This window comes from Hyperolius riggenbachi, chromosome 9, assembly GCF_040937935.1.
Source record: "Hyperolius riggenbachi isolate aHypRig1 chromosome 9, aHypRig1.pri, whole genome shotgun sequence".
NCBI lineage: Eukaryota > Metazoa > Chordata > Amphibia > Anura > Hyperoliidae > Hyperolius > Hyperolius riggenbachi.
In genome coordinates, this window is record NC_090654.1 from 183,547,316 (window position 1) to 183,619,404 (window position 72,089).

Below are 72,089 nucleotides of genomic sequence, written 5' to 3' on the forward strand. Positions count from 1 at the left end.
AAAAGGAACCTGAGCAGTGTTTTTTTTTAAGAAACAAAGTGTTAAAGGCTCACCTGTCCACTGGCGCGACTCCTGGCCTCCTCCAGTGACCTCACTGTGAGCTTCTGTTCCACGCGACACTGTTGGATCTATTTGAAATCTGTCTGCAGTGAGTGGGCAGGCAACAGAATCCTCTCAGAACAGATTCGATCTGAAAACAAGCAGAAGAGAAATCAGGCTGATGGTCCATTTGGTGGCAGATGGACCATTTGGTCCATCTGCCACCAAATGGGAGCAGTCCATGGCGGTTGGGAGAGTGGCATTTTCAAAACATTCGGTTGCGGCTCGAGTGAGTTGATCGGCCAGGTGGATTGTTTGCAGGTAGGGGGTCTGGGGTCACTGTGCACACGCCTGATTATCTTTATTATATTGTGATCAGCGTTCATCAGCAAATTGTAAAAACAGAGAAGCGTACAGCATCAGGCTAATCAATATACAAAGCAACCGATATCATATAATAAAGCAACATAATGTACAGCTATATACAATGGTCTCATACAATGGTGTATACAAAAATAGATCGGCTCATGATCTTTTGTATACACCACTGTATGAGACCATTGCATATAGCTGTACATTATGTTGCTTTATTATATGATATTGATTGCGTTGTCTATTGATTAGCCTGTATATTGATTTGTACTCCTACTAGATAACCTAAACGCGCTGCTACTAGGTATGAATGGTGTATACTACCCCACCTCTTGTCCCCCCTCCCCCCATTTCCTTATATTATAAGCTCACAAGGGCTGGGCTCTCTCACCCTTTTCTGTCTTGAAATTTGGTACACATTTATTCATATTAATTTTGACACTGTCATTACCAATTCTGTGTTTTGTACCAACTCTGTATTTCATATATGGCTGTATACCGTTGTCTGTATTATTTTATACCCCGTGATTGTTTCTTACTTTGTGCAACGCTATGGAATATGTTGGCGCTAAATGATTCAATAATAATAGTAATAATGATAATAATAATCTATCTAAAATAATAATTCTGATGACTACAGCCTCCAAAGGTGCACCACAGCACAAAGACCGCTCCGGAGTAATCCTGGTGAAATCACAACATGGCATTGACTCTTCTAAGAGCGGTGCTCAAACTGCAGTGGTGCACCTGTGGGACCCCTGGAAGAGGTGATGTCCTCCACCCAGCTCCTCAATCACAGAGGGGTCTACAGAGGAGGTGGGCAGTCGAGGTAGCCTAACAGACGGTCACCTCTCCTCGCTGTAGGCCATCAGAGCAAAGTGGATGACTCCACATTTTTACTGCAGCAGGAAGCTCATACAGCTTTATTTGATTTCATTCAAACTAAATATATACAAAACAATGACCAGTGCACCATGTATAGATGCAATCAAACATATTGTGATCAGCTTTCGTCAGCAAGTTGTGAGAACAGAGAAGTGTACAGCATCAGGCTAATCAATAAGCAAAGCAATCGTTATCATATAATAACCATTTCAGCCCGCTGGGATTTTTCACCTTATGCATCAGAGCAATTTTCACCTCCCATTCATTCGCAAATAACTTTATCACTACTTATCACAATTTATTGATCTATATCTTGTTTTTTTCCGCCACTAATTAGGCTTTCTTTGGGTGGTACATTTTGCTAAGAATTATTTATTTATAAATGCATTTTAGCAGGATTAATAAGAAAAAAATGGAAAAAAATCATTATTTCTCAGTTTTCAGCCATCATAGCTTTAAAATAATCCACGCTACCATAATTAAAACCTATGTATTTTATTTGCCCGTATGTCTCGGTTATTATACCATTAAAATTTTGTCCCTATCACAATGTTGTAACATAAAAGGAACACTTCTAATTTAAAAAATCCCTCCCGCGGACGCAGCCACCGCCTCTGCATACCGTCAGGGAGGTTAAAAAAGGAACCTGAGCAGTGTTTTTTTTTTAAGAAACAAAGTGTTAAAGGCTCACCTGTCCACTGGCGCGACTCCTGGCCTCCTCCAGTGACCTCACTGTGAGCTTCTGTTCCACGCGACACTGTTGGATCTATTTGAAATCTGTCTGCAGTGAATGGGCAGGCAACAGAATCCTCTCAGAACAGATTCGATCTGAAATCAAGCAGAAGAGAAATCAGGCTGATGGTCGATTTGGTGGCAGATGGACCATTTGGTCCATCTGCCATCAAATGGGAGCAGTGCATGGCGGTTGGGAGAGTGGCATTTTCAAAACATTCTGTTGCGGCTCGAGTGAGTTGATCGGCCAGGTGGATTGTTTGCAGGTAGGGGGTCTGGGGTCACTGTGCACACGCCTGATTATCTTTATTATATTGTGATCAGCGTTCATCAGCAAATTGTAAAAACAGAGAAGCGTACAGCATCAGGCTAATCAATAAAAAAAAGAATCGATATCATATAATAACCATTTCAGCCCGCTGGGATTTTTCACCTTATGCATCAGAGCAATTTTCACCTCCCATTCATTCGCGAATAACTTTATCACTACTTATTGATCTATATCTTGATTTTTTCCGCCACTAATTAGGCTTTCTTTGGGTGGTACATTTTGCTAAGAATGATTTATTTATAAATGCATTTTAACAGGATTAATAAGAAATAAATGGAAAAAAAATCATTATTTAACAGTTTTCGGCCATCATAGCTTCAAAATAATCCACTCTACCATAATTAAAACCTATGTATTTTATTTGCCCGTATGTCTCGGTTATTATACCATTAAAATTTTGTCCCTATCACAATGTTGTAACATAAAAGGAACACTTCTAATTTAAAAAATCCCTCCCGCGCACGCAGCCACCGCCTCTGCATACCGTCAGGGAGGTTAAAAAAGGAACCTGAGCAGTGTTTTTTTTTTTAAGAAACAAAGTGTTAAAGGCTCACCTGTCCACTGGCGCGACTCCTGGCCTCCTCCAGTGACCTCACTGTGAGCTTCTGTTCCACGCGACACTGTTGGATCTATTTGAAATCTGTCTGCAGTGAGTGGGCAGGCAACAGAATCCTCCCAGAACAGATTCGATCTGAAATCAAGCAGAAGAGAAATCAGGCTGATGGTCCATTTGGTGGCAGATGGACCATTTGGTCCATCTGCCATCAAATGGGAGCAGTGCATGGCGGTTGGGAGAGTGGCATTTTCAAAACATTCTGTTGCGGCTCGAGTGAGTTGATCAGCCAGGTGGATTGTTTGCAGGTAGGGGGTCTGGGGTCACTGTGCACACGCCTGATTATCTTTATTATATTGTGATCAGCGTTCATCAGCAAATTGTAAAAACAGAGAAGCGTACAGCATCAGGCTAATCAATATACAAAGCAACCGATATCATATAATAAAGCAACATAATGTACAGCTATATACAATGGTCTCATACAATGGTGTATACAAAAATAGATCGGCTCATGATCTTTTGTATACACCACTGTATGAGACCATTGCATATAGCTGTACATTATGTTGCTTCATTATATGATATTGATTGCGTTGTCTATTGATTAGCCTGTATATTGATTTGTACTCCTACTAGATAACCTAAACGCGCTGCTACTAGGTATGAATGGTGTATACTACCCCACCTCTTGTCCCCCCTCCCCCCATTTCCTTATATTATAAGCTCACAAGGACTGGGCTTTCTCACCCTTTTCTGTCTTGAAATTTGGTACACATTTATTCATATTAATTTTGACACTGTCATTACTAATTCTGTGTTTTGTACCAACTCTGTATTTCATATATGGCTGTATACCGTTGTCTGTATTATTTTATACCCCGTGATTGTTTCTTACTTTGTGCAATGCTATGGAATATGTTGGCGCTAAATGATTCAATAATAATAATGATAATAATAATCTATCTGAAATAATAATTCTGATGACTACAGCCTCCAAAGGTGCACCACAGCACAAAGACCGCTCCGGAGTAATCCTGGTGAAATCACAACATGGCATTGACTCTTCTAAGAGCGGTGCTCAAACTGCAGTGGTGCACCTGTGGGACCCCTGGAAGAGGTGATGTCCTCCACCCAGCTCCTCAATCACAGAGGGGTCTACAGAGGAGGTGGGCAGTCGAGGTAGCCTTACAGACGGTCACCTCTCCTCGCTGTAGGCCATCAGAGCAAAGTGGATGACTCCACATTTTTACTGCAGCAGGAAGCTCACACAGCTTTATTTGATTTCATTCAAACGAAATATATAAAAAACAATGACCAGTGCACCATGTATAGATGCAATCAAACATATTGTGATCAGCATTCGTCAGCAAATTGTGAGAACAGAGAAGCATGCAGCATCAGGCTAATCAATATACAAAGCAATTAATATCATATAATAAAGCAACATAATGTACAGCTATATACAATGGTTTTATACAGTGGTGTATACAAAATTAGATCACTCATAGATGTTCCTCATGAACATATATCTTCAAAGCACAGCAGGATAATACGGTAGTCCTTATATTAGTACACAAGGAGCCAGTGTGTACAAAGCATAAATGTCCAATCATGAACCAGGCAGAGTGATCAGTCAATAATGCAATCCAAGTACCCTGACAGCACTGTTTCGGATTACAACCTTTTTCAAAGGGTGAAGGATTCTCCTCTTTGGCTGCTACTTGGATTGCATTATTGACTGATTATTATGCTTTGTTCATGATTGGACATTTATGCTTTGTGCTTTTTTCGCACTGGCTCCTTGTGTGCTAATATAAGGACTGTTATCCAGCTGCTCTTTGAAGATACATGTTCATGAGCCAAATCTATGAGTGATCTAATTTTGTATACACCACTGTATGAGGCCATTGCATATAGCTGTACATTATGTTGCTTTAATATATGATATTGATCGCTTTGTATATTGATTAGCCTGTATAGTGATTTGTATACCTACTAGATAAGCTAAACACACTGCTACTAGGTATGAATGTTGTATACTACCCCACCTCTTGTCCCCAACACCCCCCCCCCCCCCCCCCAATTTCCTTATATTGTAAGCGTGCAAGGGCCGGACTCTCTCACCCTTTTCTGTCTTGAAATTTGGTACATATTTATTCATATTAATTTTGACACTGTCATGACCAATTCTGTGTTTGTACTAACTGTATTTGGTATATCGCTTTATACCGTTGTCTGTATTATTTTATACCCCATCTTACTTTGTGCAACGCTATGGAATATGTTGGCATTTCTCTGGATTAACGCTCTAAGCTGCGGACTTCCATCCCGAGCCTGACTCGGGGGATCCTGCTAAGGAAGTTAATTATATTATATTTTTGCTCTTTCGGAGCATAAAAATGTAACATAGATAAGGTGAAAACAGGTGAAAAGCTTTTTGAATCATACCCGCAAAGGTCATCACATGTGTGCAGTTTTTCTTTATACTTTTACAGACCCCACTCAGTTGCTCGCCAGGACTCTTCTTCCCAGCCATGATCCCCTCCATGTACAAGCATGGTTGTACTTCATGGGTGCCAGTAGGGTGCACATCTGTGCAGTAGCAGGGAGTCGTGCACGTGCCTCCGTATAACTCTGCAGGCAAGAGCTGTACTTAGCGCTTGCACAGTGGGAGATGAGTGTTTCCTTGTCCGGAAACACAGTTCAGGAGAGCTAAACCAGGATGTTGCAGGGGCTAAATAGGATTTGAGAGCTAGTGTAGAACAAACATATTTTGATAGATAATGTCCATTTGTTTTTCTATTTACCTAGCTGTCATCTGCAGCCATTTGCAGTGGAAACTGCCAATTTTTGAGGCCAATAAAAATCTATTTCATGAATCAAAGGTTCATTTGGTTCTTCAGGAGAAAAACTGATCTTTACCAACCATGAAACACACTACAGTAGGTCATATCGTTAGTTTGAATAAATGTATCCTGATAATTAGTCGTGGTAAGGATGACATCTATAGCCATGTTATATCTCGTCATTATACTGATGATTTTCTGCTCATTCACTTTACGGTGATATGGTATGGAGTTCAGCAAATTCAAATGGTACAAAGTGAAATTCTTCCTCAAGCTAACTTTTATATTGCAGAATCTGACTGTTTCATTGAGACTCTCTTTTTGCCTGATGCTTGAGTGAAGTCTGATGGTTACTCAGGACACTGAGGCCCCATTCACACTAGAGCGTTTTGCCGGCGATTTCGGCAAAACGCTCAAGCTCTAGCGCTTTTTAAAGTACTAGTGCTTATAAACCCTATGGGCTCGTTTTTACTTGGGTGATTTGCGTTAATCGCCAGCGATTAATCCAAATGCAAACGCGTAGCCTGCACCACTTTCAGGCGATTTCCTGGCGATCACATTTCAGTGCTATAAAAGCGCTAAAAGCGATCGTGGAAAAATCGCGGCAGTGTCCAGTGATTTTTCCATGTGAAATCGTGGAAAAATCACTCCTGCAAAACGCTGGCAGTTAACGCCGGAGTTTTGCGCTTTCAAGTGTGAATGGGGCCTAAAAGGTTATCACTGCCTCTGCAGTTAGTTTACATTTTAGCTCAAGGGCAGATACTCAGGCAGCCTTGTAGATATCCTGGTAGAGCTCACGGAGAGAGTAAAATGGATTATAAATGCAGGGTATATTGCAGTCTGTCTTATGACAAGACAATATAATATACCCTGCATGTATTATACTGATGATGGAGTGATCGCAGCATATGATCTAACTCCCCAATATATGCGGCCAGAAGATCCCCAGAAAGTAGCAGATATTCCCCTTTGGTGCAGTAGTAGTAGGCAGTTAGAGAGCCCCCCACCCCTCCAGTACAGACAGACAGGGAGCCCCCCCTCCAGTGTAGGTAGCCAGAGGACCCCTCGCCTTGGATATAGGTAGCCAGAATTACATGCTCCCCAGCACTATATGTAGCTAGAGAGCCTCCCTTGGATTCAGATATCCAGAGAGACCCCTCAGTATCAGGTAGCCAGAGAGCCCCCAATATAGGTTTCCAGAATGCACCCCCCCCGACCCCAGTATAGATAGACAGAGTCCCCCTTAGCATCAGGTAGCCAGAGAGCCCCTAATATATGTAGCCAGAAGCCCCCTCCGCCCCCCAATTATAGGTGATCACAAAGAGTAATTGGTGGATGGCGACCCCCCCCCCATACAGATAGAGAGCCCCGTTCAGTGGGCAGCCTTTAATATATGTAAATAGAGAAATGTTTGCAGCGCCACCATTGAATATTCAACACAGATGAAAGTAAGCTTCTTATAAGGCAAATGATTATCCAATGACCTGTAAGTAAGAGTGAACAAAGGCGCCAGCAGGATAAAAGGTTCTAAAAGGCTTAAAATCTACAGAGAGCGACTTTTAATCCTGAGTGAGGACAGGTCTAATCTCCTTACCTGCCTATACAGTGGTTACTTAGGAGGTAACCCACGTTTGTGAGTATATACATTATATACTTTTCATTTCCAACCCCTTGTTTTGCATACTACACTATATTGGGCTCTCAGTATTTCTTTTGTCTTTAATGACCTGTAAGGTTCAGGTAGAGGAGATACAGCAGCCACCTAGGTTACTACTAGTGTTAGTATATTAGAAAGTCAGTTCATATGCTGCAATCAGTCAGGGACGGATCTAGGGGGGGGGGGGGCAGACGGGTCACTTGCCCCAGGCGCAGTTTGTTGAATTCTTGAAAAGGCGGCAAAATATGGATGGGGAATGGCAGTTTAGGCGCCAAAACCTGATCTTTAGGCACCAAAACCTGACCATTAGGCGCCAAAACTGGATGGGGAATGGCAGTTTAGGCACCAAAACCTGACCTTTAGGCACTAAAACTGGATGAGGAATGGCAGTTTAGGTGCCAAAACCTGACCTTTAGGCGCAAAAAACTGACCTTGCCCCAGGCGCAACTTGGTCTAGATCCGTCCCTGCAATCAGTCCATCATCAGTATAATAAATACAGGGTCGATGTCGCTCGTGTGTCCGCGGAGGATGTGTTTCCGGCCGGGTAGCTGCCATGCTGTGGGTGCCTCGAGCTGTATGGACACGTGCAACCCGCTGTGGCTCTCACTATTCATGTGATTTCTTCTATAATAACTATTATGCTGCTGACAGTCTAGGATTCTTATATTGCTGTATGTAAACATGTTTCTATAGAAGAAATGAAATGTTTTCAGCGCTCCCCTGCAGTATTCAACTAACATGAAAGTTCTCACGAGCCAAATGATCATCCAATGAGCAATAAGGTTCAGGGAGAGGAGATACAGCGGCCACCTAGGTTACTGCCAGTGTAGTTACTGCCAGTGTATCAGGGCCCGTTTCCACTATAGCGTTGCGGAATCGCCAGCGAATCACCGCAGGAAAATCGCATGCGGGTGCGATTCAGCATGCGTTTTTTGCCGCGATTTCGCATGCGATTTCGCATAGGTTAGGGTGATGCGATTTTAACCATGTCACTGCCTGTGTGAATTAGCATGGGTACCTATGCGAAATCGCAGCAAAAAACGCATGGGGAAACCGCATGCGATTTCCCTATTAAATACATTGCGTGCGATTCGCCTGCATTCCACACGCAGGCGAATTCTGAGGGCCCTACCCTACAGATTTTTTTCTGCACAGAAAAACGTGCAGGAAAACGCACAAGTGGAAACAGTCCCATCCACTTGTACTGGCTGTGCGAATCCGCATGCGGGCAACGCATGCGGATTCGCGATAGTGGAAACGGGCCCTTAGGCCTCGTTCACATTACAAACGCGGACGGGCACGCACACGAAACGCAACGCGTACGAACGCACGCCATCCGCGTTTGTATGCGTTGCGTGGCTGATCCCATCACTGAAAAGTGAATGGGACAGCCATGCGTTTTTGCAAAAAATGCGTGCAGCATGCGTTCCCGGACCGCACAGGTCCGGAACGCATGCAGTGTGAACATCAGACATTGCACTCTATGCAATGTCTGATGTCGTGCGTGTCGGCCACCTGCAAAACGCGGCTGGAAACGCGTGCAGTGTGAACGGGGCCTTAGAAAGCCAGTTCATATGCTGCGAACCATCGTCAGTATAATACATGCAGGGTATATTGCAATCTGTCTTATGACAAGACCCTGCATGTATTATACTGATGATGGATTGATTGCACCATATACTGACTCCCCAATATATGTAGCCAGAAGATCCCCAGTATAGGTAATCAGAGGTAACAGATATTCCCCCGTGCTGCAGAGTATTGGCAGCGGGGACAGGTGACGTCACTCACCCCTCCCCATCAGAGTCTCATACACATGAACACCTGCAGGAAAAGGGCCGCCCGGAGAGTTCAGGGGAATTATCGTCTTTACACCCCGCTGCCGATTCTCTGCACCACACGGGGTATCTATGTATTTACACATTCAACCAAAATCCATAAAACATTTTTTACAAGGTTACTTTACCACGGCCACCAGGGGGCGCTGCGGACACAAGTAATGACGTCCTCTCGGCTGACAAACGTGCTGCTGGCTCCTCGATGCTTCGTGTGATGCCTCTAATCGTCCCTGTCTGCTGTGCTGCCTACAAGTGTCACTGTCGCCTGAGTAGAGACCAGAGACACGTCCACCACCTTCGCCCGCCTGTCGCTCGTGTGTCCGCGGAGGATGTGTTTCCGGCCGGGTAGCTGCCATGCTGTGGATGCCTCGAGCTGGTGATGTATGGACACGTGCAGCCTCCTGTGCTGCTCACTGTGGCTCTCACTATTCATGTCAGTTCTCCTGTAACTATGCTGCTGACAGTCTAGGATTGTTATACTGTATTGCTGTATGTAAACACGTGTAACCAGCTCGGATTCTCTTGATGCACAGTTTTACAGTGACCAACCATGGCACTCAAAATAAAGTTATGTATAATAGACTGGTGCGGTGGGGTAACCTCTTTTTGGCCAGTGCAGTGTTTTCTGAGAACAACTGTTGTGCATTATATATTAGGGAATTATTTTTATGATTTATATGCCAGGCATCAGTATATATTATACTCCTCTGGCAATGCACATCCATGTGGTCAGATCCAGAGATCTTGTGGCCACACCTTGATTTTAATTGTTTTTATTGTAATGCAGGTCTTTGAAATAAAGTTTTGCTCAAGATACGCCATAGTATATAATGATTTAATTTCTTGTTCATTAAATAGGGATATTCTAGTTCTTTTCTTGTTATTGAATATTTGCATTAGGTTGTTGACCTACCGTTATATCCATTTTCTCATATCCCCATATACTGATTATATATTATAGAACATGTTTTGGATATGATTTCTTTGCTCCTTTTTCTCCTTTAATTTCTTAGCTAAATTGCATGAAAACACACTTTTTACATCAATAAAATTGCAATTGAGTCGTAGTGATAGTGATTTCTATTGGATATTTGGGGGGGGGGGGCGCTTTTACTGTCATTGGCATCTTAAGGTGGCCACTAACAATACAATTTGCAGGACAATCGTTTACCAATGATTCTTTGTATAGCCCAATCTACACGATACGATTCTTTGTACGATTAGATTACGATTCTATTTACGATCCGATTAAATCCGACATGTCCGATCGGGATTTGATTCGATTCATTTCGATTTGCCATTGCAAATCAATGGCAAATCAAATTGAATCTAATCAAATTCTGATCAGACATGTCTGATTTAATTGGATCGTAAATAGAACCGTAATCGAATCGTACAAAGAATCGTATCGTGTAGATGGGGCTTAAGAGTAATCGGGAATGATTGTTTGGGACCACTAATGGACAAACCCCATACAAACAATCTGATCAGATTGATGGGATCAATCTAATCTGATCGGATTGATTAGGAGATTTTTTCCTTTAGTAGTCACAAACGATCATTTCTAATCGTTCATAAAAGATCGTTCAGCAAATTGTATTGTTAGTGGCCACCTTTGCACTCTAATCACTGTCTCATGTCATCCTTAGTGACAGGAGACAATGATTAAAGCGGACCTGAACTCAAAACTTTCTCTCTGGTCTAAAAGAAGAAACGCAACAGCATAATAACCTTTACAGAAAAACATTTCTTTGTTACAGCTGATAGAAATCCTAAAATAAAACTGCACTATTTCTACTTCCTGCTTTCATGGAAGCAGACATTGTTAACATCTGCCTTTGGTAGTCAGCTGACACGGGGAGAGGTCAAATTGCAACTTGTGATTAGACACAGATAAGGGGGAAGTAGGCTAAACTCTCTACATAATGTACAGGGTGCATTTCTATGTTTTCCTTGTGTCCTGTGCAAGAGTTCAGGTGCACTTTAAGGTGTAAACTCCTGAGGTCAGTGAGGCCTGGGAGTCACTCCTTGTGCTTTGTAGCAATCACACATTTGCTGAATTGTGGAAGTGCATCGATTTCCGCAGTTCCCGGAGTGATGGTGATTTGGCTATAGCCACTGATGCAATCACTCCGGGATCACATTCCAATATGCTGAAAGCAGCATTCTGCGATCGTTCTGTGATCGCGACACTGCTAGTGGGACCACCCCATAGAGATCCACAGTTTTACTGCTTTGCCAATCGCTGCTAATCACAAGCGCTGGAAAGCTCTTGTAGTGAGTCCCAGGCCTTATGAAGCAGGGATTGGACTGTAAGCTTCTGAGGTAAATGTTTGTCAATTGCATTCTTTTTGAATTGTTCAAGGTTTTAATGCGGTAATTAAAGCAGACCTGAACTCAGAACTTCTTCTCTGCTCTAAGAGTTAGGGAACAGCATACTAACCTTTAAAGAAAAACATTTTTGTCACAGCTCATACAAATCCTGCAGTAAATCTGCAGTGTATCTACTTCCTGCTTTCATGGAAGTAGACGTATTGTGAACATCCTGTGATTCCAGAGGAGCTTATCAACCGTGGCAGTCAGCTGATACAGGGGAGAGATCAAATTACAACTTGTGATTTAGACACAGATGAGGGTGGAATTAGACAGGCTAAACAATCAAAATACATACAGGGTGCATTTTTCCTTCTGTCCTGTGCAAGAGTTCAGGTCCACTTTAAAGGTTGCCTAAACTGAAACAAATCTGACCAGTTATACTTACTGTGGGTGTCTCTCAGTCCACTGTAGTCCTTCAGGTTCCTCATTGTCGATCTGCTCTTATCCATTCAGCAGCTGTGCCTCTCTGAAAGTTGGTCCACTGAATAAGGACAGAACGCTTTCAGCCACAGGAGCACGATCGATGGGGCGCACTGCCCAGGGCGGCGCATGCAGGTTTCGGATGCTGCTAAGTGGAACAGCGAGGGACCAGCAGGACAACGGGGCTGGAAGAAATTCTAGGTAAGCTAAATTGGCCAGATTTGTTTCATTTTAGGTTTCCTTTAGGGTACTTTTACACTTGTGCGCTGCGGTAGTGGTGGGATTTGGAACAATCGCACTGCACCCAAACAATTGCACTGTGCGTTATAGCCGTGGTGCAACCGATAAGAAAAAAGAACACATGACTTCTCTTCAATGAGTCATGGTGCTCTTCAATGAGTTGCAGGGTAACACACTGCAGGTTGTGCATTACTTATGCGGTGCCCGGAACACTTCCATCGCATTGTGTCACACCGCAGGCAGTGTCATGCCTTATTGACTTAAATGGCCACTGGGAAGAGCTGCACACGTGACTTCTCTTCAATGAGTCGCAGGCGGATCAGTTCATCTCGGCGCGCGGCTCTGAGAGCCAAGCGCCGAAGCTGGGTGACGTCATAGCAGCAATGCGTAGCAGTAATTCAGGGCTGCGGTGGCTGCTAGACCCCGAATTACATCTCCCTCCAAGTTGCGACAACTCAGAGGGGGAATAGTATTTAACGCTGCCTATGAATTTGGCTGCAGCAGGGAGAGCCGTCATCCGAACTGAGCGGCGCCGAAGTAATATGTACTCAGTCACAAGGTAACACACTACAGCTTGTGCATTACTTATGTGGTGCCCGGCACACTTCCATTGCATTGTGTCACACCGCAGGCAGTGTGTCATGCCTTATTGACTTAAATGGCCACTGGGACAAGCTGTGGCGAGGGAGAGTACCGGGACGTGATGCAGTAAGTGACATTGTGCAAATGTTTATAACAGAGGCGCCAATCAGAATAAAATAAATTAAAAATATCATAAAATGGGGGGTCCTGGATGATTCACCACCCCAGAAATCAGACACTAAATTTGGTATAAATAATCATACACAATTTATTAATTGATTTGACTCCCACAATTTTGCAACGCGTTTCACGGGTCTATCGCCCGCTTCCTCAGGCAGTATAAAACAGGAGCACTAAAAAACATAAAAAAACATACACACATATCACATATCTATAATGTTGCACATTTCCAAAATAAAATACAATTTCTCCATAAAGTGCATAATTGAACAAGTACTGCAGGACGTGCAACGCTAGATCTACGCTGCATCACTTATCCATCCACTAAATGCAATCAGTAACTCTCTATGCATATAACCATAATGCTCTATGCATATAATCAAACAAATCCATCCAGAAACATTAAAAAATAATAACAAATAAAATATCCATATGAAATTCATTATATAGTTAATTCCTGTCATGTCCATAGCCATATAAAAATCTACTGAGTACCCATAACAAATCCACTGAGTACCCGTATATGTTCCACTGTGATTATAAATATAGAGCAGCCGAAATCCCATATACAACAGCCTACAACCCTTTTATATCCACTTAACATATCCTCATACCCGAATCCCCCGCGCCAATTGCAGCCTGTAGGGGTGGAAAGTTTCAGTGGGCTTACCTGAAGTGTCACTCGGTCTGGGTGTAGCACCTCTGCGACCTGCTGCTGCAGTGTCCTGTCTTTTGAACGATCGTAACCTGTGGGGCCTGATGGGACTTCCTCCGGAAACATCATCAAACGGAAGTCGTGGATGCGCTCCACGACCTGCCGCTTGCGTTCCAAAAGGGGGTGGTGTCCAGCCTCCCTAGTTTCCGGAAGAACTATTGAGCCGCGAGCATGTACGGACATGCGCGCAGCTAATACAACGTGATGCGCTCCACAACAGAACGCACCACATCCCCTCCCCTCATGTGTCACCTAGTTACTCTTAGGTTTGTATATGCTGTTGCTAGGGGCATTGAAGTAATACAATAAAGGCAATTGCACATAAATAACCATAGATGCACGTATAAACATAAATATATACGCACACGTGCACACCTGTCACAGGGGAAACATTAACAAAGGGTAAAACAAAAACAAAAACAAAACGCATATTTTGCCCATACACACGTATGAGATTGGGCTATGGCAAAGGATTATTCAGGGGGTATACGTATATAAACATACCCACACACACCCAAGGATTGGGGTTTGAATATATAAGGGGTATATACACATATATACCCCCATATATATAAAAAAAAGGAAAGGAGGAGATATCAAAGATTAGGGTTTGAAATACATATTAGTAAAATATTGTTTTAAAAAAACGGGGGGATACTCAAAAAACATATAAGGAAAGGGGGAGAATATAACCCCATCTATATAAAAAAAGGGGGGGGAGATATATACCAAAAATTAGGGTTTAAATATAAATGTTAATAAATTATTATTTTAAAAGACAGGGGGATACACAAAAACATATAGGGAAAAGGGGGAAAATGTGACCGGCAGAGGGAAGGGAAAAACCCTCCGCCCGACATGAATAAAGGGGGGGGGGGGTTTTGACTACGCGGCATTTTGTCATCTGATTGTAAAAATTGTGATACAGCTTGCATTCCAAATGTGTGTGTAATATTTGTATACAATGCTGAAACATCACAGGATAACCATGTAAAATCTGGATCCCAATTCCTGTTTTCAAGAATGCTGATCAAATGTTGTGAGTCTCTTGTGTAAGATTTGAGTTCATGTACATGTTTCTGGAGATGTTGATCAACAAATTTAGATAATTGGCTAGTGACTGAATTGATCCCCGAGATAATTGGTCTCCCGGGTGGATTTTCCAAACTTTTATGAATTTTTGGAAGATGATACATGAATGGAATATTAGGGTTTTCAATGAGGATGAAATTCTTTTCATGTTTAGTGATGAGGCCGTCTAAAAAGGCCTTATTTATAAGTTCCTTGAGGGCCTTGTTATATTCCGTTGTTGGATCACTGGGTATGATCTTATAGTGTATGGTGTCATTAAGTAGACGTAAAGCCTCACTAATATAATCCTTTCTATTCTGTAGTACAATTCCCCCCCCCCTTGTCAGCAGATTTTATTATTAATTCACGGTTATTTTTCAGGGTATTCAAGGCTCTTTTTTCCGGTCGAGTTAAATTAGATGGGTACACAACATCATCTTGACATAATTTTTGTAGATCATCAAGTACAAGCGCATAAAACGTTTCGATAAAATTGCCCTTTGAGGCCGTGGGATAAAATCTAGACCGTCCTCTTAGAGATGTGGTTATACATCTCTCCAATGCAATTTCCCCATCGTCAACCGTGACGACGGGTATTTCATCATTCTGCGTGATAATAGCCATACTCATTTTGTCTGTTTTTTTGAGTGCAAAGTGCCTTTTCAGTGTTAATTTTCGCACAAATGCATTTAAATCTGCATAAAGGTCACATAATTGTGAAGTATTGGTTGGGCAGTATGAGAGGCCTTTATTTAAGAGACTAATTTCCTCCTGATTTAGGTTGTGACTGGACAAGTTGTATATTGATTTGATTTGATTTACAGGGGTTTTCCCTACGTTCTGTTTCTTTTTTCCACCTTTTCACAATTTTTACAATCAGATGACAAAATGCCGCGTAGTCAAAAACAGTTTATTTTAAATAGTGTAGAATTTATACTTACTCATAATTATTTCTCATTTTTAGATGTGTTCTATCAACAAGTGGGGGGTACGGCCATGGGGAGTAGCTTCGCCCCCAGTTATGCAAATTTAGCCATGGGCCACCTTGAATCCATACATATATATCATAATAACCCCTTCAAGAAACATATAGCTTTATACCAACGGTACATAGATGATTTAATATTTATATGGAAAGGCGACCCAAATTTGATCCCACTTTTTCTTGAACATTTGAACAGGAATGAGGCAGGTTTATCTTTTACTTCCAAATATGATAAGGACTCCATTGAATTCCTGGATTTGGTGTTATTTCATGGTGAGGGCCGAATTAAAACCAAGACTCATTTTAAACAAGTAGATGCTAATGGATACATACATTTTAACAGTTTTCACCACAAACCTTGGACCACCAACACACCATATAATCAATTTAAGCGGATATTTAGAAATTGTTCAAATACAATTGATTATGATGAACAATCTAAAATATTGGTGAAGAAGTTCCAGGAACGTAAATATCCCAAAACCCTAATTGAGGATGCACGTAAAAAGGCAAACATTTCCGGAAATAAACACGAAAATATAACGGAATCACAAACGGACACAAGTTCCGTATTGAGATTCATCACAAAATATAGTACACAACAAAAGAACATCAAAAATATCTTACAAAACAGATGGGAAATATTAAGACAGGATCCATACCTAAGGAATAATATCCCCAACAAACCCCTGGTCACGTTTCGGAGGGCACCCAATCTTAAAAATCTATTAGCCCCAAGCAAATTAAGAAACCCTAGTTTAGGAGTACACAAACTACCTATTGGCTCTTTTGGTTGCCTTAAGAAACGTTGTCTGGCCTGCACATTCCTAATCCAGACGGATCACATAAAAGCCCACACAAATGGAGTAATTTATCCAATACAAAAACACATAGATTGTGAATCTAGGTTTGTAATTTATGTGGCCTCCTGCCAATGTCAATTACAATATGTGGGTCGAACAACCCAGTTACTACGGGAAAGGATAGGCCAACATAAACGAAATATTTCCAAAGGCCTCCCTACACATGGTTTATCCAAACATTTTTTACAGTTTCATAATAGTGATCCGGCAGGGGTCTCGTTTATAGCCTTTGAAGCCATCAATCCCCTGGCACATGATGCGTTCAATATCCTAAAAAAAAGGGAAACATTTTGGATACAGACCCTAAAAACGTTGGTACCTGAGGGTCTAAATGAACAACTTGAAAAAACATACTAGTTGAAATGAGTCCTCTGCATCATCTCCTGATGACAAGGTGGTATGAAAGAGGATACTTGCAAGTCGCTCTCTTTTAATATTAAAATTCCTTTTTGTTCCCTCCCACCCAAACAAAAATTTCCCCCCCCGCTATCCCCCTCGTCTCTTTTCCCCTCCCCCCAATATGGGCGGGTTGGCACGGGTTGGTGTGTGGGCATGCGCTCGTAGGTGAGCGCAGGTGATGCATGCACAATTGTATGGCATGGGTGCATGCATACATGCGTGTATGCATGCCTATATACGTTCCTTTCCCCCCCCCCCCCCCCTTTTCCATCCCCCCTTCCCCTTTCCCCCCCCCCCCCCCCCTTTATTCATGTCGGGCGGAGGGTTTTTCCCTTCCCTCTGCCGGTCACATTTTCCCCCTTTTCCCTATATGTTTTTGTGTATCCCCCTGTCTTTTAAAATAATAATTTATTAACATTTATATTTAAACCCTAATTTTTGGTATATATCTCCCCCCCCTTTTTTTATATAGATGGGGTTATATTCTCCCCCTTTCCTTATATGTTTTTTGAGTATCCCCCCGTTTTTTTAAAACAATATTTTACTAATATGTATTTCAAACCCTAATCTTTGATATCTCCTCCTTTCCTTTTTTTTATATATATGGGGGTATATATGTGTATATACCCCTTATATATTCAAACCCCAATCCTTGGGTGTGTGTGGGTATGTTTATATACGTATACCCCCTGAATAATCCTTTGCCATAGCCCAATCTCATACGTGTGTATGGGCAAAATATGCGTTTTGTTTTTGTTTTTGTTTTACCCTTTGTTAATGTTTCCCCTGTGACAGGTGTGCACGTGTGCGTATATATTTATGTTTATACGTGCATCTATGGTTATTTATGTGCAATTGCCTTTATTGTATTACTTCAATGCCCCTAGCAACAGCATATACAAACCTAAGAGTAACTAGGTGACACATGAGGGGAGGGGATGTGGTGCGTTCTGTTGTGGAGCGCATCACGTTGTATTAGCTGCGCGCATGTCCGTACATGCTCGCGGCTCAATAGTTCTTCCGGAAACTAGGGAGGCTGGACACCACCCCCTTTTGGAACGCAAGCGGCAGGTCGTGGAGCGCATCCACGACTTCCGTTTGATGATGTTTCCGGAGGAAGTCCCATCAGGCCCCACAGGTTACGATCGTTCAAAAGACAGGACACTGCAGCAGCAGGTCGCAGAGGTGCTACACCCAGACCGAGTGACACTTCAGGTAAGCCCACTGAAACTTTCCACCCCTACAGGCTGCAATTGGCGCGGGGGATTCGGGTATGAGGATATGTTAAGTGGATATAAAAGGGTTGTAGGCTGTTGTATATGGGATTTCGGCTGCTCTATATTTATAATCACAGTGGAACATATACGGGTACTCAGTGGATTTGTTATGGGTACTCAGTAGATTTTTATATGGCTATGGACATGACAGGAATTAACTATATAATGAATTTCATATGGATATTTTATTTGTTATTATTTTTTAATGTTTCTGGATGGATTTGTTTGATTATATGCATAGAGCATTATGGTTATATGCATAGAGAGTTACTGATTGCATTTAGTGGATGGATAAGTGATGCAGCGTAGATCTAGCGTTGCACGTCCTGCAGTACTTGTTCAATTATGCACTTTATGGAGAAATTGTATTTTATTTTGGAAATGTGCAACATTATAGATATGTGATATGTGTGTATGTTTTTTTATGTTTTTTAGTGCTCCTGTTTTATACTGCCTGAGGAAGCGGGCGATAGACCCGTGAAACGCGTTGCAAAATTGTGGGAGTCAAATCAATTAATAAATTGTGTATGATTATTTATACCAAATTTAGTGTCTGATTTCTGGGGTGGTGAATCATCCAGGACCCCCCATTTTATGATATTTTTAATTTATTTTATTCTGATTGGCGCCTCTGTTATAAACATTTGCACAATTTGTATCCACCTGGTGGATGGGTGTGATCACCTAATTCTTCTACGGAGAGCGACTTCTTAGCCTGAGAGGGGACAGGCCTAATATCCCCACAAACGCTTCTAGTGGTTGCCTATCTTCGGCAACCCATTTTTGTGAGTATTATCTCTTTTGAATCTTTTATCAATTATATCACAGTACGCACTATTGGGGCTCTCGATTTTTCTTTTTATCTTACAGTAAGTGACATTGTCACTTTAAAGGTCAACTGAAGTGAGAAAAATATGGATGCTGCCATATTTATTTCCTTTTCAACAATACCATTTTCCTGGCAGCCCTGCTGATCTGTTTGGCTGCAGTAGTGTTTGAATCACAGCTAATCTTATTCATGCAGCTAATCTTGTCAAACCTGACAATAATGTCCAGAACACCTGATCTACTGCATGCTTGTTCAGGGCCCATGGCTAAAAGAATTAGAGGCAGAGGTTCAGCAGGCTAGCCAGGCAACTGATATTGCTTAATGGAATACTTAAAGGGAAGGTCCAAGCAAAAAAAAAAAATGAGTTTCACTTACCTGGGGCTTCTACCAGCTCCATGTAGCCATCCTGTGCCCTCATAGTCACTCACTGCTGCTCCAGTCCCCCGCTGGCAGCTTTCTGACCTCGGAGGTCAGGGCCACATTGCATACATTTTTACGCATTCCAGCTAGTGCAGGAACAAAAATGTACGCGTTGCACCACTAACGCGTAAAAATGTATGTGTTAATGTTCCTGCACTAGCGGGAATGTGTAAAAATGTACGCAATTCGGCCCTGACCTCCGAGGTCAGAAAGCTGCCAGCGGGGGACTGGAGCAGCAATGAGTGACTACGAGGGCACAGGATGGCTGTATGGGGCTGGTAGAAGCCCCAGGTAAGTGAAACTCATTTTTTTTTTTTTGCTTGGACCTTCCCTTTAAGTCTGCCAAACAAAATTATTTTTACTCACCTGGGGCTCCCCTCAGCCCCCTGCAGCTGAACGGTGCCCTCGCCGTGTCCCTACGATGCACCAAGACTCGCCGGCAGGGCTGTGGAGCTGGTACAAAAATCTTCCGACTCCTCAGTTTCTGAAACCACGACTCCGACTCAAACTCCGACTCCGGGTGCCCAAATTTGCCCCGACTCATCGACTCCGACTCCACAGACCTGCTCGCCTTCACTTCCGGTTTGGCCGTCAACGGCCGACAGGCTGGCAACACGGCTGATTATCCGCGTCCCCAGACGCAATAGCATTATAGAGGGCGCTATTGCGTCCGGGGACGCGTATAATCAGCCGCGTTCCCAGCCTGTCGGCCGGTGACGGCCAAACCGGAAGTGGCCGCCGGTGAGTCCAGGTGCATCGGAGGGACACGGCGAGGGCACCGTTCAGCTGCAGGGGGCTGAGGGGAGCCCCAGGTGAGTAAAAGTCATTTTTTTTAGCATACTTAAGGTTCCCTTTAAGGCTAGTTACACACCAGGACGTTGCGTTTAGGGGACGTTATAGGGCACATAACGTGCCCCTAACGCAACGCCTGGTGCTCTCTGATGTGGACGTCAGAGTGAGCCGCGTTGTGCAGCTCACTCTGGCGTCCGTGATGCGTACTCTTGGACGCATGCGGCATCACGTGGTCCCGCCCGGCCAATCGCCGCACAGAGCGGCCGCTCCAGGAAGTAAACACTGCACGTCACTGAGTGCAGTGAATATTAATTAGCCATGTGCCCGGCCGCTCTCCCCTCCTCCCCAACATGACTGAGCATGTGCAAACAGTCTAATGCGGCTTAACCGCATAGAACGCACAGCATGCAGCACTTTGCTGCGTTACAATGTAACGCAACGTGGGCAGTGTGAACAGCCCACTTGTGTTACATTGCTGTGCGTTGGGGGAGCGTTACAGGCTGCACTAACGTGCGCCTGTAACGTCCCTGTGTGCAAGAAGCCTAAAAGGAAATAAATATGGCAGCTTCCATATGCCTCTCGCTTCAGTTTTCCTTCAAACTTGTAATGAATGATTGCTGCTATAGAGCAATCATTCACTGTTATACTGGTGCATTAGCGGCAGGGACGGGGGAGCACACATGTGCGCGTGGAATGGCGCGTGTATGCGCACAAGCGCGCAGTGGTATCAAGTGCAGGAAATGTGTCTCACATGCTGGAATCTTTAGGAGCATAGATTACCACGTGAGAGTCGCGTCCAAGAATCCTAACTGGTACAATAGCCCCTTTGCTCCTAAGAGATACATTTTCATCTTCTGTTTATTATAACTTCTCAGCACTCTGCAATTGAAAGTACCAAAAAGTAGGTGAAAAAGTAGTGTCAAAATTATTATTCTGACACTATCCCACCTCTTTTCTTGTTTACTGGGGGGTAAAAGGCATTTTATGATATGATGTGAAAATATAACTTAGGAGAAAACCTAGGAGAAAAAAGAAATAGTAAAATTGTATCAGGCCCAATGTGCATTTAGGCAGCTTACCAGAGGTAGAGCATTGGGCCATATACCCATAGAGCAGCAGTATCAGAAGGGCTCCAGTGCAGTGTAAGCACACTCAGGGCTAGTGCACACCAGAAGAGCTTTTCTGAGCGCTTTGTGATTTTACAAGCTCCTGCTAATGTTATCCTATGTGTGTGTGCACACTGGAGCGATGGGCATTGCATTAGCAAGAGCTTTGAAAAGCTCATTGGAAAAAAAAAGGTCATTCTATCATCTAAAACATCTATTTTATTAAATCCATACAGTATCATAACAGTGCATATCATATACAATTCTTTAAAAAACCAAATAGGTGTTCAAGTGGGTTCCATACAAATATTGTAAATACATATATGGCCTATACTGATACAAATAACGTTGTTTAACCCCCTTTAAATTATTAGGAGGTATTTTTAAAGTTTTAGTTCTTGGTTCACACAGAACATGACCACTCTGCAGTGGATGTAAATCACTCCAACATGGGTGCAATGTCACAGCCCTGTTAAAATTGGCCTTAGTTTCAAAGTCTTTTATTAAGTTTTTTGAAAAAATATAACATCGGTTACATAAGCCCTCAACATAGGGCGTATCAAACAGGTAAACTCTTAACAGACATTAACATTGAAGAAGTTACAAGACATCTATTAAGCATATAATAAAATACAATACGATGTGATCATTGTCCCTAGAAGGAAAGGGCACAGGAGCGTAGACCCAGTGAGGTTGAGGCAGAGAGCCAAGGTTGCCATGTTCTGGTGAAAGGTAGAGTGGTGTCATTGGTTATGGCCAGCAATCTTTCAGAGATCAATATGTCTGTTATAATAAGGTCAGTAAGTTCTAGTGAAAGGGTGGGTTTTAACCACTGTCTAGCAATATGCAGGCGTGCTGCTTTTGCAATGTGTTGAGCCAACCTATGTTGTGGGTATTTCCATTTCTGTGGTTTATTGCCTAGGAGGAGCTGAAACGGGTCTGGGGAGATGGAGGTTCCCAGAGCAGTACCTATTGCCGAGGCAATTTGGGCCCAATATCGTTTGACCATTGGGCAGAACCACCATATATGCGAGTAGTCACCGTTCTGTCCACATCCTCTAAAACATTTGGGGGAGTTGTCCTTGGAAATATTGTGCATCCTCTTAGGGGTAATGTGTGTTCGGTGGAGTATTTTATAGTTAGTCTCTATATGAGAGAAGTAGCTGCTGCCCTTTGCCAATGTAAGGCAACAATTACTCCACTGTTTAATGGACAGTGTCTGTCCTAGGTCCTCTTCCCACATTAGCATTGACTTAGTTTTAGCATGTTCTAAGGGTTGTGAAATTATTGAGTAGAGATATGAAATAAGACCACCTTCTAAGGGTCTGTGCAGACACCAATTTTCATATGTGGTATGAGTGAGAGGGGCCACAGAGGAGCCATTTAGTGATCTAATATAGTGATAGATTTGTATGGCTCTAAATTGTTCTTTAGGTGGAAAGGAGGTAAGTGTTCTGAATTGGGTCCACGTTGGTATCCTGTCTGCCACCATAAACTTAGATATAGTGTCAAAGCCCTGGGTTGTCCACCATACGAAAGATTGCGTGTCCCACCCTGGTGTAAAATCTGGGTTATTAAGTATAAGGATCTGGAGGGGGATTTGGGATTGTAATTTTTTGGTGAATCTTAATTTAGTCCATATGCTAAGAGAGTGCGCAGTTAATGGTGATTGTTGTTTGTATTTTGCTGGTGAGGGTAGGCGAGACCACTGGGTGGCCGCTAATGAAAGTGGGGCCAAAAGGTCACCTTCAATGTCAGCCCATAGTGGGTGGTTATGTTCGGAGTGGAGTTGGGCTAGTTGGGCAATTTGGGAAGCTCGATAGTAGCTGTATAGGTCTGGAACGCCTAGGCCTCCCCGGGTTCTATTAAGGTACATAGTGTGCTGGTTAATTCTGCACCTTTTGCCGTTTGTAATAAATTTAAAGACAGAATTCTGTAAGTCTTTTGAGAGATGCTTTGGTCACTTGTATAGGCAATGTCCTGAATAAGTATAATATTCGCGGTAAGAGGTTCATTCTTACTGAGTGTATACCACCAGACCACGAAATTGTCGGTGAATTCCACCTAGTCAGGTCTTGCTTAAGCTCACTGAGCATCGGTTTGTAATTTAGTTGGAAGAGGTCCTTTGGGTCAGCTGAAATTTTTATGCCTAAATATGTAATGTACTTTGTTTGGTGGGAGAGGCCCGATTTGCCCGCTAGAGCTTCTGCACTTTGTTTAGTGAGGTTAGCGAAGAGTATCTCTGATTTGTTAATGTTTAGGGTTAGGCCTGAGAGGTTGCCAAATGCTTTGACCATTTGAAGTAGATTGGGGATAGAGGTATGCGGAGAGGAGGGGGTTAATAGCAAGTCATCAGCAAAAAGGTTTGCTTTATATTCTGAGCTTTTGAGTTTTATGCCTTGTATATCCGGAGAGGAGCGAATTTTATTGGCTAAGGGCTCTATTATTAAGGCAAAGATAGCCGGGGAAAGGGGGCACCCTTGTCGGGTACCTCTTTGTATTGGGATGGGGACGGGGTTATTAGTGGGTAGTTTGAGGTATGCAACTGGGTTGGAGTATAGGCAATTCACAGCTTGTAGAAAGGGGCCAAAAATTCCTGCTCTTTGAAGGGTTGAGTGCATAAAGGTCCAGTCAATGGTATCGAAGGCCTTTTCCATGTCTAGGGATAGAAGGGCTGTTGGGGTTTTACGTATTTTAATTATATGAAGGAGGTTAATTACTTTTCTTACATTATCCGGGGCCTGGCGAAGTGGGATGAATCCTACCTGGTCTCTGTGTGTAAGTGGTCCTATTAATTTATTTAGTCTGCCAACTAGAATGGCTGTAAGTAACTTATAGTCTAGATTTAGGAGGGATATGGGTCTATAATTTTTTATGTCTAGGGGATCGCGCTTAGGTTTAGGTATGACAGCGATTGTTGATTGCAAAAATTCAAAGGCCGGAGTTTTGCCATCTAATATAGAATTATATATTTTTTTAAGGTAGGGAATTAGTACTTTTCTGAATTTTTTGTAGTACATGGCAGAAAAGCCATCAGGGCCTGGGGCCTTGCCATTTTTTAATTTTTTGATAGCTAGAGATATTTCTAGATCGGTGACTGAAAATTGGCCTTAAAGGATAACAGATGTGAAACAAGCTAGAGGAAAGGGGGGTGGGGCATATACTGTCACCTGTGCTGATGCCTATCGCTCCCCCTGTTCTCCTTTCTTCCCCTGCATTCAACCTAAATGCTAATCCGGCAGCCTCTTCTTAGTCGCAGGGCACTACTGCGCAGGCTGGGCTGCACGCCTCCTACAGCACACAACCGTGGCCAGGAGCACACTGCGCATGCGTATGATGTTGTACATATGACGTACTAATGTCATAAGCATGTGCAGTGTGCCCTCGGCCACGGGTGGGTGCTTTAGGATGCGCGCAGCCCGGCATGCGCACTAGTGCCCAACTAGAGTAACCCGAAAGAGGCTGCCGGAGGGGCATTTAGATTGAGGGCTCGTTTCCACTTGTGCGCGGCATGCGTCTTGCAAGACGCGATACCGGCACAGCTGCTCGTGTCTCGCAGCCTAATCCCTCTAGCCGCGCTATGCTTGGCTATGGGTTTTCGGACAGTCACGCACAGAATTATGCTGCAGGGCCTCAGATTTTTCCTCGGCCACGAATTCGGATGCCTTACATAGATTTCTATAGGCTGCTAAAATCCATTCAAATTCGTGGGCGGGGAATCGACCCAGAATCGCAGCAATGGAAACTTAGCCTGAATGCGGGGGCAGAAAGAACGGAGGGAGCGGTAGACATCAGCACAGGTGACAGTACATGCCTGCTCCCCCTGATTCTCTAGCTTGTTTCACATCTGGTACCCTTCAACGTATGATTGAATTTGGTCATCCAAGGTTATTGTTGTTTATGCTCTTTGATGCAGTTGATGAACTGGGAATATATGAAGTGGCCTAAGCTTTGAAACTTGCATTATGGCCTCTTTTTCATGGGCAGTTGAACTGTGTGCTCAGTTAGCCTGAACAATTTTAGGAAAAAAATTGCATTGAGCGACTTCTGTCTGAAATTGCGATTTCAATTTGATTCACGATTTCCTTCAAATCAAGCTTTGTTCCCCCTCTTTGCCTGTTTATTCCCCCTCTGTTCCCCTGTCTCTCTTTGTGGCTCCTTTGCCTCTTTAAAGGAGTTATCCGGGCTAAATAAAGAAAATAAACGCTACTTACCGGGGGCTTACTCCAGCCCCAAGCTCCCAGGACCTCCCTCGCCGCACCTCTGCGCACAGCCGTTCGCCGGAGCTCCGTCCCGGTCCCTGGCGATGACGTCAGAGCGACCTCCAGGTCGCTCTGTACTGCGCCTGCGCGAGCGGCGCTGTCAATCACTGCCACGTGGGCTGAAGCGGACCGCTCCGGCCCACGTGGCGGTGATTGACAGCGCCGCTCGCGCAGGCGCAGTACAGAGCGACCTGGAGGTCGCTCTGACGTCATCGCCGGGGACCGGGACGGAGCTCCGGCGAACGGCTGTGCGGCGAGGGAGGTCCTGGGAGCTTGGGGCTGGAGGAAGCCCCCGGTAAGTAGCGTTTATTTTCTTTATTTAGCCCGGATAACTCCTTTAAGCCTTCTCTGGGTCTCTCTTGCCCCCTTTGTGTCTCTGTGCCCACTCTGTGTCTCTCTGTGCCTCCTCTGTCCCCCAAGCTGCATCAGTTCTGAACATACAGTGGTTTGCAAAAGTATTCAGCCCTCTTGAAGTTTTCCACATTTTGTCATATTACTGCCACAAACATGAATCAATTTTATTGGAATTCCACATGAAAGACCAATACAAAGTGGTGTACACGTGAGAAGTGGAACGAAAATCATATATGATTCCAAATATTTTTTACAAATAAATAACTGCAAAGTGGGGTGTGCGTAATTATTCAGCCCCCTGAGTCAATACTTTGTAGAACCACCTTATGCTGCAATTACAGCTGCCAGTCTTTTAGGGTATGTCTCTACCATGCATGATTTTCATTCCACTTCTCACGTGTACCCCACTTTGTATTGGTCTTTCACATGGAATTCCAATAAAATTGATTCATGTTTGTGGCAGTAATATGACAAAATGTGGAAAACTTCAAGGGGGCTGAATACTTTTGCAAAGCACTGTAGCTTCAAGCACGAGTCCAGCTATGCCCTTCTATCCACTTCGCCTCCTGCAGGTTCTCATGCACGGAATACTTCCTGTATGTCATGTGATATACAGGAACCCGGAGTTTTGCCAAGCACAAGAGCCGGCAGACGGCGATAGAGGACAGCGTTTCGACTCGTGCGTATGTCCAATGCTGCAGGCTGCACACGCCGGGTCTTTGGGGAAATGTGAAGCCACTTCTTGACGCGATTGCAATAATTGCCGCTTCCGAAATTGTGATCTTGGTGATCACGATTTCGTTTTAAATTCGATTTATCTTTCAGGCCTAGTAGTAAGTATATAATATACACAATATATAACATGCGTGTATGCATAGCATGTAAACTATCAGGAAGCAGGACGAGTAGAATGCTCACATATCCCATTGGCAAGGTGTCTGAGCGAGGATTACCAGAAGTACCCGTAGGATCGACCATCCCAACCATCATATGAAGGCAACATTAAGCATTAGGTGCTGTAAGTTTCATATCGACAATATTTATCCAACATCCATTTCCAGTGGAAAGAACATTGTCCAATATAGATCTAAATAACCATTAGTCAATTGTATATAGTCTGAGAGCTGCCCAGGAGAGCTGTGCAGAGCATTTGTCACGTGTTAATAACATATGAGCAAATAGTATGATTATATCACCCCCAAGTGGCGGTTTCCACCATTACAGTAAAGGCAGTATCAGAGCCAAGAAAAATAGCCCTGCATAGTGTTATTAAATCTTGTTATCATAATCATGCACCACACAGCTCCCCTGATGATTCCAATTGCAACAGTCACCAAGTTGTATAGTATATAACAAAGAGAAAGACTGAGTGAGGCATATACAGGTAAGTACCATAGAGCTAGCTGATGCAGAGTTAAGGCTCACAGACAGTAGGATACGCAGAATATAAAGAAGTATACTGTATATCCATATGCTTAGCATAGATAAATTAAGAAAGAATGTCATATAGCTACTAGAAATGACATTGCCTTGCAGATGTTTGGGACAGTGCTAAAACATAGGGCACTTTGCTCCGAGGGAGACTCATGCGGGAATAGCCGCCACCCCATTACGTATGTGCAAGACCAGTGAGATCATAGTAATCACACAGAATGGTTAGGCCAAGACTATTAAAAACAGATTTTGACCAGCCACAGCATCGCAGGGCTATGAATTAAGTATGAGCATAGAGTGGAACGCCCGGTCCCACATGACCACACCACAGATCACACAGCACTACTGCCCAGATAATATCAATCAGAGAGAGAGAATAGTAGGGCATTTGAGGGGGGTGCAACAAATGTAGTGCCGCAGGGGGAAATAGAGATAAACGAAGAAGGAAAGGGAGGGGGGGGGAGAGGGAAAGAAGGGAGAAAACATGAGGATACTGCTCCGGTGGGAGATAGAGGGAGGGAGGTGGAGGAAAAAGAAGAGGGAGGGCAATACATACACTCAAAAGGGTATGAGATCAGATATACCGCAATCTCAGTCATTTATACGGTTCAAACGTCTAACCATGCATATAATACCTAACAGATTATCACTTTTAGCATACAACTAACACTGTAAGAAGAGAATAACCATAACATTCAATGGACATGTTGAGGGGGGGCTGATTGGTACAAAACGTACAGGAGCAATCACCAAGTGACAGGTGGGGAAGCTGATATAAACAGTATACTGTACATGTGGGTTTGGACCTGCTTTACCTACTTTTATGAATAATCTAATTGCTCGAGAGTGAGGAAGTTGCCTGTCCCTGGGGATCACCGGAGTGGACACCCAAGCCATTAGCATATAAAGATATTCTTTCCCCAGAATTGCAATTCGTCTCAGTCCCTCAGCGCTACAAATTGGTCAGTGCAAAATAATGGACATGTACAGGATTTAGGGGCAAATACTAAGTGAGAAATGGGGAGTCATGCATTAGCTGTATATATGAAGAATTGTTCCGGCAGTTCCAACAGTATTCCATCTCGGCGCTCAAAAATGGGGAGGCTTCTTGACTGTGCAAGCCGCCAGAGCAGGCATCGATATAATAAGAGGAGGGCAACTGAGGTGCCATCTTAAAAAGGCATAAAAGTTACAACAGCAGAACCAATGTATGTAGACGATAAAGGAGATGTGCATTAAGAATTACAGTACAATCTTCAAGCCAGTGGCATATAAAGATATTACTTCCTCAAGTATATAGATTATTGCAGTCCCTCAGCGCTGTACGGGAGTCAGTGCAAGGCAGCATAATACCGCTGTGGTGTCCGGAGCGCGGGAAGAATACGCGCCATTGTGAGTTTAATTTGCTTTGCTGCTTTTGCTTGCCTAAAGTTTAAGGCAAGCTGTCCTACACCTCAGCAGCAAACAATGTAACAAGGGCCGAGTACAGTAATATAAAGTCAGCAGGCAGTGCAGAAAGATAGACCTACAGATAAGTCCCCTGCTGCAGAGACAGTATAAGGCAGCAATCGTTTTGCCATATGGTGTTATATAGGAAACGGGCATAGCACGGATACTTAACGGTTACTGAGGATTTGCCGGCTGTGCTTCCACCCAGCGCATGGCCTCTCCCGGATCTTCAAAGAAAACAGTAAATTCCCCATCCTGTACCCGGAGCCTGGCAGGGAAAAGCATAGCATAGATTTTCTTCTTCTCTCTCGGCTTGGCCTTGACGGATTGAAAGGAATGCCTCAGTTTCTGGGTCTCCGTCGTGTAGTCTGTAAACTACACGAGGCGGTTATTTTCAAAGCGTGGATCCTTCATATTCCTGGCAGCAGCAAGTATGGCATCCCAGTCTTTTAAAGTTGAGGAGGCGGAAAATCAGGGGTCTTAGGTAGGCTCCAGGGGGACCTCAGCGGATGGGAATGCGGTGGGCCCTCTCAACAGCAAAGAAAGGGGAGAAAGTCGCAGTCGGAAGCAGCCGTTTGAGAAGATCCTCTACATAGCTCGGGACGTCATTGCCTTCCGAACCTTGAGGAAAGCCCAGTAGCCGAAGATTATTCCGCAGGGTGCGGTTCTCAGCATCCACTGCCCTATTCTCAAGCTGGGTTAGCCTCTGCCGTATGACAGGGATAACTGCATTGTGGGCATGGGGGCTGTCCTCTGTGTTCGAGACCTGCCGCTCCAACTCTTTGGTCCGACAGGTCTTGATGTAGAAAGCTAAATCTAGCCTCAATATAATCAATTTTGGTGGTGAGGGTGGATTGGCAAGTTTTGATTGCATCTGGGATCTTGGCAGTACTTGGAAGCGGCGGTCTACCACCGCGTCAGCTGGATCAGGAGAGTGCTTCGGAGAAGAAGAGGCAACAGGGGGTTTCCCCGGAGCTGTTCCCGTCTCAGCCTCCTCGTTCCTATCCTTTTTATTGCCCATTTCGCCTTACGGGGAGAAGCGGTGTGGGGACCTCTGTGGGTGGGAAGGGCCGGGAGTATCAGACCGGTCAGTGACCCAAGAGTCCTCCTCGTCTGAAAATTCTTTCGGTGTAGTTCACCAGGTATTCAGGGTGGTAGAGGAGGTTGGTGCCAAGCAAAAGTGCAAATTTGAGGTTATATCAGGGCGGATGGCAATAGATTCAGAAAGCCGGGCAGCGGAGCTCTGAAGGCACACATCCTCTCAGCACGCCATCTTGACCACGCTCCCATGTTATTTTTTTACTGACAAAGATATAAAAATTTACTGAGAAAATATGTTTTTCACTGAGAAAAACCCGTGGTACGCATGAAAAATGGGCGTGGTCATCCAACAGAATGGGGGCGCGGTCATGGGTGGGGCCAAATATACATGACCTTAGCAGTGTAAAAGGCCTGCTGGAGAAGTTTGAGCTCTGCCATAGTGTTTCCCCCCAAAATACATGTAATCTGACAACATTTCATCAAAAATACGCGTAATTTGGCAGTGGTTCCCCCAAAATACTTTGGCAGCGGTTCCCCCAAAATAGTCGTAATCTGGCAGCAGCGGTTTCCCCAACATACACATAATTTGGCAGTCGTTCGCCAAAATATGCGTAATTTGGCAGCAGAACAGCCAAAATACATGTAATCTGGTAGCAGTGGTTCCCCCAAAATACACATAATGTGGAAGCAGCTGTTCCCCCCACATACACAATCTGGCAGTGGTTCCGAACCACTATTCCCCAGCATACACATAATCTGGCAGCTGTTCCCCAAAATACACTTAATCTGGCAGCAGTGGTTCCCCAAAAATGGTTAATCTGGCAGCAGTTCCCCCAAAATAAGTGCCCCCAGTATAGGTAACCAGGTCTATTGGTATCTCCAGTGGAAGTAACCAGGTCTATAGGTATTCCCAGTATAGGTAGCTAGGCCTTTAGGTGTCCCCAGTTTAGATAGCCAGGTCTATGTGTCCCCAGTATAGATAGCCAGGTCAATAGGTGTCTGCAGAATAGATAGCCAGGTCTATAGATGTCCCCAGTGTAGATAGCCAGATCTATAGGTGTCTGCAGAATAGATAGCCAGGTCTATAAGTGTCCCCAGTATAGATAGCCAGGCCTATAGGTGTCCCCAGTTTAGATAGCTAGGTCTATAGGTGTCCTCAGTTTAGATAGCCAGGTCTATAGGTGTCCCCAGTATAGATAGCCAGGTCTATAGGTGTCCCCAGTGGCAACCCTATACTTTTATTTAGTGAATCAGACCTAAATTCCTAGACTTATAGTCAAGTATATACAGTAACTGCAAACAAAAAATAGCAATGGAAGACGTGCAAACAAAAGCTGTGGCCATGTTCCCCTCACAAACGAGGTTCACAGCTAAGCTATATCATAAGTGGTTTCAACCACAAATTAGTGTGGTAGGGTGAAACATTATGAGCCATTTTAAGGCCTCTTTTCCATGGGCAGTTAAACTTTGTGCTCAGCAAACAGTTGCCAGGCAGCAGTGAGCAGATACCAGGCAGCAGCAAGCAGTTGTGAGAGTTTGAGAGACTATCAATTTACTGTGGAAAAGAGGCCTAAGAGACTTGAGCCATAACAAATAAAACATGTTTTAAAAAATTATAAGGGAACCTGTCTGTAAAAGTAAAAAGAGAAACTGCACACGTGAAAGCAAGATGTTTTGAATGAGAATGATACCCAGGGTTGCCACCTCATCCCTTTAAATACCGGCACATATGAATTATAAATGCCTTGTGGCTAGTTACATGTAGTTTAGGTACTGATTGTGTGCGAGTAGCCCCAGAACCTGTATAACTGTGAATTGACTGATGACATCATATAAAATGGGCCTGACTTACATACACAGGTGCATCTGTGTATCCATTATCCCTACTGCAGGACTTCCGGCATATCTTGCAACCATATACCTCTTGCTACAGTTGTCCCTTAAAGTCAGTGGGTTCACATGCACTGTCCACGCACCCTGGTGGATTGGAATGCTAACTGTCCCTCAGTAAGGCTTGCAATCTAATTTCTACCATAGTCATTCTAATGTTCCTACCATAGTCTAAAGCCATAAGGGAGCCAATTCATTTATCAGTATGTTTTTGAGATGTTTGAGTTGGCATCCTGAGTTGAATTGAGAAAGGCATCCTTTCTAGTGGGAGCAGGAAAAAATGGCGCCTGGAAAAAATGGCGCATGTTCAAAACGCTATTTTGCGTTTTAATGTTAAAACGTTAAATAGCGTTTTACTGTTAAAATGTTAAATAGCGGTTTAACCACTTAACAACCTCTACCACGCTTATCTACGCCCCTTTAAAATTAACCTGGGTCACAGGGGCGTAGTTAGGCATCTCCTGTTTGTTTTCCCGCTGTGAGCGTTCGCGGATGCACGGTCGCGTTCGGCACCCGCTGGTCAGCCAATCAAAGTGCTTACAAGTTTGAATAAGCACTGCCAAAGCCAATGGCAGTGCTCATTCATTCAGAATGTGTGTAAACATTAAATCAGTCACTATGCTGTTACAGTTACTGAGATCACTCGTGAGAGGATCTCAGATAACTAATACAGCATTAGAGAGTGATCAGCATCAGTGAGGTTTTTTTTTAAATAAATTATACCCCCATTAAGCCCGTTAACCCTTGCCTCCCTGAAATGTTAAAATTGCTGTGGTCTTTAGGTGAAAAACCCTGTGGTAGAGAAGTGGTTAATGTTAAAACGCTATTTAATGTTTTAACATTAAATCGCAAAATAGCGATTTACACACACACACACACACACACACACACACACACACACACGCACACACACACACACACACACCGTTCTCAAAAAATTAGCATATTGTGATAAAGTTCATTATTTTCTGTAATGTACTAATAAACATTAGACTTTCATATATTTTAGATTCATTACACACAACTGAAGTAGTTCAAGCCTTTTATTGTTTTAATATTGATGATTTTGGCATACAGCTCATGAAAACCCAAAATTCCTATCTCAAAAAAATAGCATATTTCATCCGACCAATAAAAGAAAAGTGTTTTTAAAACAAAAAAAGTCAACCGTCAAATAATTATGTTCAGTTATGCACTCAATACTTGGTCGGGAATCCTTTTGCAGAAATGACTGCTTCAATGCGGCGTGGCATGGAGGCAATCAGCCTGTGGCACTGCTCAGGTATTATGGAGGCCCAGGATGCGTCTCTCAACTTTCTCTTCACAATATCCCACAGATTCTCTATGGGGTTCAGGTCAGGAGAGTTGGCAGGCCAATTGAGCACAGTAATACCATGGTCAGTAAACCATTTACCAGTGGTTTTGGCACTGTGAGCAGGTGCCAGGTTGTGCTGAAAAATGAAATCTTCATCTCCATAAAGCTTTTCAGCAGATGGAAGCATGAAGTGCTCCAAAATCTCCTGATAGCTAGCTGCATTGACCCTGCCCTTGATAAAACACAGTGGACCAACACCAGCAGATGACATGGCACCCCAGACCATCACTGACTGTGAGTACTTGACACTGGACTTCAGGCATTTCCCTCTCCCCAGTCCTCCTCCAGACTCTGGCACCTTGATTTCCGAATGACATGCAAAAGTTGCTTTCATCCGAAAATGTACTTTGGACCACTGAGAAACAGTCCAGTGCTGCTTCTCTGTGTCCCAGGTCAGGCGCTTCTGCCGCCGTTTCTGTTTCAAAAGTGGCTTGACCTGAGGAATGCGGCACCTGTAGCCCATTTCCTGCACACGCCTGTACACGGTGGCTCTGGATGTTTCTACTCCAGACTCAATCCACTGCTTCCGCAGGTCCCCCAAGGTCTGGAATCGGTCCTTCTCCACAATCTTCCTCAGGGTCCGGTCACCTCTTCTCGTTGTGCAGCGTTTTCTGCCACACTTTTTCCTTCCCACAGACTTCCCACTGAGGTGCCTTGATACAGCACTCTGGGAACAGCCTATTCGTTCAGAAAGTTCTTTCTGTGTCTTACCCTCTTGCTTGAGGGTGTCAATGATGGCCTACTGGACAGCAGTCAGGTCGGCAGTCTTACTCATGATTGCGGTTTTGAGTAATGAACCTGGCTGGGAGTTTTTAAAAGCCTCAGGAATCTTTTGCAGGTGTTTAGAGTTAATTAGTTGATTCAGATGATTAGGTTAATAGCTCGTTTAGAGAACCTTTTCATGATATGCTAATTTTTTGAGATAGGAATTTGGGGTTTTCATGAGCTGTATGCCAAAATCATCAATATTAAAACAATAAAAGGCTTGAACTACTTCTGTTGTGTGTAATGAATCTAAAATATATAAAAGTCTAATGTTTATCAGTACATTACAGAAAATTATAAACTTTATCACAATCAGGGCTGTGGAGTCGGAACAAAAATCTTCTGACTCCAACTCCTCAGTTTCTGAAACCACGACTCAGACTCCAACTCCGACTCCGGGTACCCAAAATTGCTCAGACTCCGACTCCTTAGTCTAATACTTAACAGGACTGTGGATTTTGTACAAAAGTCATGCGACTCCGACTCCCGACTCTGACTCCTCAGTTTCTGAAACCACGACTCCGACTGCGGGTGCCACTCCACAGCCCTGATCACAATATGCAAATTTTTTAGAGAAGGATCTGTGTATGTGTACATATATATATATATATATATATATATATATATATATATATATATATATATATATATATATTATATATATAATATATATACGTACGTACGTACATACATACATACATACATACACACATACATACACACATACATACACACACACATACATACATACATACATACATACATACATACATACATACATACACACATACACACATACATACATACACACATATATATATATATATATATATATATATACACATTATTTATATTTATGAATATTTATTATTTTATTTTTCATTTATGTACAAATAATGGTGCATGGAGCCGCCACTACAGTGTTCAAAACATTATTTTGCGTTTTAATTGTAAAACATTAAATAGCGTTTTAACCTTAAAACGCTATTTAACGGTTTAACCTTAAAACACTATTTAACGTTTTAACATTAAAACGCTATTTAACGTTTTAACGTTAAAACGCAAACTAGCGGATTGAACATGCGCCATTTTTTACTGTATGCTTTCTAGTGTATGGAGGATACTCACCCAAACACAGAGAGAACATACAAACTCAAAGCAGATGGTGTATAGGCTAGACATTGAACCTGGGACTCAAGTTTAGTTCACAGAACTGCTAATCAATCTAAGCAAGCCACATCTGAGGGTCCGTTTCCACTATCGCGAATCTGCATGCGTTTCCTGCATGCAGATTCGCACAGCCAATACAAGTGGATGGGCCTGTTTCCACTTGTCAGTTTTCCTGAGTGTTTTTCTGTGCAGGATTTTTCTGCACGGCAGAGCCCTCAGAATTCGCCTGCGTGTGGAATGCATGCGAATCGCCGCTAATGTATTTAATAGGGAAATCGCCTGCGGCTTTGGTATGCGAATTTTATGCAAATTCGCATGGAAATCAATGGAAAAGCACACCGGCACTGCCATGGTTAAATTCGCATACAGCGTCATCCATGCGAATTTTCATGCGAATTCGCACGAAAATTTGCATACAACCGCACGCAAAATTCGCATCAGCATGCAAATTTTTACCGTGGTGATTTGCACCGCACAAGTGGAAACGGGCCCTGACACTCACATAGAAATCTAGTTTTTCAAGACTGGTGATATAAATGAATGGTGCAGAAATCATTTTTATGTGCAATGCACCAAACTTGGGACACTGCAAACTATAATATATAATCAACACAATATTCAGGAAAAAAAAAAACATGATTCTGATCCAGGGTTTAATGCTAATGTAACCCGGGTTTAAAAAAAAAAAACCAGATACTCACCTAAGGAGAGGGAAGGCTCGGTCCTAATGAGCCATCCCTCTCCTCTCATGGTGGCCCCGGTGCTGCTCTGGCTCCTCCGTTCTCATCCCGCAGTGTAGAGCGGGCCGTCTTCGGAAGCACTCAGGCTCCCGAAGCATTTCCGAAGCCTCCCTTCGGCCGGGAGACAGCGGTATTTGGCCGAAACGGTTGAATACTGCTACGGGGGAGCCAGGACAGCAGCGGGCACTGGGAGAGGAGAGGGAGTGCTCTAGTCTATGGGACCCTGAGCCTCCCTCTCCTTAGGTGAGTATCTGACTTTAAAAAAAAAACAAAAAACGTTCCCATTAGCTTTAAAAGTGTAACGGAGGGGAGGGAAAACAATCTGTGACTGCAATCATTATCTGCACATTTATTTGGTACGCTTGCTGCTTCCTCTTGCAAAAGTCTGCCTTACAATCTGTGACTGCAATCATTATCTGCACGTTTATTTTGGTACGCTTGCTGCTTCCTCTTGCTAAAGTCTGCCTTACAATCTGTGACTGCAATAATTATCTGCACGTTTATTTGGTACGCTTGCTGCATACATTGCTACTAAGATTGTTTAATGTACTATGTTTAATTTAATTGCTTGCACACTGTTAGACATTTATAGACATTTATACATTTTAGTCATCATGTTAAATCAAATTGTAATCAGCAGTGCTGTATCTTGTATCAGTGTTCATATTTGATGTATATCATTGTCTGTATCATTATGTATCCCTTGTTTGTTTTCTTACATTGTACAGCGCCACGGAATATGTTGGCGCTTTATAAATAAATAATAATAATAATATACATTTAAGTAGTTCAACAGTGTTTGTAAATTCCCATATAACATTTGTGAATCCTGTGTTCCAGCCCAGTGAGCAGCAATTATTTATTGCTGGACTGTTTTTTTGGTAGCCACACCCATCCTCAGCTGAACTGTTTTTCCCAAATTTCTAATTGAGAATCACTTCCAGTTACCAGGCAGCAGCGAGCAGTTACCAGGCAGCAGCGAGCAGTTACCAGGCAGCAGCAAGCAGTTACCAGGCAGCAGCAAGCAGTTGTGAGAGTTTTAGAGGCTTTTTACTGCCTGTAAACAGTTCGTGGAAAAGGGGCCTAAGTGCTGGAGCTTGGTCACTTGTGGCCTAGATCACTTGTGCCATTTCATTCCTAAGTGCCATTTATTACAAAGTGCTTTACAACTTACCAAAAATTTACCAAGAATTCACCCAGGAACTATAACAGGATTCAACAGCCACAGGACTCTGCTGGAAACTACTACTCTGCATCCACAACTGCCTCCAATGCTATTGCTAAAAATGCCACTGCTGGACATATGTTGCACAGCCAAGTAGATTCTGCTTCTTTATTTACACAGGTTTGTTTGCACTAACTGCATACTCATATAAACTGTTTAGTGGTTGGAAACTTCCTGGTTATAATCAGAGACCATTACAATGTTTACTGCACTTTTTCGTATGTTCTGCCTGTCTGCAAACATCTACAAGTTGCATTGCAATATGCATCCTCCCAGTGTACTACACTCCATATTAATTTCACCTGCTCTGCTTTCCTCACCTTACTCAACTTCTCATGAACTGTTAGCTCTCCTGAAATCTCTCTCTTCCCCCAACAGCTCAAAAACCTCACAAACATTTAAATCCCATTCACATTTGCTTACTCTCTCCCTCCTACTCTTACTTGCAGCTGGTGATATATCACCCAATCCTGGGCCACAGCCTGCTGCCAGACAAGCATCCCCTGCTGACCTGCTTCACACACTTTACAGCCCTCTGCCCACAAATAACCTCAACATCCATCCTCACTCCATCCTTATTTCCATCCATCCCACCCACAAACACATGCTCCCCCTACCCTGCGGTCTCTGGAATGCCAGATCCGTCCGCAACAAACTTACAGCAGTCCACGACCTCTTCCTCTCCAAACCCTCACCATCCTCGCACTCACTGAGACATGGCTCACCCCCTCTGACTCTGCCGCAGAGGCTGCCCTCTCCTACGGGGTGCTTCACCTCAGTCACACCCCCAGACCTGACAACAGGACTGGGGGAGGGGTGGGTCTGCTCTTCTCCCCATCCTGCATCTTCCGTGTCCTCACCCCACCTACCTCCCTACAATTCACATCATTTGAGGCCCACACCATCCGCCTCTACCACCCCCTCCCTGCCATTGTTGTGGTTTTATACCGCCCTCCGGGCTCCACCCCACAATTTCTCGATGACCTTGCCTCCTGGCACCCTCACATCCTCTCCTCTGACCTCCCCACCATCATCCTTGGGGATTTCAATATTCCCATCGATGAAGCCCAGAACTCCGCTGTGACCCGGCTACTCACCATTGCCAACTCACTTGGACTAGTACAACCAACAAAACCCCCACTCACACTGCAGGTCACACTCTCGACCTTATATTCACTAAATCCACCACCATTGCAGACCATGACATCGCACCCTTTCCACCCTCAGACCATCACCTTCTCACCTTCAACCTCCTCACGGAAGGCACCTCCTAACTACCCGCCCACCCACCTGGTCGATGGCAGCGAGACCTACACAAGCTCAACCCTAGCGTCCTTGCTGACCCTCTCCATGCCCTCTCCTCCACTCTCCCCACCCTAACCTGTCCTAATCTTGCTGCAGCTCAGTATCGACAAACTCTCTCATCAGCCCTTGAGAAAGCTGCTCCACCTAACCCCCAGCCCTGGCGCACTACCCATACTCGCAACCTCCAGAGGAAAACGCGCCACTGAACGGAAGTGGAGAAAAACTAGACTTAACCAGGATTTCCTACAGTACAAGACCAACCTGCTACAGTTCCACACTGCCCTTGCTCATGCAAAGCAGGAATACTTTACCAAGCTCATCGGAGCACAAGCTTCCAACCCCCAGCATCTTTTTGCCACGTTCAACTCCCTGTTTAACCCCCCCCCCCCCACCCTCCGTTTCCTCCCTCTCTGCCACAGATTTAGCCACCCACTTCACCAACAAAATTGTCTCCATCCACCAGGAAATATCCAATCTTCACCTCCCACCCCCTCCCAACCAGCTCCTCCTCCACCCTATCCTCCCCTCACATCCTTCACTCCTACTTCCAACGAGGAAGTCAACCACCTACTGCAGATTTCTCATACCACTACTTCCCCCCCCTTGACCCCATCCATTCTGATTTACTCCAGTCTCACTTCACGGAATTGGCCCCTGTCCTCACTACCCTGTTCAACCTCTCCCTATCCACAGGCACCTTCCCCTCAGACTTCAAGCAGGCCACTGTACGACCCCTGCTCAAGAAACACTCCCTCGACCCCTCGCTACCCTCCAACTACCGTCCTATCTCCCTCCTCCCCTTTGCCTCAAAACTCCTTGAGCGTCTGGTTCACAAACGCCTGACCCAGTACCTCAATGCCAACTCACTGCTAGACCCACTGCAATCTGGATTTCGGCCTGCCCACTCAACCGAAACTGCTCTCACCAAAGTGGTCAATGACCTTGCCTTAGCTAAAGCTGAAGGTAAATACTCCATTCTCCTCCTCCTTGACCTTTCAGCAGCTTTTGACACAGTAGATCATCTCCTACTCCTCCAGTCCATGGGCATTCACAATCTCGCCCTGTCCTGGCTTTCATCCAACCTCTCCAACCACTCCTTCGCGACCGCCTTGTATGAGTCCTAGTCCACCACCCAACTACCTCTCGGTGGGAGTCCCCCAAGGTTCGGTCCTTGGCCCCCTACGGTTCACTCTATACACATCCTCCAATGGCAAGGTTATCTCTTCCATGGGTTTTAACTATCATCTGTATGCAGATGATACCCAGATCTACCTCCACACCCCTGACATATCCACCACTACCATGGACAAGGTCTCCTCCTGCCTATCAGCCATCTCCTCCTGGATGTCCGCTAGGTTCCTGAAACTAAATCTAGACAAAACGGAATTTATGATCTTCCCACCCCAGCCATCCACGAACCTCCCAGATGTGCATGTCACTGTTAATCACACTACCATTCGCCCTACCTCTCAAGCCCACTGTCTGGGTGTCACCCTGGACTCTGCACTCTCCTTCACTCCCCACATCCAAAACCTCACAAAGTCCTGCAACTTCCATCTTCGTAACATATGTAAGATTCACCCTTTCCTGACCTCTGCCACCACCAAACTCCTCATCCATGCCCTCACAATTTCCCGCCTTGACTACTGCAATGCCCTGCTGTCTGGTCTCCCTATGGCCCGAACAGCCCCACTGCAGTCCATCATGAATGCGGCAGCCAGAATTATCCACTGCTCCCATCCATCCACCACGGCGGATCCCCTCCTTGAATCCCTCCACTGGCTTCCTATCCAGTCCAGAATCAGATTCAAGATACTGTGTCTGACCTACAAATCTGTCCACAAAACCTGTCCAACCTACATTTCTGATCTTACTCAGAGGTACACACCTAGCCGCTCACTCCGCTATTCCAATGAACTTCGCCTAACCGCCCCCCGCATCACCCAGTCCCATGCACGCCTCCAGGACTTCTTAACCTTCCTGGCGGTAAGCCCGAGCTGAGCTCGGGGTAAGCCGCCAGAAAGCACCGCTCAGGCCCCGCTGGGCCGATTTGCATAATTTTTTTTTTGCTGCACGCAGCTAGCACTTTGCTAGCTGCGTGCAGTGCCCGATCGCCGCCGCTACCCGCCGATCCGCCGCTATCCGTCGCGCCGCAGCCGTTTCCCCCCCCCCAGACCCCGTGCGCTGCCTGGCCAATCAGTGCCAGGCAGCTCTATGGGGTGGATCGGAATCCCCTTTGACGTCACGACGTCGGTGACGTCATCCCGCCCCGTCGCCATGGCGACGGGGGAAGCCCTCCGGGAGATCCCGTTCTTTGAACGGGATCTCCGGATCTCCGATCGCCGCCGGCGATCGGAGGGGCTGGGGGGATGCCGCTGAGCAGCGGCTATCATGTAGCGAGACTTTGTCTCGCTACATGTAAAAAAATTTTTAAAAAAAAAGATTTGCTGCCCCCTGGCGATTTTTTTGCAAACCGCCAGGAGGGTTAAGAGCTGCTCCAACACTATGGAACTCCCTACCTCCACCCATTAGGGCAGCCCCCTACTTCAACATCTTCAAGAAAGCCCTCAAAACTCACCTTTTCACTCTGGCCTACTACCCCTCACAAGTGCTCTAAACCCACAGCTGAACTCTGGTCCCCTACCTTTCGTGTCCTTACCTCTCCCTTTAGATTGTAAGCCTTTGGGCAGGGTCCTCTTCCTTTTGTGTCCTACCTGATGCACCTCCATTACTGTGAACCCATGCTATGCATCTGAGTGAACCTAACTTGCCTAAATTCCATGCTCCCCTCCAGTGACTGACTAAGCATTACCTTGTACTCATACTGTGCTGCATGATCTGGACTTTCTTGTATTCATGTATTGTCATTTTGTTGTATGTCACCCCTAAATATTGTCTGTAACCTAAATTAATGTTCAGCGCTGCGTAATATGTTGGCGCTTTATAAATACAATAAATAAATCACTAGAATCAACATTTTTTGGTTTGATGTCTGCATTTCTGCTCCTCAACTAAGACCAGACCACACTTCACTTGCAATATCAAGGCCAGTGATGGAAAGTGTCAAAATACAATATGCAACCCAATAGGGATGGTCAGAAGTACCGATTTCCGCTTTGGAAGAAAAGAAATCCGCTTTTTTCCGATTTCTGCAGATTGTAATTTTTGCCGTCAATTAAGGTAATTGTAAATGTAAACAAACAAAAAAAAATGCGGTATCCACGAGAGAGAGGCAGCAAGAACCCCCATCTCATTATAGGCAGCTAGAGAGCCCCCCCCTCTTTCCAGTATAGGCATCCAAGGAGCCCCCTCTCAGTATAGTCAGCCAGGGAACCGCCCCCCAGTATAGGTAACCTGAGGACCCCTCCCTTTGGGTATAGGTAGCCAGAATGCCATTCCCCCCTGCAATATAGCCAGAGAACCTCCCCCGGATACAAGTATCCAGAGAGCCCCGCCTCAGTATCAGGTAGCCAGAAAGCCCCAAGTATAGGTAGCTCAAATGCCCACTCCTCCCAAAACAGGTTGTCTTTGCGCGCACACTATAGTGCACCTGACCTGGGCTCCGACATAGACAAAATGTTATTATATCTATGGCCTGTCTGGCGACAGACCCCAAAATTACTTCTCCCTCAGAGTTGCTACAACTCGGAGGGGGAATAGTAATTAAAGCCAGGGTCGGACTGGGACACTAAGGGCCCACTAGTAAAGCTTTAGCCTGGGGCCTGCTGCTGCAGCCCCTGCCCCCCCCCCCCCCCCCCCCGACCGATCCCTTCCTCCCCCCATTTTGGGCTCACGTATGCGTGTACTCTACACATTTTACAAAAAAAAAAAAAATATATATATATATATATATAAGAAACATGGGGTTGCAGCACACAGCTCTTCTTTTATTTAGAGCAATAAACACGATACACAGACAATACAGACAGTTTAGGTCGTCCCCGACCTTTCTCAATGCCAACACAAAATGAAATGAACCAATTCAATATATATAAATATATATAAATAAAAGAAGAGCTGTGTGCTGCAACCCCACGTTTCTTTTCTGCATTATCCTGAGGGGATTGGGCACCCCTGGCTGCGTGCACACCCACCCATTGAGGGTTTACTGTGACAGCTGCTGACCTCCATTGGACTATATATATATATATATATATATATATATATATATATATATATATATTCACACATCATTTTGAAGGACATTAGATTATGGTAGAGGATAGATTGTGAGCACTTTTGAGGACAGTCCCCAACAGGGAGATGTCCACATGCGGCAGCAACAATAAATGGGTGTCATCACACACTGGAACATGGACGTGGTCATGATGGAGTCCAAGGAAATATGGAGCTAGTGTGTGCCCCTAAATAGCGATCAGGCCCCCGCAGTCTGAACTCGGCTGCTCCAGTTGAAAACACTGTAGTGGAGATAGAAAGAAAAGAGGGGCGCTCTAAGTCCGCTTCACCACTATGCTATGCATCAATAGGACAGGTCTCACCTGTTTACGATGGGGCTGGCACAGCGTACACAGCCCGGATTCGCCTTGTCCCTCTTAGCCGAGCCGGGGACTGAGCTCTAGCGCGGGGCGGAAGTGACGTCACTCGCTCCAGGAAGTGGTGGATCAATAGCCAGACGACGCTAGGCAGCTCTATACAGAGCTTCTGGTGCTGGAAAGCGTGTGTCACCGAGTTATAAACTTCACAAGAGTGAAGATATATGGACAGGGAAGTAGTTAGGATATAAAATTTTATTAAAACAACGCGTTTCGCGGAGATACAGTCTCCGCTTTTTCAAGTTAATTAAGTGACGTCACTTCCGCCCCGCGCTAGAGCTCAGTCCCCGGCTCGGCTAAGAGGGACAAGGCGAATCCGGGCTGTGTACGCTGTGCCAGCCCCATCATAAACAGGTGAGACCTGTCCTATTGATGCATAGTATAGTGGTGCAGCGGACTTAGAGCGCCCCTCTTTTCTTTCTTTCTTTCAATATCTATTAAAGCACACCTGTGAGGAGGTAACAGTTATAATCTTTCGATACTTAGGTAGTGGAAAGCCCCTGGATGGTTCAGAAGCTCCCCAGATCTTCCCCCTAAAAAAAGCTGTGCATGAGCAGCTCTGTGCTACAGGGTATGCATGCACCTTACTTGTGCATGCTCAGTTCAGATAAGCATGAAAAAAGATGTATACATTCCTGGGGCTTCCTCCAGCTCGCTCCAGCCTGATCACTCCCTCGATGTCCTCAACTGCCTCTCCATTCGCCTGCAATTGGCTCAGGTAAACTTGCCGATCTGGGCTGTGCATCCACCCCCATTGCGTTCCCATCAATGGGAGCGTTCTGCGCCTGTGCAGTACTACTGCACAGTTGCAGAAGGCTCCTGGCCATGGGAGTGCGATGGGGGAGCATGCACGGCCAGACTGGGCCGGCTTCGACTGGCCAACTCTCCAGGACCGATTGCAGACGAACGGAGGACATCAAGGGAGCGTTCAGGCTGGAGGAAGCCCCAAGTATGTAGAGATTTTCTCTCCTGCCCCATCTCAGGTACACTTTAAGCAGAATTACTGATTTTTTTTTAGGACTGAATTGAACAACACTTGTTAATGTTATTGATGAGTGTCTGGGGAAGGGGAGGGGGGGGGGGGGGGGGGGGGGCAGTGGCAGGCAATTGTTCACATAATTATTTTTTTTACTAAATTAAGCAGTAGAAAGCCAACAACAGTGGTGGTATTCTGATCAGATCAGCGTTTTAATAAAATTTTATATCCTAACTACTTCCCTGTCCATATATCTTCACTCTTGTGAAGTTTATAACTCGGTGACACACGCTTTCCAGCACCAGAAGCTCTGTATAGAGCTGCCTAGCGTCGTCTGGCTATTGATCCACCACTTCCTGGAGCGAGTGACGTCACTTCCGCCCCGCGCTAGAGCTCAGTCCCCGGCTCGGCTAAGAGGGACAAGGCGAATCCGGGCTGTGTACGCTGTGCCAGCCCCATCGTAAACAGGTGAGACCTGTCCTATTGATGCATAGTATAGTGGTGCAGCGGACTTAGAGCGCCCCTCTTTTCTTTCTGTGGTCATGATGGGTCATGGGCAGACTTAAAAATACACAAAATAACAAAAAAAAATACACAAAATAAATAGTGGTGTTATTCACAGAGAGTGGGTCTGACCAGATACATTTTAGATAAAATAATCAAGTAGTTACATGCATGCCTCATGATAATTCATCAAGCAGTCAAATGCCGCAAAATAAAAATATTAAGTAGTCCAGTGCTGTCCCAAAGAAAAAAAAAATCTAACAGCAGTTTCCCCACAAAATGCAACCAGACTGTCGGCAGATTCCCCCACCCCCCCCCCCCCCCCAAATGCAACCAGATTGTCGTCAGATTTCCCTTCAAAATGCAACCAGGTTGTCGACAGATTTCCCCACAAAATGCAATCAGGTTGTCGGCAGATTTCCCCACAAAATGCAACCAGATTGTCGGCAGATTTCCCCACAAAATGCAACCAGATTGTCGGCAGATTTCCCCTCAAAATGCAACCAGATTGTCAGCAGATTTCCCCTCGTAATTCAACCAGATTGTCGGCAGATTTCCCCTCATAATGCAACCAGATTGTCGGCAGATTTCCTCCCACAATGCAACCAGATTGTCAGCAGATTTCCCCCCACAATACAACCAGATTGTCAGCAGATTTCCCCTCAAAATGCAACCAGATTGTCAGCAGATTTCCCCTCAAAATGCAACCAGATTGTCGGCAGATTTCCCCTCGTAATGCAACCAGATTGTCGGCAGATTTCCCCTCGTAATGCAACCAAATTGTCGGCAGATTTCCCCTCAAAATGCAACCAGATTGTCGGCAGATTTCCCCCCAAAATGGAAGATTGAAGAGCAGCACCGGGGGGGCTCACTCACCTGGGGGCCCCCTCTTCGCCGCTCCCCCCTCCAGGCTAGAATGTGCAGCGGGCAGCAGCAAGCACGCAGAAACTGTCTACTTACTATTTCCTGCACTGCCTGGTCTGGTCTTCTCTGCTGTCCAATCACTCTCTCACAAGAAGCACAGTGAGAGCATGATTGGACAGTACAGCAGAGAAGACCAGAGTAGTGGCACGCAGAGCCAGGAACCAGGAAGTAGTAAGTTGATCATCAGTTCCCCGCTCGCTGCCGCTCTGGTCTGCCACCCGCTGCACATTGTAGCTTGGAAAGGGAAGCATGGAAGGGGGGGCCCCCAGGTGAGGGAGGGGGGGGAGACTGCCCCCCCTCCCCTCTGCTTTGTGCCTGCCGCTGCTCCTCCTTCCTGCGCTGTGCCCCCTCCTGCAGTGCTCGGGGCCCCCAGGGGCCACAAAAAGGGAGTCCTACTGGACGAAATCCCAAGCTACCGCCGGCCCTGTCTGAGCCTGATTAACGCCACCTGGAATTTGTGCAGCAGCAGGTTGAGCTGTCATTCTTCTGTATGCATAGCCAGAGTCCACCTAACACCCAGAGCCGGTTCTCTCATAAAGCAAGGTGAAACATTTGCGTCAGGCGCAGAGATTACAGGGGCAGCATGTTTGTACTTTGTTTACACTTACAGCATGCAGTCAGAGTAAGAGGAGAAGCGAGAGGAGAGTGAGCGAAGTGAAGAGGTTATCATTGGGGAAAGCAGCTTGTTGTGCTATGTAAGGAGTCTGACAGTGAGTGAGGAGGGGAGAGGAGCAATGTTTCATTTGACTTGCCCAGCAGAAGGGAGGAGGTGGCATTGCTGTCCTGACTGGGGAGCAATGGAGGATGGCCGACTGGCTGAGCAGTTTGTTTGGCACAGATTCGCAGCCAGCCAGCTAGCCAGTGTGTTATTGTGTTGAGCTGCAGCATGTCATGTCTCAAGTTGTTGCATATGCTCCTTTGCTGACTAAGAACATTAAATGAAGCAGAGTAAATAGTTGGGTGCTCTGTGGTCACTCCAAATCAGGGGGGCGGGGCACATCCTCACAAGTTTGCCTCAGGCAGCAAAAAGTCTTGATCCGGCCCTGCCAACAACCCCCTCCCCATCAGTATAGTTAGCCAGGGAGCCCCCTTCAGTATCAGGTAGCCAAAGAGCCCCCAATACAGGGGTCTAGTCCTGGGAAAAGAGGTGAGTGGACTCACCCCAAATGTCCCCAGAATAGGTAGCCAGGTCTTTAGGTGTCCCCAGAATAGGTAGCCAGGTCTTTAGGTGTCCCCAGAATAGGTAGCCAGGTCTTTAGGTGTCTTCAGAATAGGTAGCCAGGTCTTTAGGTGTCCCCAGAATAGGTAGCCAGGTACTGTATATAGATGTCCCCTGAATAGGTAGCCAGGTGTATAGATGTCCCCTGAATAGGTAGCCAGGTGTATAGATGTCCCCAGAAGGAGGGGAGGCAGCACAGTGAAGAGGAGCGGTCAGCACCCCCCTCCCTCACCTGAGGCTCCCCTTCCTCGCTCCAACCCTCCAGAACAAAATTTTGTGGGCGGCTGGCAACTGGTGGAGAACGACTTACCTCTTCCTTGTTCCAGTGTGAGAGGAAGCTCTGCATGCCACTAATCTGGTCTGGTCTAGACCAGAGCAGTGGCACGCAGAACTTCCTCTGGCGCTTGGATCAAGGCATAGGTAAGTCCCCACCCTTTGCCAGCCACTCACAAAACGTAGTTCTGGAGGGGGGAGTCCCAGGTGAGGGAACTTCCCTGCCACTGTACCTACCGCTCCCCCTTCAACCTAGCATGTGGAGGAGAGGCAGCGCAGTGGACAACGCCCACTCTGTAAAACAAAAGTAGGTGAATGTCGTCCACCTGTAGTCACGCAGGACTCGACCACTGCATTAAGTTAATTCCAGAAACCTTGTGGCTACACCTTGATTTTAATTGCTTTCATTGTACTGCAGGTAAAGTTTTGCTCAAGATGCGCAGCAGTATATACGATTGAATTCCTTGTTCATTAAATAGGGGTATTCTAGGATTTTTTTTGTTACTGTTTGCATTAGGTCGTTAAGCTATATCAGAGGGATGGGAGGACCTATGCAGAGGGAGGGAAGGAACCATTGCCGAGCCTGTCTAAAAAAATGGAGGGAGAGAGAGTGCCGCCAGGCAGTTTTGTCGGCCAGTGGGATGCCCGCCTCTAATACATGAGCTGCCTGAAGGCATAAGCATACAGTGCCTAAAAGGTAAAATGCAGATACAGAAAGTACAGCTTGCAACGGTAGGACAGGAATGCATTCATAGTATGGGCAGATGACCAGGACCGGGTTAAACCCGGCCCTGGTCATCTGGTCATACTATGGGCCTGATTCACAAAACGGTGCTAACCCAGTTAGCACGCCTAAAAACTTTTAGGCGTGCTAACCTTTGCACCAGCTGAGTTAGCACCGCTTTGTGCTGCTGATCGTGTGCAAAGTCCCGCGCACAAAGTTTTGTGCGCATAATCGCGCAACGCCCATAGGGTTTAATGGGCACATCGCACACACCGCACGGGCATTTCGCGCGAGTTTCTTTTTATCACGCCTAAACTGAGTTTAGGCGTGATAAAGGGCTTTTCACAGGAGTGCTAACAGTTAGCACCGCTTTGTGAATCAATCCTTATGATTGCATTCCTGTCCTGCCGATGCAAGCTGTACTTTCTGTAGCTGCATTTTACCTTTTACAGCACAGTGTAGAAGATGCTTACTAAAAAATCTGGCCGTGCAGAGTATAAACCACAAACATAGAATTACTTCATGTGTCAGCTCTGAAGGACAATTTCCCCACTAAAGAGAAAACTCAACCCATTTAAAGGTGACAAAGACTATTGGCATTAGTTTTAGTTTATTTATTAGCTAGTGAGGTCAACACCTGCATTTTGCAAGATTACCATTTTTTTGTTTTATTTTTTGTTTGACAAATTATTTGCGGAGTGTTGGTTCCACCACCAAGTGCAGATACTTGTTTTCAAAGGGGGTAAATGTTATTTTTTCAATGTAAAATTATTAAATTCATTTTTACTATAAGTTGTGCTGGTATTTTTATTTTCACTCTGTAGTAGGACTTTTCTAATGTAATATAGCAGTTGGTTAATATACACTTAAAGGACAACCAAGGTGACATGTGACATGATGAGATAGACATGTGTATGTACAGTGCCAAGCACACAAAGGACTATGCTGTTCTCCTTTTTCTTCTTTCTCTGCATGAAAAAACATTAGGTATGCAAGTGACAGTTTCTGTCCGGGTCGGGATATTACAACCATAAAACACGATCCTGGCAGAAAATGGCTTCTTAAAGCAGGAAAGAGATAAAAAGGGTCAACGTTTATAAATTTGAGCTCTGGCATACTTCAATGAAGGTGTCATTGAGCAGAGACAATGAAACAGTAAAAACTTAAACACTATATTTTAGTATAAAATATGACTGCGGGGTATCTAAAAAAAGGTCATTTTTAGGAGAAGGAGGATAGATACAATTGTTTATCTCATCAGTTTATTTTCACCTCGGATGTCCTTTAAAGAGAGTCTGAAGCCAAATTAAAAATGACTTTTAAGCTTATATTCAGCAGGGGCATGTCTGCCCTTGCTAAAACGGCGCTATCCCGCGGCATAACGAGGGGTCTTTACCCCCCAAATCCCCCCTGCTACCTCCGGGGAGCGCTTCCGTGTGAGGCAGGGCTATTAGCTGCAGCCCTGCCTCATGCGTCTATCAGCGGCGGATCTCCGCCTCTCCCTGCCCCTCTCAGTCTGCCTTCGCTGAGAGGGGCGGGGGAGAGGCGGAGATCCGCCGCTGACAGACGCTTGTGAGGCAGGGCTGCAGCTCATAGCCCTGCCTCACACGGAAGCGCACAGGGGCAGCAAAATCCACGACCAAGTTGGTTGTGGATTTTGCAGAGGGGATTTGGGGGGTAAAGACCACTCGTTATGCCGCGGGATAGCGACGTTTTAGCAGGGGAAAACATGCCCCTGCTGAATATAAGCTTAAAAGCCATTTTTTATCTGGCTTCAGACTCTCTTTAAGGTGGCCATACACTAATATCCACCAGATTTGACCCTCAGATCGATTCGACACATAAAATCTGATCTGAGAGGGACTGAATTCTTCCACACGCTCTACACAGATTTTCAATAGATTTCAGCATGTTATCTATTGAGTATCTGTGGAGCTGCGCACTGCCTGCCGGGCCCCCCATGGCTCCCCCTCCTTGGCCATGCAGAGTGTTGGCAGTCGAGCTTACTCTCACCTGTCTGCCAACGCGTGTCTTCTCTCCATCCCTGGCGCTCATCCCTGTCGCTCCTCTCCCGGGGTGCCTGTGTCTCATGACAAACACTAGAGGCCGAACACTAGATGCCCACTGGCACGTACCTAACGTAACCACTAGAGGCCTCTGGTGTTTGCCCTCTAGCATTTGTCAGGGCTGGTTTACACTGCAAGAGCTTTTTCTAAGTGCTTGTGATTTTAAAAGCTCTTGCTAATGTAATGAGTTTGTTCTCACCTGAGCAATGTGATTTTATAAAAGTCACCCATAGCATTGCATTAGCAAGAGCTTTTCAAATCACTAGTGCTAAAAAAGCTCTTGCAGTATAAACCAGGCCTCACAGGCGATGGAGAGGACATACAGGGAGGAGTGCACGATGGCTATGGAGAGAAGACACACCTGAGGACATGTGAGTGAACTCTGCTGCCAACACTGCAAGTTGGTCATCCCAAAATCAAACACCGCTGCTGACACATTTCAGACTCCCTGACCGAGCAATATTTTTGTCTGGTGTGTTCAATTTTGGCCAGAAATCGATTGAGCATCCTTTTTTGCATCGATTTCTAGCAGATTCAATCAAAGTGCATTTTGTATGCGGTTGTTTTCTAGACCTGTTTTCACATAAAAAGGCAGAGGAAAAAGCTATGAGACTTTGCCAGCCTCTTGCAGGAAATAGCTGCTACTCTGCTCCAGTCTCTCCCAGTTCCGCCCTCCATTCCAGAGTTCTCTACGGTGTTAGGGTACTTTCACATTATATACTTTACATTGCACATCCTGAAAGGTAGGATCACTAATGCAGGTAGCTGCGTGTAATGTAGCTGTGACGCATGACTGCCCTGTGCATGTTGCCTGGTAACACACAGCAAGCTCTGCGTTATTCTGCCAGAAATCGTTGCACCTTAATGTAAGTGCACCTGTGTTGAAGTGCGATTGAAACAATTGCATTGCGACTACATTGTCTGTTGCGCCGCAACGTAGTGTGAAAGGACCCTGAGGGTACTTTCACTCTGGGGCAGTGCAGTATTTTTACCTAACCCCACCGCAGCCCAATAAAATTCTATGGGGCTGTTCATACCAATGAGGTGTGGCATAATACGACGGAAGTTATGTTTTTGCTGCATGCCCCAACACAAAGACAGATCTACGTTACTCCGCGGTCGAAAGTCATGTAAGTCTATGGTGATGCAGGGAGTTTAAAAAATTGATGCGGTGGTGTTGCGGCGCGCACAGGTGGAAGTGTATTTTACAATACACTTCCATGCACTTCCGTATTTCTGAAACAGGAAGTGAGCACAAGTGAGCATCACTTCCTGTTTGGCTGTAAGCCAGAAGGGGATAACTGCATAATAACTCAGTAATTGCCAAAGGCATGTTTTGTGCGGTTCCTTAACCGCACCGTTAACCCCAGCTGGTAGTCTGAAACCGACCTTAGGCAGGGAGCACACTTTGCAGAATTACATGCTTTTTTCAGTGGTTGTAAAAAACTAAAAAATAAAATGGAGATCGAGAGCCCATAGTAGTGTGTTAGGAACAAAAAATAAATACAACCAAATAGTTTTGGATTGATAATCACAAAGATGGGTTACCCCCAAGGCAACCACTGTAAAGGCAAGTGGGGAGATTAGACCCAACCCCACTTGGGTTATGAAGTCCCTCTCTGAAGGACAGAAGATAGGGGGTGAACAAATGTGCAGATTATAGAACCAAACACAGGTGCCAGGAAGAATAAAATACACTTAAATCAGTTTAAAAATGGGAGGTAGTGGCGGAGTTACCTTCCCATTGATGACTCAATTTGTCTAATTCAGGCAAACAAACTTTATTGAATACTTCAAAAATGTAATGCAACATGTTTCACAGGCAGTTAACCTGCTTCTTCAGGCAATGTACAGGAGTAACAATTGTTGAGCTTTTAGCAGGCACAGCTCAACCTGGGAGCACATTTTTGGAGTGTTCAATAAAATTTGTTTGCCTGAATCAGACAAATCGAGTCATCAGTGGGAAGGTAAGTCCACCACTACCTCCCATTTTTAAACAGTTTTTAGTGTATTTTTTTCCTCCTGGTTCCTCTGGTTCTATCATCCATTTTTCAGCAGTGCAGTTTCCCCTGAAAAACACATGAATTCTGCTAAGTGTGCTCCCAGCCTGAAAGCAACTATACCCTCTAAATGCAACAATACAAACCATAACTGCAAAATAATTTCTGGTATTACACAAGAAAGTAAAATGGACCAATTCTGTAGCTGCACCATTGTTAGAAATAACTCTGCTACTTACCAATTAGGCCCGATTCACATTAGTAAACACCAGGGTCGGGCCGAGGTAGAGGCGAGAGAGGCTCCAGCCTCAGATCGCAATGTAGGAGGGGGCGCACAATTCACTCAGCTTTCATTCCACTATTGTGTTTGAAGCAGAAAAATAAGAAAAAGGGATACATGGCAGAGACTGCAAGCCAGATAACTAGAGATTAAGCTATTGGGGCCCCTGGGGCGCCTCTTAGCCTAAAAGCAATCAGTGCGTGACGGCTGGAGTGGGAGGGATGGGGGGGCACACTTTGGTGTCTCAGCCTTGGGTGCTGGAGGACCTTGTCCCTGCTCTGCCCATTTATACTAAATACTCCCCCATTTATACTTTATACTCCCCCATTTCTACTAAATACTCCCCCATTTATACTAAATACTCCCCATTTACACTAAATACTCCCCCATTTATACTAAATACTCCCCCATTTATACTAAATACTCCCCATTTATACTAAATACTCCCCCATTTATACTAAATACTCCCCCATTTATACTAAATACTCCCCATTTATACTAAATACTCCCCCATTTATACTAAATACTCCCCCATTTATACTAAATACTCCCCATTTATACTAAATACTCCCCCATTTATACTAAATACTCCCCCATTTATACTAAATACTCCCCATTTATACTAAATACTCCCCCATTTATACTAAATACTCCCCATTTATACTAAATACTCCCCCATTTATACTAAATACTCCCCCATTTATACTTTATACTCCCCCATTTCTACTAAATACTCCCCCATTTATACTAAATACTCCCCATTTACACTAAATACTCCCCCATTTATACTAAATACTCCCCCATTTATACTAAATACTCCCCATTTATACTAAATACTCCCCCATTTATACTAAATACTCCCCCATTTATACTAAATACTCCCCCATTTATACTACATACTCCCCCATTTATACTAAATACTCCCCCATTTCTACTAAATACTCCCCATTTCTACTAAATACTCCCCCATTTATACTAAATACTCCCCCATTTATACTAAATACTCCCCCATTTTTACTAAATACTCCCCCATTTATACTAAATACTCCCCCATTTATACTTTATACTCCCCCATTTATACTAAATACTCCCCATTTATACTAAATACTCCCCCATTTATACTAAATACTCCCCCATTTATACTTAATACTCCCCATTTATACTAAATACTCCCCCATTTATACTAAATACCCCCCCATTTATACTAAATACTCCCCCATTTATACTAAATACTCCCCATTTATACTTAATACTCCCCATTTATACTAAATACTCCCCCATTTATACTAAATACTCGCCCATTTATACTTAATACTCCCCCATTTATACTAAATACTCCCCATTTATACTAAATACACCCACATTTATACTAAATACACCCCCATTTATACTAAATACTCCCCCATTTATACTAAATACTCCCCCATTTATACGAAATACTCCCCCATTTATACTAAATACTCCCCCATTTATACTTTATACTCCCCCATTTATACTAAATACTCCCCATTTATACTAAATACTCCCCCATTTATACTAAATACTCCCCCATTTATACGAAATACTCCCCCATTTATACTTAATACTCCCCATTTATACTAAATACTCCCCCATTTATACTAAATACCCCCCCATTTTTACTAAATACTCCCCCATTTATACTAAATACTCCCCATTTATACTTAATACTCCCCATTTATACTAAATACTCCCCCATTTATACTAAATACTCCCCCATTTTTACTAAATACTCCCCCATTTATACTAAATACTCCCCCATTTATACTTTATACTCCCCCATTTATACTAAATACTCCCCATTTATACTAAATACTCCCCCATTTATACTAAATACTCCCCCATTTATACGAAATACTCCCCCATTTATACTTAATACTCCCCATTTATACTAAATACTCCCCCATTTATACTAAATACCCCCCCATTTATACTAAATACTCCCCCATTTATACTAAATACTCCCCATTTATACTTAATACTCCCCATTTATACTAAATACTCCCCCATTTATACTAAATACTCGCCCATTTATACTTAATACTCCCCCATTTATACTAAATACTCCCCATTTCTACTAAATACACCCACATTTATACTAAATACACCCCCATTTATACTAAGGGTTAGTATATCATATAATATGATATACATTATATATCATATAATCGATATCATATAATAAAGCAACATAATGTACACCTATATACAATGGTCTCATACAATGGTGTATACAAAAATAGATCGGCTCATGATCTTTTGTATACACCACTGTAGGAGACCATTGCATATAGCTGTACATTATGTTGCTTTATTATATGATATTGATTGCGTTGTCTATTGATTAGCCTGTATATTGATTTGTACTCCTACTAGATAACCTAAACGCGCTGATACTAGGTATGAATGTTGTATACTACCCCACCTCTTGTCCCCCCTCCCCCCCATTTCCTTATATTGTAAGCTCACAAGGGCTGGTCACTCTCTCACCCTTTTCTGTCTTGAAATTTGGTACACATTTATTCATATTATTTTGACACTGTCATTACCAATTCTGTGTTTTGTACCAACTCTGTATTTCATATATGGCTGTATACCGTTGTCTGTATTATTTTATACCCCATGATTGTTTCTTACTTTGTGCAACGCCATGGAATATGTTGGCGCTAAATGATTCAATAATAATAATAATAATAATAATCTATGTAAAATAATAATTCTGATGACTACAGCCTCCAAAGGTGCACCACAGCACAAAGACCGCTCCGGAGTAATCCTGGTGAAATCACAACATGGCATTGACTCTTCTAAGAGCGGTGCTCAAACTGCAGTGGTGCACCTGTGGGACCCCTGGAAGAGGTGATGTCCTCCACCCAGCTCCTCAATCACAGAGGGGTCTACAGAGGAGGTGGGCAGTCGAGGTAGCCTAACAGACGGTCACCTCTCCTCGCTGTAGGCCATCAGAGCAAAGTGGATGACTCCACATTTTTACTGCAGCAGGAAGCTCACACAGTTTTATTTGATTTCATTCAAACTAAATATATAAAAAACAATGACCAGTGCACCATGTATAGATGCAATCAAATATATTGTGATCAGCTTTCGTCAGCAAACTGTGAGAACAGAGAAGCATACAGCATCAGGCTAATCAATAAACAAAGCAATTAATATGATATAATAACCATTTCAGCCCGCTGGGATTTTTCACCTTATGCATCAGAGCAATTTTCACCTCCCATTCATTCGCTAATAACTTTATCACTACTTATCACAATTTATTGATCTATATCTTGTTTTTTCCGCCACTAATTAGGCTTTCTTTGGGTGGTACATTTTGCTAAGAATTATTTATTTATAAATGCATTTTAACAGGATTAATAAGAAAAAAAATGGAAAAAATTCATTATTTCTCAGTTTTCAGCCATCATAGCTTTAAAGTAATCCATGCTACCATAATTAAAACCTATGTATTTTATTTGCCCGTATGTCTCGGTTATTATACCATTAACATTTTGTCCCTATCACAATGTTCTAACATAAAAGGAACACTTCTAATTTAAAAAATCCCTCCCGCGGACGCAGCCACCGCATCTGCATACCGTCAGGGAGGTTAAAAAAGGAACCTGAGCAGTGTTTTTTTTTTTTTTAAGAAACAAAGTGTTAAAGGCTCACCTGTCCGCTAACGCGACTCCTGGCCTCCTCCAGTGACCTCACTGTGAGCTTCTGTTCCACGCGACACTGTTGGATCTATTTGAAATCTGTCTGCAGTGAGTGGGCAGGCAACAGAATCCTCTCAGAACAGATTCGATCTGAAATCGAGCAGAAGAGAAATCAGGCTGATGATCCATTTGGTGGCAGATTGACAGGTGTATGGGAACATTAAAGGGGAACTGAAGAGAGAGGTATATGGAGGCTGTCATGTTTATTTCCTTTTAGACAATACCAGTTGCCTGGCAGCCCTGCTGATCCTCTGCCTCTAATACTATTAGCCATAGCCCCTGAACAAGCATGCAGCAGATCAAGTCTGATCTGACAAGACTAGCTGCATGCTTGTTTCTGGTTTTAATCAGATACTACTGCAGAGAAATAGACCAGCAGGGCTGCCAGGCAACTGGTATTGATTAAAAGGAAATAAACATGACAGCCTCCATATACCTCTCTCTTCAGTTCCCCTTTAAAGTGAACCTTAACCGAGTAAAGGAAAAAAAAAAGTTTCACTTACCTGGGGCTTTCACCAGCCCCCTGCAGAAGTTCTGTGCTCATGCTGGGACAAACCAATCCTCTGCTCCCCCGCAGCCAGCTATTTCCGTTTTTGGCGACTATCCAGTCGCCGGGCCAGCTCTACATGAGCGTCCCTCGATCGTGCTTGCGTTGCTGTGGCCACCCTGCGCATACGCAATGGACCTGATTCCTTTGGGCAACATTGCTGAGTTACACAAACGCGAGTCAGCTGTGTAGCGAAAGACGCACTCTGTTGCTATGCGGGGCGGAGGGACGAAGGAGCAGTGCATGCATGATGTCACACGGCGGTTGGGGAAGTGGCATTTTCAAAACATTCTGTTGCAGCTCGAGTGAGTTGATCGGCCAGGTGGATTGTTTGCAGGTAGGCGGTCTGGGGTCACTGTGCACATGCCTGATTATCTTTATTATATTGTGATCAGCGTTTGTCAGCAAATTGTAAAAACAGAGAAGCGTACAGCATCAGGCTAATCAATATACAAAGCAATCGATATCATATAATAAAGCAACATAATGTACAGCTATATACAATGGCCTCATACAATGGTGTATACAAAAATAGATCGGCTCATGATCTTTTGTATACACCACTGTATGAGACCATTGCATATAGCTTTACATTATGTTGCTTTATTATATGATATTGATTGCGTTGTATATTGATTAGCCTGTATATTGATTTGTACTCCTACTAGATAACCTAAACGCGCTGCTACTAGGTATGAATGTTGTATACTACCCCACCTCTTGTCCCCCCTCCCCCCATTTCCTTATATTATAAGCTCACAAAGGCTGGGCTCTCTCACCCTTTTCTGTCTTGAAATTTGGTACACATTTATTCATATTAATTTTGACACTGTCATTACCAATTCTGTGTTTTGTACCAACTCTGTATTTCATATATGGCTGTATACCGTTGTCTGTATTATTTAATACCCCGTGATTGTTTCTTACTTTGTGCAACGCTATGGAATATGTTGGCGCTAAATGATTCAATAATAATAGCAATAATGATAATAATAATCTATCTAAAATAATAATTCTGATGACTACAGCCTCCAAAGGTGCACCACAGCACAAAGACCGCTCCGGAGTAATCCTGGTGAAATCACAACATGGCATTGACTCTTCTAAGAGCGGTGCTCAAACTGCAGTGGTGCACCTGTGGGACCCCTGGAAGAGGTGATGTCCTCCACCCAGCTCCTCAATCACAGAGGGGTCTACAGAGGAGGTGGGCAGTCGAGGTAGCCTAACAGACGGTCACCTCTCCTCGCTGTAGGCCATCAGAGCAAAGTGGATGACTCCACATTTTTACTGCAGCAGAAAGCTCATACAGCTTTATTTGATTTCATTCAAACTAAATATATACAAAACAATGACCAGTGCACCATGTATAGATGCAATCAAACATATTGTGATCAGCTTTCGTCAGCAAGTTGTGAGAACAGAGAAGTGTACAGCATCAGGCTAATCAATAAACAAAGCAATCGTTATCATATAATAACCATTTCAGCCCGCTGGGATTTTTCACCTTATGCATCAGAGCAATTTTCACCTCCCATTCATTCGCAAATAACTTTATCACTACTTATCACAATTCATTGATCTATATCTTGTTTTTTTCCGCCACTAATTAGGCTTTCTTTGGGTGGTACATTTTGCTAAGAATTATTTATTTATAAATGCATTTTAGCAGGATTAATAAGAAAAAAATGGAAAAAATTCATTATTTCTCAGTTTTCAGCCATCGTAGCTTTAAAATAATCCACGCTACCATAATTAAAACCTATGTATTTTATTTGCCCATATGTCTGGGTTATTATACCATTAAAATTTTGTCCCTATCACAATGTTCTAACATGAAAAGAAAAATTCTAATTTAAAAAATCCCTCCCGCGGACGCAGCCACCGCATCTGCATACCGCCAGGGAGGATAAAAAAGGAAACTGAGCAGTGTTTTTTTTTTTTTTAAGAAACAAAGTGTTAAAGGCTCACCTGTCCACTGGCGCGACTCCTGGCCTCCTCCAGTGACCTCACTGTGAGCTTCTGTTCCACGCGACACTGTTGGATCTATTTGAAATCTGTCCGCAGTGAGTGGGCAGGCAACAGAATCCTCTCAGAACAGATTCGATCTGAAATTAAGTAGAAGAGAAATCAGGCTGATGGTCCATTTGGTGGCAGATGGACCATTTGGTCCATCTGCCACCAAATGGGAGCAGTGCATGGCGGTTGGGAGAGTGGCATTTTCAAAACATTCGGTTGCGGCTCGAGTGAGTTGATCGGCCAGGTGGATTGTTTGCAGGTAGGCGGTCTGGGGTCACTGTGCACACGCCTGATTATCTTTATTATATTGTGATCAGCGTTCATCAGCAAATTGTAAAAACAGAGAAGCGTACAGCATCAGGCTAATCAATATACAAAGCAACCGATATCATATAATAAAGCAACATATTGTACAGCTATATACAATGGTCTCATACAATGGTGTATACAAAAATAGATCGGCTCATGATCTTTTGTATACACCACTGTATGAGACCATTGCATATAGCTGTACATTATGTTGCTTTATTATATGATATTGATTGCGTTGTCTATTGATTAGCCTGTATATTGATTTGTACTCCTACTAGATAACCTAAATGCGCTGCTACTGGGTATGAATGTTGTATACTACCCCACCTCTTGTCCCCCCTCCCCCCATTTCCTTATATTTTAAGCTCACAAGGGCTGGGCTCTCTCACCCTTTTCTGTCTTGAAATTTGGTACACATTTATTCATATTAATTTTGACACTGTCATTACCAATTCTGTGTTTTGTACCAACTCTGTATTTCATATATGGCTGTATACCGTTGTCTGTATTATTTTATACCCCGTGATTGTTTCTTACTTTGTGCAACGCTATGGAATATGTTGGCGCTAAATGATTCAATAATAATAGTAATAATGATAATAATAATCTATCTAAAATATTAATTCTGATGACTACAGCCTCCAAAGGTGCACCACAGCACAAAGACCGCTCCGGAGTAATCCTGGTGAAATCACAACATGGCATTGACTCTTCTAAGATCGGTGCTCAAACTGCAGTGGTGCACCTGTGGGACCCCTGGAAGAGGCGATGTCCTCCACCCAGCTCCTCAATCACAGAGGGGTCTACAGAGGAGGTGGGCAGTCGAGGTAGCCTAACAGACGGTCACCTCTCCTCGCTGTAGGCCATCAGAGCAAAGTGGATGACTCCACATTTTTACTGCAGCAGGAAGCTCATACAGCTTTATTTGATTTCATTCAAACTAAATATATACAAAACAATGACCAGTGCACCATGTATAGATGCAATCAAACATATTGTGATCAGCTTTCGTCAGCAAGTTGTGAGAACAGAGAAGTGTACAGCATCAGGCTAATCAATAAGCAAAGCAATCGTTATCATATAATAACCATTTCAGCCCGCTGGGATTTTTCACCTTATGCATCAGAGCAATTTTCACCTCCCATTCATTCGCAAATAACTTTATCACTACTTATCACAATTTATTGATCTATATCTTGTTTTTTTCCGCCACTAATTAGGCTTTCTTTGGGTGGTACATTTTGCTAAGAATTATTTATTTATAAATGCATTTTAGCAGGATTAATAAGAAAAAAATGGAAAAAAATCATTATTTCTCAGTTTTCAGCCATCATAGCTTTAAAATAATCCACGCTACCATAATTAAAACCTATGTATTTTATTTGCCCGTATGTCTCGATTATTATACCATTAAAATTTTGTCCCTATCACAATGTTGTAACATAAAAGGAACACTTCTAATTTAAAAAATCCCTCCCGCGCACGCAGCCACCGCCTCTGCATACCGTCAGGGAGGTTAAAAAAGGAACCTGAGCAGTGTTTTTTTTTTAAGAAACAAAGTGTTAAAGGCTCACCTGTCCACTGGCGCGACTCCTGGCCTCCTCCAGTGACCTCACTGTGAGCTTCTGTTCCACGCGACACTGTTGGATCTATTTGAAATCTGTCTGCAGTGAGTGGGCAGGCAACAGAATCCTCTCAGAACAGATTCGATCTGAAATCAAGCAGAAGAGAAATCAGGCTGATGGTCCATTTGGTGGCAGATGGACCATTTGGTCCATCTGCCATCAAATGGGAGCAGTGCATGGCGGTTGGGAGAGTGGCATTTTCAAAACATTCTGTTGCGGCTCGAGTGAGTTGATCGGCCAGGTGGATTGTTTGCAGGTAGGGGGTCTGGGGTCACTGTGCACACGCCTGATTATCTTTATTATATTGTGATCAGCGTTCATCAGCAAATTGTAAAAACAGAGAAGCGTACAGCATCAGGCTAATCAATATACAAAGCAACCGATATCATATAATAAAGCAACATAATGTACAGCTATATACAATGGTCTCATACAATGGTGTATACAAAAATAGATAGGCTCATGATCTTTTGTATACACCACTGTATGAGACCATTGCATATAGCTGTACATTATGTTGCTTTATTATATGATATTGATTGCGTTGTATATTGATTAGCCTGTATATTGATTTGTACTCCTACTAAATAACCTAAATGCGCTGCTACTGGGTATGAATGTTGTATACTACCCCACCTCTTGTCCCCCCTCCCCCCATTTCCTTATATTATAAGCTCACAAGGGCTGGGCTCTCTCACCCTTTTCTGTCTTGAAATTTGGTACACATTTATTCATATTAATTTTGACACTGTCATTACCAATTCTGTGTTTTGTACCAACTCTGTATTTCATATATGGCTGTATACCGTTGTCTGTATTATTTTATACCCCGTGATTGTTTCTTACTTTGTGCAACGCTATGGAATATGTTGGCGTTAAATGATTCAATAATAATAGTAATAATGATAATAATAATCTATCTAAAATAATAATTCTGATGACTACAGCCTCCAAAGGTGCACCACAGCACAAAGACCGCTCCGGAGTAATCCTGGTGAAATCACAACATGGCATTGACTCTTCTAAGAGCGGTGCTCAAACTGCAGTGGTGCACCTGTGGGACCCCTGGAAGAGGTGATGTCCTCCACCCAGCTCCTCAATCACAGAGGGGTCTACAGAGGAGGTGGGCAGTCGAGGTAGCCTAACAGACGGTCACCTCTCCTCGCTGTAGGCCATCAGAGCAAAGTGGATGACTCCACATTTTTACTGCAGCAGAAAGCTCATACAGCTTTATTTGATTTCATTCAAACTAAATATATACAAAACAATGACCAGTGCACCATGTATAGATGCAATCAAACATATTGTGATCAGCTTTCGTCAGCAAGCTGTGAGAACAGAGAAGTGTACAGCATCAGGCTAATCAATAAACAAAGCAATCGTTATCATATAATAACCATTTCAGCCCGCTGGGATTTTTCACCTTTTGCATCAGAGCAATTTTCACCTCCCATTCATTCGCAAATAACTTTATCACTACTTATCACAATTTATTGATCTATATCTTGTTTTTTTCCGCCACTAATTAGGCTTTCTTTGGGTGGTACATTTTGCTAAGAATTATTTATTTATAAATGCATTTTAGCAGGATTAATAAGAAAAAAATGGAAAAAAATTATTATTTCTCAGTTTTCAGCCATCATAGCTTTAAAATAATCCACGCTACCATAATTAAAACCTATGTATTTTATTTGCCCGTATGTCTCGGTTATTATACCATTAAAATTTTGTCCCTATCACAATGTTGTAACATAAAAGGAACACTTCTAATTTAAAAAATCCCTCCCGCGGACGCAGCCACCGCCTCTGCATGCCGTCAGGGAGGTTAAAAAAGGAACCTGAGCAGTGTTTTTTTTTTTAAGAAACAAAGTGTTAAAGGCTCACCAGTCCACTGGCGCGACTCCTGGCATCCTCCAGTGACCTCACTGTGAGCTTCTGTTCCACGCGACACTGTTGGATCTATTTGAAATCTGTCCGCAGTGAGTGGGCAGGCAACAGAATCCTCTCAGAACAGATTCGATCTAAAATCAAGTAGAAGAGAAATCAGGCTGATGGTCCATTTGGTGGCAGATGGACCATTTGGTCCATCTGCCACCAAATGGGAGCAGTGCATGGCGGTTGGGAGAGTGGCATTTTCAAAACATTCGGTTGCGGCTCGAGTGAGTTGATCGGCCAGGTGGATTGTTTGCAGGTAGGGGGTCTGGGGTCACTGTGCACACGCCTGATTATCTTTATTATATTGTGATCAGCGTTCATCAGCAAATTGTAAAAACAGAGAAGCGTACAGCATCAGGCTAATCAATATACAAAGCAACCGATATCATATAATAAAGCAACATAATGTACAGCTATATACAATGGTCTCATACAATGGTGTATACAAAAATAGATCGGCTCATGATCTTTTGTATACACCACTGTATGAGACCATTGCATATAGCTGTACATTATGTTGCTTTATTATATGATATTGATTGCGTTGTCTATTGATTAGCCTGTATATTGATTTGTACTCCTACTAGATAACCTAAATGCGCTGCTACTGGGTATGAATGTTGTATACTACCCCACCTCTTGTCCCCCCTCCCCCCATTTCCTTATATTATAAGCTCACAAGGGCTGGGCTCTCTCACCCTTTTCTGTCTTGAAATTTGGTACACATTTATTCATATTAATTTTGACACTGTCATTACCAATTCTGTGTTTTGTACCAACTCTGTATTTCATATATGGCTGTATACCGTTGTCTGTATTATTTTATACCCCGTGATTGTTTCTTACTTTGTGCAACGCTATGGAATATGTTGGCGCTAAATGATTCAATAATAATAGTAATAATGATAATAATAATCTATCTAAAATAATAATTCTGATGACTACAGCCTCCAAAGGTGCACCACAGCACAAAGACCGCTCCGGAATAATCCTGGTGAAATCACAACATGGCATTGACTCTTCTAAGAGCGGTGCTCAAACTGCAGTGGTGCACCTGTGGGACCCCTGGAAGAGGTGATGTCCTCCACCCAGCTCCTCAATCACAGAGGGGTCTACAGAGGAGGTGGGCAGTCGAGGTAGCCTAACAGACGGTCACCTCTCCTCGCTGTAGGCCATCAGAGCAAAGTGGATGACTCCACATTTTTACTGCAGCAGAAAGCTCATACAGCTTTATTTGATTTCATTCAAACTAAATATATACAAAACAATGACCAGTGCACCATGTATAGATGCAATCAAACATATTGTGATCAGCTTTCGTCAGCAAGTTGTGAGAACAGAGAAGTGTACAGCATCAGGCTAATCAATAAACAAAGCAATCGTTATCATATAATAACCATTTCAGCCCGCTGGGATTTTTCACCTTATGCATCAGAGCAATTTTCACCTCCCATTCATTCGCAAATAACTTTATCACTACTTATCACAATTCATTGATCTATATCTTGTTTTTTTCCGCCACTAATTAGGCTTTCTTTGGGTGGTACATTTTGCTAAGAATTATTTATTTATAAATGCATTTTAGCAGGATTAATAAGAAAAAAATGGAAAAAATTCATTATTTCTCAGTTTTCAGCCATCGTAGCTTTAAAATAATCCACGCTACCATAATTAAAACCTATGTATTTTATTTGCCCATATGTCTGGGTTATTATACCATTAAAATTTTGTCCCTATCACAATGTTCTAACATGAAAAGAAAAATTCTAATTTAAAAAATCCCTCCCGCGGACGCAGCCACCGCATCTGCATACCGCCAGGGAGGATAAAAAAGGAAACTGAGCAGTGTTTTTTTTTTTTTTAAGAAACAAAGTGTTAAAGGCTCACCTGTCCACTGGCGCGACTCCTGGCCTCCTCCAGTGACCTCACTGTGAGCTTCTGTTCCACGCGACACTGTTGGATCTATTTGAAATCTGTCCGCAGTGAGTGGGCAGGCAACAGAATCCTCTCAGAACAGATTCGATCTGAAATTAAGTAGAAGAGAAATCAGGCTGATGGTCCATTTGGTGGCAGATGGACCATTTGGTCCATCTGCCACCAAATGGGAGCAGTGCATGGCGGTTGGGAGAGTGGCATTTTCAAAACATTCGGTTGCGGCTCGAGTGAGTTGATCGGCCAGGTGGATTGTTTGCAGGTAGGCGGTCTGGGGTCACTGTGCACACGCCTGATTATCTTTATTATATTGTGATCAGCGTTCATCAGCAAATTGTAAAAACAGAGAAGCGTACAGCATCAGGCTAATCAATATACAAAGCAACCGATATCATATAATAAAGCAACATATTGTACAGCTATATACAATGGTCTCATACAATGGTGTATACAAAAATAGATCGGCTCATGATCTTTTGTATACACCACTGTATGAGACCATTGCATATAGCTGTACATTATGTTGCTTTATTATATGATATTGATTGCGTTGTCTATTGATTAGCCTGTATATTGATTTGTACTCCTACTAGATAACCTAAATGCGCTGCTACTGGGTATGAATGTTGTATACTACCCCACCTCTTGTCCCCCCTCCCCCCATTTCCTTATATTATAAGCTCACAAGGGCTGGGCTCTCTCACCCTTTTCTGTCTTGAAATTTGGTACACATTTATTCATATTAATTTTGACACTGTCATTACCAATTCTGTGTTTTGTACCAACTCTGTATTTCATATATGGCTGTATACCGTTGTCTGTATTATTTTATACCCCGTGATTGTTTCTTACTTTGTGCAACGCTATGGAATATGTTGGCGCTAAATGATTCAATAATAATAGTAATAATGATAATAATAATCTATCTAAAATAATAATTCTGATGACTACAGCCTCCAAAGGTGCACCACAGCACAAAGACCGCTCCGGAGTAATCCTGGTGAAATCACAACATGGCATTGACTCTTCTAAGAGCGGTGCTCAAACTGCAGTGGTGCACCTGTGGGACCCCTGGAAGAGGCGATGTCCTCCACCCAGCTCCTCAATCACAGAGGGGTCTACAGAGGAGGTGGGCAGTCGAGGTAGCCTAACAGACGGTCACCTCTCCTCGCTGTAGGCCATCAGAGCAAAGTGGATGACTCCACATTTTTACTGCAGCAGGAAGCTCATACAGCTTTATTTGATTTCATTCAAACTAAATATATACAAAACAATGACCAGTGCACCATGTATAGATGCAATCAAACATATTGTGATCAGCTTTCGTCAGCAAGTTGTGAGAACAGAGAAGTGTACAGCATCAGGCTAATCAATAAGCAAAGCAATCGTTATCATATAATAACCATTTCAGCCCGCTGGGATTTTTCACCTTATGCATCAGAGCAATTTTCACCTCCCATTCATTCGCAAATAACTTTATCACTACTTATCACAATTTATTGATCTATATCTTGTTTTTTTCCGCCACTAATTAGGCTTTCTTTGGGTGGTACATTTTGCTAAGAATTATTTATTTATAAATGCATTTTAGCAGGATTAATAAGAAAAAAATGGAAAAAAATCATTATTTCTCAGTTTTCAGCCATCATAGCTTTAAAATAATCCACGCTACCATAATTAAAACCTATGTATTTTATTTGCCCGTATGTCTCGATTATTATACCATTAAAATTTTGTCCCTATCACAATGTTGTAACATAAAAGGAACACTTCTAATTTAAAAAATCCCTCCCGCGCACGCAGCCACCGCCTCTGCATACCGTCAGGGAGGTTAAAAAAGGAACCTGAGCAGTGTTTTTTTTTTAAGAAACAAAGTGTTAAAGGCTCACCTGTCCACTGGCGCGACTCCTGGCCTCCTCCAGTGACCTCACTGTGAGCTTCTGTTCCACGCGACACTGTTGGATCTATTTGAAATCTGTCTGCAGTGAGTGGGCAGGCAACAGAATCCTCTCAGAACAGATTCGATCTGAAATCAAGCAGAAGAGAAATCAGGCTGATGGTCCATTTGGTGGCAGATGGACCATTTGGTCCATCTGCCATCAAATGGGAGCAGTGCATGGCGGTTGGGAGAGTGGCATTTTCAAAACATTCTGTTGCGGCTCGAGTGAGTTGATCGGCCAGGTGGATTGTTTGCAGGTAGGGGGTCTGGGGTCACTGTGCACACGCCTGATTATCTTTATTATATTGTGATCAGCGTTCATCAGCAAATTGTAAAAACAGAGAAGCGTACAGCATCAGGCTAATCAATATACAAAGCAACCGATATCATATAATAAAGCAACATAATGTACAGCTATATACAATGGTCTCATACAATGGTGTATACAAAAATAGATAGGCTCATGATCTTTTGTATACACCACTGTATGAGACCATTGCATATAGCTGTACATTATGTTGCTTTATTATATGATATTGATTGCGTTGTATATTGATTAGCCTGTATATTGATTTGTACTCCTACTAAATAACCTAAATGCGCTGCTACTGGGTATGAATGTTGTATACTACCCCACCTCTTGTCCCCCCTCCCCCCATTTCCTTATATTATAAGCTCACAAGGGCTGGGCTCTCTCACCCTTTTCTGTCTTGAAATTTGGTACACATTTATTCATATTAATTTTGACACTGTCATTACCAATTCTGTGTTTTGTACCAACTCTGTATTTCATATATGGCTGTATACCGTTGTCTGTATTATTTTATACCCCGTGATTGTTTCTTACTTTGTGCAACGCTATGGAATATGTTGGCGTTAAATGATTCAATAATAATAGTAATAATGATAATAATAATCTATCTAAAATAATAATTCTGATGACTACAGCCTCCAAAGGTGCACCACAGCACAAAGACCGCTCCGGAGTAATCCTGGTGAAATCACAACATGGCATTGACTCTTCTAAGAGCGGTGCTCAAACTGCAGTGGTGCACCTGTGGGACCCCTGGAAGAGGTGATGTCCTCCACCCAGCTCCTCAATCACAGAGGGGTCTACAGAGGAGGTGGGCAGTCGAGGTAGCCTAACAGACGGTCACCTCTCCTCGCTGTAGGCCATCAGAGCAAAGTGGATGACTCCACATTTTTACTGCAGCAGAAAGCTCATACAGCTTTATTTGATTTCATTCAAACTAAATATATACAAAACAATGACCAGTGCACCATGTATAGATGCAATCAAACATATTGTGATCAGCTTTCGTCAGCAAGCTGTGAGAACAGAGAAGTGTACAGCATCAGGCTAATCAATAAACAAAGCAATCGTTATCATATAATAACCATTTCAGCCCGCTGGGATTTTTCACCTTTTGCATCAGAGCAATTTTCACCTCCCATTCATTCGCAAATAACTTTATCACTACTTATCACAATTTATTGATCTATATCTTGTTTTTTTCCGCCACTAATTAGGCTTTCTTTGGGTGGTACATTTTGCTAAGAATTATTTATTTATAAATGCATTTTAGCAGGATTAATAAGAAAAAAATGGAAAAAAATTATTATTTCTCAGTTTTCAGCCATCATAGCTTTAAAATAATCCACGCTACCATAATTAAAACCTATGTATTTTATTTGCCCGTATGTCTCGGTTATTATACCATTAAAATTTTGTCCCTATCACAATGTTGTAACATAAAAGGAACACTTCTAATTTAAAAAATCCCTCCCGCGGACGCAGCCACCGCCTCTGCATGCCGTCAGGGAGGTTAAAAAAGGAACCTGAGCAGTGTTTTTTTTTTTAAGAAACAAAGTGTTAAAGGCTCACCAGTCCACTGGCGCGACTCCTGGCATCCTCCAGTGACCTCACTGTGAGCTTCTGTTCCACGCGACACTGTTGGATCTATTTGAAATCTGTCCGCAGTGAGTGGGCAGGCAACAGAATCCTCTCAGAACAGATTCGATCTGAAATCAAGTAGAAGAGAAATCAGGCTGATGGTCCATTTGGTGGCAGATGGACCATTTGGTCCATCTGCCACCAAATGGGAGCAGTGCATGGCGGTTGGGAGAGTGGCATTTTCAAAACATTCGGTTGCGGCTCGAGTGAGTTGATCGGCCAGGTGGATTGTTTGCAGGTAGGGGGTCTGGGGTCACTGTGCACACGCCTGATTATCTTTATTATATTGTGATCAGCGTTCATCAGCAAATTGTAAAAACAGAGAAGCGTACAGCATCAGGCTAATCAATATACAAAGCAACCGATATCATATAATAAAGCAACATAATGTACAGCTATATACAATGGTCTCATACAATGGTGTATACAAAAATAGATCGGCTCATGATCTTTTGTATACACCACTGTATGAGACCATTGCATATAGCTGTACATTATGTTGCTTTATTATATGATATTGATTGCGTTGTCTATTGATTAGCCTGTATATTGATTTGTACTCCTACTAGATAACCTAAATGCGCTGCTACTGGGTATGAATGTTGTATACTACCCCACCTCTTGTCCCCCCTCCCCCCATTTCCTTATATTATAAGCTCACAAGGGCTGGGCTCTCTCACCCTTTTCTGTCTTGAAATTTGGTACACATTTATTCATATTAATTTTGACACTGTCATTACCAATTCTGTGTTTTGTACCAACTCTGTATTTCATATATGGCTGTATACCGTTGTCTGTATTATTTTATACCCCGTGATTGTTTCTTACTTTGTGCAACGCTATGGAATATGTTGGCGCTAAATGATTCAATAATAATAGTAATAATGATAATAATAATCTATCTAAAATAATAATTCTGATGACTACAGCCTCCAAAGGTGCACCACAGCACAAAGACCGCTCCGGAGTAATCCTGGTGAAATCACAACATGGCATTGACTCTTCTAAGAGCGGTGCTCAAACTGCAGTGGTGCACCTGTGGGACCCCTGGAAGAGGTGATGTCCTCCACCCAGCTCCTCAATCACAGAGGGGTCTACAGAGGAGGTGGGCAGTCGAGGTAGCCTAACAGACGGTCACCTCTCCTCGCTGTAGGCCATCAGAGCAAAGTGGATGACTCCACATTTTTACTGCAGCAGAAAGCTCATACAGCTTTATTTGATTTCATTCAAACTAAATATATACAAAACAATGACCAGTGCACCATGTATAGATGCAATCAAACATATTGTGATCAGCTTTCGTCAGCAAGTTGTGAGAACAGAGAAGTGTACAGCATCAGGCTAATCAATAAACAAAGCAATCGTTATCATATAATAACCATTTCAGCCCGCTGGGATTTTTCACCTTATGCATCAGAGCAATTTTCACCTCCCATTCATTCGCAAATAACTTTATCACTACTTATTACAATTTATTGATCTATATCTTGTTTTTTTCCGCCACTAATTAGGCTTTCTTTGGGTGGTACATTTTGCTAAGAATTATTTATTTATAAATGCATTTTAGCAGGATTAATAAGAAAAAAATGGAAAAAATTCATTATTTCTCAGTTTTCAGCCATGATAGCTTTAAAATAATCCACGCTACCATAATTCAAACCTATGTATTTTATTTGCCCGTATGTCTCGGTTATTATACCATTAAAATTTTGTTTCTATCACAATGTTGTAACATAAAAGGAACACTTCTAATTTAAAAAACCCCTCCCGCGCACGCAGCCACCGCCTCTGCATACCGTCAGGGAGGTTAAAAAAGGAACCTAAACAGTGTTTTTTTTTTAAGAAACAAAGTGTTAAAGGCTCACCTGTCCACTGGCGCGACTCCTGGCCTCCTCCAGTGACCTCACTGTGAGCTTCTGTTCCACGCGACACTGTTGGATCTATTTGAAATCTGTCTGCAGTGAGTGGGCAGGCAACAGAATCCTCTCAGAACAGATTCGATCTGAAATCAAGCAGAAGAGAAATCAGGCTGATGGTCCATTTGGTGGCTGATGGACCATTTGGTCCATCTGCCACCAAATGGGAGCAGTGCATGGCGGTTGGGAGAGTGGCATTTTCAAAACATTCTGTTGCGGCTCGAGTGAGTTGATCGGCCAGGTGGATTGTTTGCAGGTAGGGGGTCTGGGGTCACTGTGCACACGCCTGATTATCTTTATTATATTGTGATCAGCGTTTGTCAGCATATTGTAAAAACAGAGAAGCGTACAGCATCAGGCTAATCAATATACAAAGCAACCGATATCATATAATAAAGCAACATAATGTACAGCTATATACAATGGTCTCATACAATGGTGTATACAAAAATAGATCGCCTCATGATCTTTTGTATACACCACTGTATGAGACCATTGCATATAGCTGTACATTATGTTGCTTTATTATATGATATTGATTGCGTTGTCTATTGATTAGCCTGTATACTGATTTGTACTCCTACTAGATAACCTAAACGCGCTGCTACTAGGTATGAATGGTGTATACTACCCCACCTCTTGTCCCCCCTCCCCCCATTTCCTTATATTATAAGCTCACAAGGGCTGGGCTCTCTCACCCTTTTCTGTCTTGAAATTTGGTACACATTTATTCATATTAATTTTGACACTGTCATTACCAATTCTGTGTTTTGTACCAACTCTGTATTTCATATATGGCTGTATACCGTTGTCTGTATTATTTTATACCCCGTGATTGTTTCTTACTTTGTTTAATGCTATGGAATATGTTGGCGCTAAATGATTCAATAATAATAGTAATAATGATAATAATAATCTATCTAAAATAATAATTCTGATGACTACAGCCTCCAAAGGTGCACCACAGCACAAAGACCGCTCCGGAGTAATCCTGGTGAAATCACAACATGACATTGACTCTTCTAAGAGCGGTGCTCAAACTGCAGTGGTTCACCTGTGGGACCCCTGGAAGAGGTGATGTCCTCCACCCAGCTCCTCAATCACAGAGGGGTCTACAGAGGAGGTGGGCAGTCGAGGTAGCCTAACAGACGGTCACCTCTCCTCGCTGTAGGCCATCAGAGCAAAGTGGATGACTCCACATTTTTACTGCAGCAGGAAGCTCATACAGCTTTATTTGATTTCATTCAAACTAAATATATACAAAACAATGACCAGTGCACCATGTATAGATGCAATCAAACATATTGTGATCAGCTTTCGTCAGCAAGCTGTGAGAACAGAGAAGTGTACAGCATCAGGCTGATCAATAAACAAAGCAATCGTTATCATATAATAACTATTTCAGCCCGCTGGGATTTTTCACCTTATGCATCAGAGCAATTTTCACCTCCCATTCATTCGCAAATAACTTTATCACTACTTATCACAATTTATTGATCTATATCTTGTTTTTTTCCGCCACTAACTAAGCTTTCTTTGGGTGGTACATTTTGCTAAGAATTATTTATTTATAAATGCATTTTAGCAGGATTAATAAGAAAAAAATGGAAAAAAATCATTATTTCTCAGTTTTCAGCCATCATAGCTTTAAAATAATCCACGCTACCATAATTAAAACCTATGTATTTTATTTGCCCGTATGTCTCGGTTATTATACCATTAAAATTTTGTCCATATCACAATGTTGTAACATAAAAGGAACACTTCTAATTTAAAAAATCCCTCCCGCGGACGCAGCCACCGCCTCTGCATACCGTCAGGGAGGTTAAAAAAGGAACCTGAGCAGTGTTTTTTTTTTTAAGAAACAAAGTGTTAAAGGCTCACCTGTCCACTGGCGCGACTCCTGGCCTCCTCCAGTGACCTCACTGTGAGCTTCTGTTCCACGCGACACTGTTGGATCTATTTGAAATCTGTCCGCAGTGAGTGGGCAGGCAACAGAATCCTCTCAGAACAGATTCGATCTGAAATCAAGTAGAAGAGAAATCAGGCTGATGGTCCATTTGGTGGCAGATGGACCATTTGGTCCATCTGCCACCAAATGGGAGCAGTGCATGGCGGTTGGGAGAGTGGCATTT